We start from the raw sequence: 71,546 nt of genomic DNA on the forward strand, positions 1-71,546 counted from the left end.
AGTGTGCAAACAAAACAACTAAGCCACTGGCTCAAGCCACAAAAGCATTTCTCGCAAGGAGTGCTGCAACCGCCTGCAACAATACTAACAACCGAAAACAACAACCTCTAGCCCTATTGCTCAAGACAACACAATAAACAGCAATCAACAGTTTTATGCAAGCAGCAAAAAAAGAAAAGAACCCCAAACAGAATAGGTGCCGAATTGATTCCTTTGATTATACACTGCAATAGTCGAGAAATTACAAAAGAGAAAACAGCTTCAGACAGTACTGGTTATTTCTTTCTGTCTAATATGTTTAGAAAGGCACAGTGTCAATATTTCCAAACAGCAATTACCTTCGATTCCTCGGTTCTTGAACTCATTAGAATGGGCCATGTGGTAAAGGTGGGAGTTGTGCAGCAATGCCTTCGAAGGAATGCAGCCCACATTGAGGCAGGTCCCACCCAGTGTGTCATTCTTTTCTATACAGGTTGTCTGCGTGGAAATAAAGTACACTGCTGCATTAAACTCAAAGTAGCCAAGATCGCAGTGTTTTTCAGTTTAATAAAGAAAAGCTGGGACCACGAAATTAGCTGTGATCACCAAATTGTGAAAAAAAAAACACACACACACACACATTTGCAGCACTAACCTTTAATCCTAACTGTGCAGCTTTAATAGCGGCCACGTAACCTCCAGGACCACCACCGATGACAACCAGGTCTTGTTCCTCTGAAGCGTGTCCAAAAACGAGCCTGTCGTCAGATTCCCTCAAGCAAATGCATCATCTCCGACACATCCAGATTATCACCAGCAGTTCAGAAAGTGGCGGCATATATAAGGAAAGCCACGAGAAGTGGAAGTCACAGGAGCAATTGATGCCCAGTGGCGAGCGCGAATGAAACCAACACAACACAAAGAACGGACGCACAATGCCTAATGTGCGTCGCCAGTTCTAGGGCATCATAACGCTGTGAATTCAATCACGCACTTACCTGCACTACTAGAGTAGTTTCGATGATGGGACGTTTGGACACCAGGTACCACAATGCCCGTGCAGGCTGACCTTTGCAAGGTAGGAGCCTGCATCCGGACAAAAACAGGAATCAAGGAACATGCAGCCACTGACACATCAAGAGACGAATGAACACAGAAACGTCGCGGCAGACTAGAAGATAGTGCTGATAACCTTTTTTTAAGAAGTTGACAGAGCGCGCAGGGAAGCAGCACGCATGACCAAACTAGCGTACAGCCTTGTAAGGAGACTACTACAACAGTCTATTGCGCGCTAAAACGATACAGGGGCTATGCGTGGCCCGAACAAAGCGGCACTTACGCACAATTCATTTGATAATACACTTTCACAGCCTACACGGGAACGAAAAACGCCGGCCAAAGTTTCCAGCGCTTTCGGTCTGCTATCTTTAGGACGGGTGCATCAGGAGCATGCGTTTCTCAGTGCTCAAGCGACCTGTTCATGTGAACAGTAACACTCAGTACGCCTTTATAGCACGCTTAAAGCGGGTTTTCGAACTCACCCTAAGTGCTGGAATCAGCCTGGCCCACAAGTTTGACTGCATGCTGTCTTTTCGCACGTCTTTCTATGCGGGAAGGGCAAACAGACGGCAAAATCGACCGACTTTGGCTACAGCGCCGCTTAGCTGTGGGATAGTGCACTACAGTTAATTAAAAATATCCCACTAAATTACGTTAACTTACTTTATCTGTTTTGTGCTTTCATTCAAGAAAACAAAGTTATTGGTTTCATATTATTTCATTGCTTTGCGCACCCTTACATTCGTGACACGAAGGTGACGCTGCTGTCAGCTGCTGTCGCGAGCGATGCGAAACGAGGTAAAAAAGGAACCGAAACTTTGAAAACCGGCGTGTGCACCGCACGGTTTTCTACAGCGTACTATGCATCTGCTGAGCCCTTCACTACGGCGTCCCTCATAGCCTGGGTCGCTTCGCGACGTTAAACCCCAATAAACCAACCAACCAATCATTCAAATTTATACGTTGTCATTTTGTTGGCACAACGGAGACTCACTGCGACCACACATACACAACCTGCACACAAAACCAAAAATAAAAATAAGGGCGGGGGGGGGGTAATCCGAACGCCCTGAATGATACGAATGCTCTGCTCTCCCATACATAACCTTGGGTACTTGACAGCGTCCTATCTAAGCAGCTGCAGTTCTAGTAACATCACACACACAAAAATTGTTAATATCACTCCTTCCTCCCATAGAATGTTATCAGTGGTACCTCGCTCTAGGCGGCTATATGAATAAATCTCTTTTGCTCACGTATATTACTTCGAAATTGCGTTCAGAAAGGGCTTTTCAAACACACAATCTCCCTAAAGCATTGGTTTTGTAAGTTAAGTGCCTGGTGATGACAAAAAATTACCGAACCCATACGCGACATTTTTGTGCAAGATAGCAGGCCCCATCATGGCTCTTCGGCCCAATAATGTCTTAACAAGGCCTACAGAAATACCCTACTAGGCACTGGTGTCATGAGCAGTATGAGGCATGGAAGAAGCAGCAGTTCCAGCTGCAAAATAACATCCATGCTCATCTACTAGGAGAAATAAAAAGAAGCTACAGAAATATAAGTGTCCCACTCTATCATTGCTTTTGCTGACATGCTCAAACTAAGCAAGTGCCAACGAGATATTAATAAAAACAGAGGAAAGAAAGAAACAATTTTATTGCTGCTTCATAGAACTTACCAGACGACAAAACATTTGTCTTTATGGAATTCAGTGTGACTAGATCAATCCAAATCGGAACAGGAGTCTTGCCTCATGACGATGACAATAAATACTGTATACCAACGGATGCAATGAACCGAAAAGCAAGTAGCATACTAAATGCTCTGGAAATACATAAATGAGCAATTCGGCATTAGTGGCACAAAGCCTCTTTTCATGACTGTAAACAAAGAAGTACTTGAACACTACAAGAGCACGCAGTCCCAATTCCAGGATAGGTACAGCATTTGAGCCTTTGGTATAAAATGGCGTAAACTCCAACACATTAAGAATAAGCCAATGAGCAAAAAAATGGCCTTAGGTAAAAGCTACATTATTCCTCATTGCTTCGCAGATGTCATGTATGAAATGGCCAAGCCATGGTCATGTCCTCAAACATTAAAATAAGATGTCCCCCATAGATACATATACTGCATTGTCTGACCAAAACTGAGCAAAGCAGAATGACATAACAACAAAAACATCATATAACATAACGTAGTTGGATTAAAATCACAACTCTTCACAATAATGAGAGCATATGTCGTTAAATCATCGCGTGCAAAATCTCAAAATCAAGTCACCACTATGAGAGAGAAAAAAAAAAGAACTTGCGTCATTGTTTAGGGTAAACGAAAAGGGTGTTAGGAACATTCAGTAGAGACCAAATGGCAGACTTTTGGGCAATAATTTTGGCACACCAGTCTGAAAAATTCACAACCAAAAGTGCACCATTACAAAAGTACAGCTAGACTGCCATGGCTCGCAACACCAGCCAAATACTAAAAGTAAAATAAACCTCACACGGTTTCTACACTGATGGCACAACAGAAGAAGATAGGAAACATGCGAATAGTAAATGGAACAACAGAAAAGATGAAATAAACAACATACCACTTCTGACAACTAGCACAACTACTCTTCCTGACTAACAATTATTACTAAAAGAAAATGCACATCACATCACATGATAAGTAATTCCCCTGCACAATAAGACATTAAACCTGAAAGGGTAGATGCCAAAGGGCATTTTGCATCAGTGCTAACATAGCAACCCTTATTTAAGTTTAAAACACCTGGGTTCATGCTTCTGCATTTCTATCACTACTGCGCTGATCAGAAATTCATCAGACATGTGATCACTCCAAGTGAATGTGACCAAGACAGTTGTTCATACCCATTTCAATGTACAAAATAAGAGCCTACGTGATCACGCTTTCATCATCACGAAAATCATGCACCAAGAACATCTCTTGACATGAGAAAATCAGGATTCTGGTTCCCAAAACAAGAAAGCCACATTATAGATTAAGCAATATGGGTTGCTCACCCATAAATGTGCAGCATGATGGAACTTTTTGTACAACACGCATTTACAATTTAAACTTGTGCACAGGAATGTGTGGTACTCCCAGCAAGGTTTGAAAACTAAGGCTCTTGCCCCTTTCTCTACAAACCTACTTCAGCAAACAGAAATACCATCAGCACTTTGTTAAAACACCCAATGGGGGTTAGCAACATGTGTAACACGGGGAATAAAATTCTCAGGTCAAGCAAGTACGGGCCAAACTATGAAGCCTAGCTACTAGCTGGCCATGTCTGAGCTCTGTTGATGCCCGAAATTTACTATTTACATTAACCGCACCAGATGCCCTTGTTTAACAAAATCACAACAATGCTTGCAGCCCTTCCTGAAAAACCGGAACAAACTGACGAGCAAAACTGTGCGTTTGAATGGCAACAGCTATTGGCTAAAGAGCTGTGTAGTTCTCGATGTGCTGCCTTGAACGACTGCCAGGTCGCTCGGACGAGACAGACGCCGTGCTCGGTCGTCCATAGCTCTGCGCGTGGAGTGGATGGTGGTGGTAGTAGTCGGATGGGTCGTGCCTGCCATAGCTGCCACCTTCGGCAACGCTGCTCGGTCGTGCGTAGAGGCGTCCCTCGTACCTTGGTGCATGCACGCCCCTAAGAAATAGAGACAGATGCCACAGCTTGCATCATACCCAGTTGGCTAAGCTCTGCTTAACAGAGGCTCCATTCAAGACCACAAAGAATGGTAGATCACGGGCCTTAATGCAAAACAACTTTCGAAAATATCGCCTTCACTGCTTCCATTGCTCAAAAAATGAAATCAGGTAGGCGAGCAGACTTCAGGTCAATATACAGTGGCATGCACTGAAAAATAAAATGTCTTCATCAAGTCAAACAGTAGCTTTTTTGAGAACTGTGAATCCTTTTCCATTAGTCTTCATCAAAAACAAATGACACTGAATTGTGGGGTTCAACGTACCAAAGTGACACATGGGCTATGAAATACGCCATAGTGAAGGACTCCGGATTAACTTAGACCATCTGGGGTTCCTGAATATGGGCTGACATCACACAGCACATACACTTTTTTTTTTTTTGCCTCCCCTAAAATACGGCTGTGACCTTGGGATCAGGGCCCAACCGCCAAACCTACTTAGCCATGATGGCGTACTGAAATGACATTGTGGATGCAACTGCAGCTTATGTGATACATTCCAAAAAGAGCTCCAATAACACTAGCCTCCGCTGTCTCAATTTACAGTCACAAACCTTTTGAGATCACATTGCACAGCCATTTATTGGAAACTTCAAAAATATGCTTCTGAGGCCACATGACGGTCTGACACATGATTAAGGCTCCCAATTTTCAGCACTGGAAAAATTTTAAATTCTGTGAACTGAGAACAAAGAATCTGCAATATTCCATGGTAAGCCTCCTGCACATTAATGCATACGGCCTTTTGCATAAAAAGCACCCGCGTGCTTCGCCTCGATGGCCATGGTTGTCGAGAAGTTGGCTTTTTCTCATATCTCACTAGCGTGGTAGGTGAGTATGCTGTGGGTTATCTGAAAGAACAGTGAAAAAAAATTTGTGCGATATTTGTCACGAATATAATGCAAGGTGTTTTCCGAAGCAGATGACTTAAGAAAAATAAACACATTATATTTGTAAAAATATGATAACACTGCTCTCGACAGGGTCCAGTATTGCGACTCATTCTATAGAAGCGTCAGGACACATTGCTTCTAGGAATGCAGCACTTGGCATACTAGCTTGCTTGAGCGGATGGTTGAGCAAGCAAGCAGAACTTGGTTCATTACCGGATTCTACTTTCTGGAGAATTCACAAAATTAAATTAATCTCATTCCCAACATTCTATCATTTCTACAGATGTCCACAAACACATCATAAAAAAAAAGAATCTGGCCGCTTACACGCAATTCTGTGAAAAATGTAACAATCTGCGATTTTTCAAGCAATCGCGGAATTGCGGCGAGTAGGGGGGGGCCTTACACATGAAACTGGACATACTGAATGTCTTGCATTTCACTGGATGCACCACAAGATATTTGAAGATGCAAGCAAGTTCATGTTCATGTTGCTGCAGTGAGCATTGCGACAGATTATGCGAAGGTGGAAGCACCACTGCTTGTTACCATGTGCATCACCAATGGACTGCCCCGTGAAATCATGCGCCCAACAACAAAAAGCTTGCCACCACCAACTACTGCTTAGAACTGCATTACTTCACAGGGCACCTTACAGACAAGCTTAGCCGTCCATCTTGGTTGCATTTGAATAAGGCAACAGAAACTATAAGTGGCATTAATGCTAGCATTACTGCCGCCAAGGGCAGCTGGTGGCCAATATATACTGTGTTTGTTTTGCCGCTTCAGACATCGGTTGTGACAAATACAGCCACAAAGAAAAGATGGAAGCGCTGTAGGAATTGATTTTTCACCAGCTACTTTTTCTTGTATACTTACTTTCACTCTTACTACAATTATTAAGGCCTTTAATGTCTCATAGTTGTAAGCAGCAGTTGTCGACAGAAAATGTCACGCTTTTCAATTGGTGGAAACGGTCGTGACGTCACAGTGCGGGAATTTCAAATGGGGCCAATTGTACTTTGGCTAGTAACCATGCAACCAATTGAAGGGATCGTATAGTGATCCAAGTAAGTGGGACTGAGCTTAGTTAATTGCTTAATTACCCAATTAGCCTAATTAGCTTTACTAGTCAGGCCATATAAATAAATAAAACCGATTAAGAAATTGGTCGAGCTCAGGAATCGAACCCCGGTCTTCGGCGTGCGAGACGAGCATGCTATCCACTCCGCCATGCCAGCTCGATGGTTTGGAATGAACAAAGGCGCGTCTAGTGAATACGTCTAGTGAATACAGTGTCTTCACTCACTCTCATCCTCCTCCATTCCCTTCCGGCGAGGTTTAGGTGTCCACCGACAAATGAGAGACAGATACATTTCCTTTCCTCAAAAACCAATTTACCGACGAGCGAGGCATAGAACCGAATGGGCGATGGCGTTCTATGGACTCCTTGGCAGCGTTGCAAGACGATGTCGCCTTCTACTCTTAGGGGCGTTCTACTCTTAGGGGCGAAGCTTAACATCTTAACCACACATCAGTGACCACACTTTAGGTCAAAAAGTTCCCCCCTGAATTTTGTGAGACAGTTACTGCGTAATTTCCTTTCCTCAAATACAATTTTCATTTTCTTCATTACGGCTCCTCTTTATCTATCTTCTTTCACTCCCACTTCCTCCCTTCCTCTGCAGTGCGGTTCAGGTGTCCACCGAGATGACAGAGAATTACTGCGCCATTTCCTTTCCTCAAAAAGCGTTGAGTTCAAAGGGCAGGGCATCCGCCGAAACGGGTGGTGGGGTTCCTCCCTGGCAGCGCTACAACGCGCTGTTGCGTTCCACTCCTAAAGGCGAAGCTTAAGCGCCATTAATTAGCAGTTAATTGGTATTCAGGCATTAATCAGTAATTAACCATTAATTAGTGATTTGTCATCACTTAGTAATTAGTACTCAATTATATGTGACGCCGCCAGTGCCACAGAAACAGCGAAGGTGGTGCGGAAAGCGCTTCCGCCTCTACCCACTTTAGACAGTCAAAGTGCCCCCTGAATTTTTTCCCTTTTCTGTAGTTTTTCTGAACATATTTAAATGCCTACAAGCAATCATCACCAACCACTGAATGGTGCTCGCAGCTTCCATTCTGAAAACTGCACAGACCGGGAATGTTGAATGGACACTGAGGAGGTCAACTTTATTCAACTTTTGTTCTCAGTAAAAATCAATGGCTCTTCCTGCTTAAGTTGATATTTGCCCTGCAGCAAGAGACATTTATTACCAAGAAAAATGCATTTAACAATTTCACTGCCACTCAATTCAAACCAATGACACTACACTAAAAAAAAAAGGACTCCGTGATTATCATTTTAGAGTGAATAGCGATATGCACCAAGGAAACTGTGTCGACGTGCAGTTTACGTGCAAAACAAGCTGGTGATAGTGACACCAGTGTTTTATTTTTTGCCATTTTCAAGCTTATAAAAGCTACATTTTCAGTGAAAGTAGCACCTTCGTTGTTAAGAGTGCCATAATCCATTGTTACAGACCAATTCGAATTTGCCTTCAGTGCCCCTTTAACAGTATCACTTATCAATTATAGACCGGTGGGCACTTGTGCAGGTACGGGCAGGTGAGTGGTAATATATATGGTACTGTAAAATCAAACTGCCACCGCGGTGGCTCAGTGGTATGACGCTCCGCTGTTGACCCGAAAGATGCGGATTTGATCCCGGCCGCAGTGCTCGCATTTCGATGGAGGCAAAATGCTAGAGGCCAGTGTACTGTGCGATGTCAGTGCACGTTAAAGAACCCCAGGTGGTCGAAATTTCCACAAGCTCTTCACTACGGCATCCCTCATAGCCCGAGTCGCTTTGTGATATTAAACCCCCATAAATCATCATAAAATCAAACTGTTGCAATGACACTAACCAAAGTAACTGGACTCTGAGGCATCTGTGTCATCACAAACAATATCACACACAGATGTGATAGGCATGTAACATAACATTGCCCTCTCACGCCTTGCCAAACCCGTGAGCCAAAAGGTATATCACATCACTTGTAAACACCATAAATCAAGGTCCAGCTATGCGCACATCACACTACTAATCAAGCCACTACGAAAGCTATGCATTTAGATGAACATCCCAGATTTACATGCTAGGTAATGCAAATTCAAGCTGTAGTGATCAGTTAGTAGTTCTCTGAGGTGTTCATGGCTTAGCTGGTAAATTATTGAAATGCAAAGAATTTTCGCGTGAACAAGACCTCTAGGAGACAAGAAAGGCACACAAAAGATGTGGACACGATAGCATGCAAGCAGTATAAATGTGAATTCAGCGCCCACTTATGTCTTTGGTTTTCCTTTCTTGTGTCCTCCTGTTGGGGCTGAAATTATTTCCATTCCAGCAATTCTCTTTTCAGCACAATTAAAGCAGTAAACATAGTTATTAGCTTTCTCCTTTCAGTTCGTTTGGTTTGTTCGTGGGGTTTAACACCCCTAAGTGACTCAGGCTATGAGGGACGCCGTAGTGGAGGGCTCCAGAAATTTTGACCACATGGGGTTCTTTAATGTGCGCTCACACCGCTCAGTACATGGGTATTGATGACATTCGCTGTTCACTTCCTGAGAGAAATAAATGCCCCCAGTTCCCGCAGATTTCATTTTAAGACAACATTTACAAGCTCACCCCCTTTCCGAGCTAGCGTAGGGGCTCGAAGAGGGCCAATAGTCAGTGCCCGCAGGAGCCCTGGTAGACAACCGTAGAGGTGGAGCCAGCACTGGATCTTCAGATGGAGTCTGCAGGGGAAGCTGTGTCCGAGGTTGTGGCTGTGGCTGCGGTTGTGGCTGCGGCTGTGGCTCTGGCTGTGAAGGTGGACGCCGTCGTGCAATGTGGACAATCTTGACACTGCTGTCTGACGGCGGACGAAATGGCTGAAGACTCTGCAGGGAGAGAAGAGGAACGCAAAGTAAACACTTGCAGTTCATGACTGATGGTGCAGAATTTAAGGTTATGATCCCAAAAATAAGTGCAGAAGAACTAGCAGTGTGTTGTGAAAAATAAAATTTGGCATGCAGTGAGGCATTAGGACAAATTACAGTTATACTTGCGGACTTTTTTTTTTGGCAATGCAGTAGAGGCTAGGCAAGAAAGGGAAGGAGAAGGGTTTAGTACCTCTGCCATGTTGTTCATTATTCAGCTCTATAGAATCCCCCCTTTCACCCCTCTGCCTTTCTAGCCCGAACAACGAACAACCCACCACCACAGCGCGGGTACAATGGGCCGTCTCTTTCCCTTTCCTGCCTAGCCTCTACTGCATTGCCAAAGAAAGTTGCCCATGAGTACAGTTTAGGGACTATGTGAGCTCTGCTTTACACAGCAACAAAATACAAACTGGCCGCCGCGGTGGCTCAGTGGCTATGGTGCTCGGCTGCTGGCCCGAAAGACGCGGGTTCGATCCCGGCCGCGGCGGCTGAATTTCTTTGGAGGAGAAATTCGACGCCCGTGTACTGTGCGATGTCAGTGCACGTTAAAGAACCCCAGGTGGTCGAAATTTCCGGAGCCCTCCACTACGGCGTCTCTCATAGCCTTAGTCGCTTTGGGACGTTAAACCCCATAAACCAACCAACCAACCAAAATACAAACTCTAGCCAGGCTGCTGCCAACCAAACTAAGGGCAACATTGGAAAATGGCCACGATTAAAAAGAATGCCATAGCAATCCTGGCAACAAGGATTCAGGCACGAAGTGGCGGCAGCATAGAAATTACTGTTAGACATACGAGCTCTTTCAATGAAGCATGTTTTCAAAGTGTGACAAAGCCCACACTAGCCCCTGTAAACCTATACAGAACTGCTATCAGATATGTGGGCCACACAAAAAGAAGGGTGTAATAGGACATAAGAAAAAAGAAATAAAGAAAGCCCCTCTCCTAACTTGTCTCTATCACGCAACTCTACAGAAGAGAGATAATTTTTGACAGCGGCCACACAACTTTTCAATCATGTCTGTGGCAATGAAAATAAAGAAAGTAGCCAGCAGCACTCACATCACGTTTCCGGCCGGTCTTTTTGGCCTTTTCATACTCTGCTCTCCTCTTGTGGTCCTGGAACGGAGAACAAATAGAAGCACACATGCGTACAATGCACGCCAATCACAAGCCAGAATACTCACCACATAGCTGATCAGACAGCTGCCTGGTACCCACACAATCATGGAGACGACAATCACAGTTCCCACAATGTTGTCATTTAGAAATTTCACTGAAAGGAAAGATAATATAAAAAAGTACACAAAACACTTTTTGCTATGTACCACCGAAATAAGACCAGCACTTTTGCATATGCACAACAAGCCTAGAGTTTCTACAATATCCAAAAGCCAAGCTTGAACGTTACTGCAAACTGGTCACCACAAATTTAAAAAATTAGAGACCTCTGGTTGCCAGCATCTGAACAGTGGTTCAACTAGAGAAAAATTTCATGTCCTAATGATGCTACAACGTTCAGTTTTGATCTCATCTGTAAGAACTGGTGTAGCATGCTAGGCTAACAACCAGGCAGACCTCTCCTGTATTCATTAAAGTCTCTCTCTCATCTGTAAGAAGGCCCATTTTTCTGGCTTCCAACCACATGACAAGAAAATTGCCGCACTAAGACAATATTAATGTCAAGTTCAAAGAGAAAATACACACATAACTAAAAGATAAAACAATGGACAAATGAAAGAAGAATGCATGCATTCTTGAGAACACATATTTTTGTGCTGCAAAAAGCACATGTAATATCAAGAAAACTCACAGACTGTATTGATGTCGATATCTTCAATAATATCCCAAAACCTTTCGACAATGTCTTGAACTGTCTTTTCACATCTTCCCTGTAATTCAAACAGACCAAACATCGAATATTTTTAATGTCCTTTACTTAAGGTCAATAGTATATAAAATGCCATCATAAGCAAAATGCACCTGGAAAGAGAAAGAAGATAAAAAAAAGCTACTATAAAAAAAAAGTAGTTAAGAGTAGTTACAAAGTGTGACCAGGCAGAAAAATGTGAATTACTGCAATACAGCCACACATCAAGCAGAACAAGCTTACCAGCTAGGGCTACTTTCAAGCTAGATCTCTATGTACAGATGTGAAAAAGCCATGCAATATTATCACTTATGTGGTAGAAAGCTACGATAACCATTACAGTAGCAAGCTGACACCTTTGGAATCGACATGAAAAAAATAATTTACCGTTCTGTTTCTCACATATCGCAGACATCAACAGCCACACAACACTATGGAAGCATGCTATGCGAATTAAAAAATGTAACATACGGAGAACTGACCTTTTCACAGTAGCCATGTATGCATGGTGTCCCATCCCTTAGAATCTCCATTGGCTCAGTTGGCTTGCAAGTAGCATTGTGTGAGGGTCGACAGCATCGTTTGCATGCATCCACCTCTGGAAATATGGCAAAAAAAAAGAAAAAAATGAGACAAGTTTCACAGCCTGCAAGCACACCTTCCTTTGCCTACTGTGGCACCTTGCTGAGTAATTCTCACCACTGTCACTTGCACAGTCACAATACTGAAATGATTAAAATAATATTGACAGATTTACCAAGCTGAAGTACTGTTTCTGTGAGATTCCTTTACAGTGTGTACCACTTGTACTCTACTAACATTCAACTAGTGCAATCATTTCTCAACAAGCAACCCAATGCTCGGTCAGTGCAGTAGTGTCAGTACTATACCTGCCACCTTTATGAGGAGTGTTTATGCAGCACTTTTGCTCAGTGCTACTCATAAGTGTTTCGCTTAGGATTTGTACTAATGAACCTTTTTGCAAGCCTAAAGCAGATGCAACATAAACAATGATGTCACAAGACCCTGCTCACCCAAGTAACCACATTACTTCTAAAAAAAATTACCATTCCGCTTGCAACAGAGGCTAAAAAATGAGCAAAACCATTTCATGAAATTTTTTTACGCCTCCAGTAATCTTTTTAGAACCTTGAGGCACCTACACTGGTCCTGCCGCACAAGCAGGAATATACTTTTGATGCGCGCAGCCTTACTCACACATGGTGCTGGACAACCACGACAAGACATGCACATGAGCATGCCCAGGAGAAAGGACAACGACCCTCTGAGGTTTTTGCCTTAGTTTATGTTTCACACCCTCCCAGCTGACAGCCTTCAAGCCTTCGCTTACCTGTGTCACACATGCAGGAGACTTCTCCCCTAGTCTCGCAGTATGGCATACATTCTCCTGCCCGGCACTTGCCCCTAGGGAGAGAGCAAGAGGTTTGAGAAAGAAGTTCAAGACACCACATACGCGCAGTTTGGATGAAAGACTGCTACCTCACCACAACTTTTTTTTTTTAATAGAAGTCACTCGCACATTCCTTCTTTCAAAGACACCGCCTCTCGGCAAAACATTAGCACATAACCAGCATCTCCGTAAGCACTGAAAATTAGCTGAGGCAAAATTATGCAAGTGTTCCCATGCGCAGTCTAAAGGCCTCATTACTACTACCTCTTCCAGTGAATCACTTCCCAAAACAGCAGCACAACTCTCCTATAAACACAGTGCCCTGTCCCATAGCATTCATTACTAGTGCCCAAGCGAAATAACCGCAAGCTGCCTAGCTGAAACATCAGCTAGACTGGCACCTTTAGAGCACACAATATCATTTTATGTGCCCACGATGAGTGCTTTCCGTAGAAGTGCACATACAAGATAACAGAGTAACTCACTTGTCCAAGCACGGACTGTCATCACGCTGGGGTGGTGATGGAGGACACTCCGCTGACCTTCCAGTGAATGTACCATTAAGGGAAAAAAAACTGCGCTTGAGGTTTTGGGATCACGTATATATCAACTAGCGATGAAAAGCGCATGACAGCATGTGAAGCTGGCTACTACCTAATGCATGTTCAGATATAGCCTGTGTTCTATGTTTACATATCATCTACTCAGCAAGTATAAGTACAGATGACTTACATTAATTTAGCATGCCAGTTTGAATTGTTAGAGGTTTGAACGAAAGGAAACACTTGATGTTGGCTGTGAATTAAACCTTCATATACTTACATATCTCGTAACAGCAATATGTACTTACTGTCAGAAGTGAGCACTGTACGAGCGACTTCACGATATTTATAGGAATTGCAAAGCCTGGTCAGCACTGTCTTCAGGAAAGAACAACTGTTCTAGGAGGCAAAATGCAGCTTCCAATCCAACTCAAGTTGACAGCAATTCTTTTTCATAGTCTTCTTCATGGTGAATTCCACTGCTGTCTCATTAATAATGTTCAGCATTTTTGCAACCTAATCAGCGCTGACTTCACAAAGCTACCTACATGTAAGAACTGGGCACATGGGGAGTCATGGCGTGCGTGCTCTCCAATCTCAGTAGACAACACCATGACAGGCAAAGCACCAGTCACAAATCGCTTTTACATGTGGAAATCATTAAAAACTATGACCACTGATTAGCTCAAGAGAAGCAATGCTTCCATAACCCACACAGCTTCAGCGGGACAAATTGCACGCATCACTTCTCCATACTCAATGATGCCACGCCCCTTTCTTCCGCTGTCCACCCACACCCAACTTGTGCTGCTTTTTCTACATGACTGCCTGTGGATGCAGCAGCTGGCATGACTGGAATGCACCCAGTTCAAACAAAATATCACACTGATGAATTAGCAACAAAATGCATGAGGAAAGAGAAGGGGAATGCAGCAATAGGTCTGGAGGGCAAATGAAATAAGGAAATTTACAGGAATAGGGTGATTGCAGCTTATGCAGGACTAGGCTAAATGGAGGCATATGGAAGAGGCCTACGCACCACTGAAGACATAGCTGGACTGATGATGCCGTTATTGCTGATGATGATTATGATGATGCATGAAGAAAAGTGCAAGAGGCAGGTGCGGTGACTGCAGCAGAAAACATTTCTCAGAAACATGTGAGGCTGGCCAGGCAGAATTCAAAAACATTCAAGCACTCTGGTAAAGGATATGTGCAGTAGGCTTCATTTTTGCAGGCGTTGGGCTGCGCCTCCCGACAGAGAGCCCCATTTTGGGAGTAGTCACAGTGCCGGCAGCACGGTGAATTCCTGTCACTAAAGAAAAAGGAAAAGTGAAATTTGAAAAGCAACGAAACCTTTAGAAGGGCAACAACTGCTATCTTTGCACAGCAGTGGCTCCTAGTGATTTGCTTCTTGAGCAATTAATGTATCACTGAAAGACCTCTGCAATATACAACGAGAACATGATGCCCTAGACACAGCGGTAACACTATCACTGCATATACTCTGGCCAGAAGTAAATGGCTGCCACCATAATACCTGCACTTGGCATTCGGTTTCAGTCGGCATTCCTCGTCGCAACACGGGTCACTGTCCTCACTCCCAATGAGTCCAGCATCACACTGCTCCCCTTCTTCCACCAAAGAATTCCCACAGAAGGACTCTTCAGGCTCTAGAAATAGGAAGACTAAATCAATAAAACACACTCATAGGGACAAGACTAGCTAAGTATGCAGAAATCTACGTGGCTCTTTTTGTTCTCAATCATATGGAAGCACTTACTTGAAAAGCACTTGCTTGCCTTGGCCAGTAAAACTGCTCTGATAGACCGCACACTGCATGGGGAGAATTTCTACGACAAGCAGAAAGAGAGACAACCTGTTAAGATGCAATTGGGCTATGCTCACTGGTAGTGCACGTCTACTGCAAACATACAAAGAAATCAGGGAGAGGAAATGGACATGAGCACATGTAATGCAGAGATCAGATAATGGATGGCTGGTGTAATGGAGTGCATTTAAAGCAGTGATGTTCCATGCCACAACCAAAAATTTCCTTAACTGGACCCAAAAATCCCTATTTCTGGCCTTCTTTTCATGCAGCAGTCTGGAAGATCCAAAAATTTGGGGGAGGGAGGAAAAGAAAATGTCCCTTCCTAATGTTCCCTGGAAACCTAAGAAACCTGGAGACCTAAGGAAACCCTTCCTCCTAAATTTTACCCCTAAAATTCACTAAAAAAGAGAAACTTCCCCAAAAGGAACACCACTCATTCCAAACGAAGGTAAAAGTAGAACAGTGCGGCAGAGAGTTAGGTGGGAAGATGAGTTTTGTGGGGACAGGGCGGGCACAGCTGGTGGTACAGGACAGGGTTAATTAATTGGAGACCAGTGGAAGAGGCCTTTGTCCTGTGGTGGACATTCTGGGTTAATTCTGATATCAAACATGACAAACCTTATTGTTCGGGTCATAGCCACTGACGGAGTAAGTGTACATCAAATATGATCCACCCCGCTGGGAGTCTGGAGAGCATTCAGGCAGGTCAGGGTCATGCTCACTGCCCCAGTTGTGACCTGTACACAGAACAATGCGGAGTAGAATGAACCTTTGCGCATTAGCTGGATGAACTGGAAAATTATGACACCTCACAACATGCCATCCACAATACACAACATCTATTTTACAGGATATAAGTGCATTGGTTCTATTTGTAGTACGGAGTTTTCAATTCTTAAACAGGTTAATGTCCTAAGCAATGGCTTGCTATGATTTCATTAAACAAAAAAAAATGTCACACAAGCAGTGCCACCTTAACAAGCAATACTGACGTAATAAAACTGCAACTGAGCAAGACATGCGCATGCATATTTAGCAGATTTTACACAGCCCCAATATTAGAACCGTTGAAAACAAGCACATCACAGAGCTAGCTTAGACATGTACAAAAACAACACTGCAAGGTAGCACATAGAAAGGATGCACTTACCAAATTCTGAATTCCGGAAGCAGCAGCAGCCGCAAGTGCAATGAAGCAGTGGCAGAGAAACAAAAGAAGAAAGGCTTAGAGAATCTCTCGGCAAATTACATCCATACGCTTTCATATCCGAGAATTTGTTGTCACAGTTAAATATCAGTAGTATCACCTGTCCAGTATATCAAAGCAGTGGATTTCTATCACAAGAAGTTAGTTGAATAAGTACCAGCAATGGGAAGCGCACATGGATAATCTGTCTCAACACTGAAGTACCTCAGTTCAATCCCATTCTGATATGAACGGCATTAGTGGAAAAGCTAGATGCATAACATTAGCAAAAAAGCTAAACAAAAACTTTTAATATGAGCAGCTGATGGAATAACAAATGTTGGGAGCAAATATAAGACACACTCAGTGGCAGCTGTGAATGCATTTCACCAGCTATCATGGCACTCAATGTGTGCAGCTGGTTCTAATAATTGATAACATTCCGAACATACTAAGAGAATATATATAAAACGCCAGCAATGCGGCAAAAATAAAGAATAAATAAAAAAAGCCGATGTCTTAACGTCAATTCTGCTGCACTTTCCAGAAAACAACAACCTGAAATATGAGTTGCTAGCAGAACACACAGGTGCTTCATTTCCATGATTGCTAACAAGAAATAAGTCATTTTTGATATCCATTAACAAGGTTTGGTTTGGTTTATGGGGTTTAACGTCCCAAAGCGACTAAGGCTATGAGAGACGCCGTAGTGGAGGGCTACGGAAATTTCGACCACCTGGGGATCTTTTACGTGCACTGACATCGCACAGTACACGGGCCTCTAGAATTTCTCCTCCAAAGAAATTCAACCACCGCGGTCGGGTTCGAACCCGCGTCTTTCGGGACAGCAGCCGAGCACCATAGCCACTGAGCCACCACGGCGGCCCATTAACAAGGCTCACACATCACACACGTTTCAACACTTCACAAATTTCGTGTCAGCGGGAGGCATGAAAGTACTCAAACTTTATCAAAGTGTTCCTACCGTGTGCTGTGACAAGGTCAGCCTCTCTGGTGATCACTCGTTGCCCATAATGGTTCCGTGATGTGCTAAGCCCAGAGTTGAGGTACAATGTGTAGCCATTTTTCACATAACCTGCCAGAAAATGCTCGTAAGAATTTTTTCACAAAAATGTGTGACAACAAACATTACTTCTAGTCTCATGTGATAAAATACAACTTTGCATCAACTCTGCACCAAATCACCCCTCAAGCTGGCTGTCAGTAGATTCAAGTATATTTAAAGCATAAGATCTATGCACCCCTGTGATAGTGCTTAAACTGTAAAACACTAGGCAAACAATTAAACAAGTTTTTCACTGGGGTTGTCTCAATATTAACGGTCAAGTTCTCCACAAGTAAATGCATGATTATGACACTGTACTTTGCACTGAAAAATTCTGATCTGGCACATGCCACAAAAATTACACCAAGTTCCACTTAATAATACAGTGAATTCTAGGCACAAGACCCCAAAATGAAGCATTATATTAAGTGCCCAAACACTGTGAATTCTTACCCGCAGCAGGGATAATCTAGGAACATGACTGTGCACATTAAATTTTTAATTAATTTTAAAGAGCAGTAAAATCCTCTTTTGATGAAGCAGTCCACAAGATAACAGAAATAGTGAAAGAAACCTAACTGCCCCTAAAGGCTCACCAAAAATGCGTGTATTCATAACCTTGCGTGTATTCATAACCTTTCTTTAATGATGTAATAAACATCTGCTGTCAAAAAATTTACCTAACCTCATTACTCAAAAGAAACAAATAACCGGCCACTTTGAACAGCATATTTGCATTGAAATAATAATCAGTGCTTTTCAGCATTCATTTGATGCAAGGATTAAAGGCGCCTGTATCTAGCACAACATCTTGCTAAATCTAATTCCTCTGAACCAAAAAAATTTTTCATAAATTTTTTCTTTTGCTGCAAGGTTGCATTATGGATATAATAAAAACATTTCAGTACAAGTATAACAAGTAACAATGTTTATCTTTACTGTAAACTATATCAATTTGATGAACTTTTCCATTGTTTCAGTTTCACAAGCCCAAGCGTTCTCAAGTAAAACTTTTTGTGGGGCTAGTTAGTGCTTCATTCTCTTGGGTAAAAATTAGCGCAACATAAAGACATTCACAAGTAAGAAAGAAAGGACAATGCGCTAGAATTCATGTATAAATAATGGTTAGAGTGGTATACAGCAGGGCAAACAAGAATAAGCCAGAAAATGGCAAAGTTGGGCAAGGCAAACTGCACCGTAGCTCCAGCTTATCGTTCCAGTAGGCACAGCTGAAAATTTGTAAGAGCAAAAAAGACTAACAAACAAAAATTAATGCTATTCTAAGCCATCATTTGCGCTGAGAAAGCATCCCAGCTGATCACTGCCCTCTCTTCTACCTTGGCAGAACCTGATGTATGACCACTACACAGTCACAAAGCAGTCAATGCATAAATTAGCCATTACGCTGTTTATATGTGCACTGAGCACTCTGGACCTGAAATAATTTCAACACTATACACAAATCCATCTTCTTTTAAGCAGCCTAGCACCTTGACATCTTAGAGAGGGAAATTCTGTTTTAATTTTCCTGATGTCTCGGTTAACGAGAAGACTTGTATAAATTGCCAGGACAAAGAAGTCGTCTAAGTAACAAACAAAAACAAAGTGATATCTATCAGCGTGTGCCATCTCTGGCGAAAGTTTTCAGGCTAAAGCATCACAGAACGCAGTGGGCACAGGGCTTCATGGCAAGTGAATGGTTACGATTAATTTTTATGCAATTAAAGGTGTCAAGGAGGAATTTTGGCACTGCCTTCATGGTGACAAAACCAAGTTAATACGGACGTTTAGCCAAAAACACATACAGGCCTGCCCCGAACATGGGTGTGCTGGGCCAAAAACTTTGGCGACAAATGGCACGGCCAGCAAAGAGAAGCGAGGAAACGGGTCGCCACTTAAGTTCACGAATTCAGCAGTTAGGTGGGGGGGAAGCAGAGAGGTGCGCGTCGCGAAAGAGAAAAAGAGAAAAGCGTGCTCATACCGGGGCTGCAAATGCCACCCACGGAATTGCGGCGAGGAGAGCCCACGTAAGCAAGGCCCAGGATGCCCCCTTCAAACTTCTGATCGGTAAACAAGTGCGCCAGGCAGAACCAGCGGTGGTTCAGGCTGCGAGAGAAGACCTGCCCGGCGGCAATAGACATGCCCGCATTCCTCAGGTTAGTCATACCAGCATGGCTGCTCACAGGCACCAAAATGTACTAAAGTATAGAACACCAACAGAGACTTTCTGGACTGGTGCATACTGGCAATACAATAAGACTAACAGCCGTAGTATTTCACTGACACACTAAACTGTGTTAGTAATATAGTTAAGTGTAATATAGTTAATATATTAATATAGTGTAATATAGTAACGTAGCGTAATATAGTAATATAGTTAAGTGTGTTAGTTAAGTAATACAGTTAAGCTCACAGCAGCTCAGATATCTCAGGCGTGGCCTGTCGCAGGCTTTTCCTAACACTATTAGTGACAGGCAAGCCGCAGTGGCATGCAACTTTGTAAGAAGAGTTAAATCATAGTGTGCTGATGGTTTGCTGCAGTTGTATACAGCTGCATGTTGTGTACAGCTGTCGCTTGTATGCCGAGAGTTGGAGGATTAAGAATGTCACGCTTGGTTGTTCACACAGCACTTGAGTTTGAACAAAACGTTAAACCTTTCACTACTGCACCGTAGGCCATCGGCAATCTATGACCAACATTTTGAACCTGTCACCAAAAATTAAAATGAAACTTCCGCCGGTCAGTGATTATGGCATCTGTTTCGCTGCGCGCTACACCGAGCACTTTAGTCGACTGTGCAGTAGTGAGTTGGACAACTAGGTGGAATGATCGGATTTTGGTTCTGATAGTGCGACTTTTCTCAGAGGCCCGGGAAATCAGTGCGTGCTTGCATGTGTTTCGTTTTATTGTTCACATTGTATTTTATGTGATGGGCTTCATTTGAAAATTATGAAAGTGCCCTTATTTGGTGATTAAGGGTCCTTGCAACATACTGCCAAGATATTTTACCAAATGCATTAGCAGAATTTCAGTTATGATGATGTCAAGGAAGGCCACGCCCCCTATGAAACCATTCATATGGAGAAAAGGAGGAAGTGGAAGTTTTGCTATAAAAAGCGATAACAAAACTCTGAACAAGTACAATGTGCCGCACATTCCAGATTTGGTATCTCCACTTCACATCCTCATGCGTCTGCTTTCTCTTGTGGCACAGCAGTCGCATTCTCTCAGTTGAAAGGCCACAGAAAGTGTGGTGTACTATGTGGGCAGCTAAAAATCTCAAGAATGGCAGTTATGAATATGTGTAATGTTTCATATATTTAAATTTTTTTGTGATCAACTTCTGGCTCAGTGCAGCGGCCTATTTTTGTTTTGCTTATATTTTTTGTGTGAGTGTGTTACCAGCATATCTAACCAATAACTTTTCTAAAAGTGTTGCACACAGAACTCTGCCGTTTTTTTTTTCATTCGGAAGTATAGCCAATACGCTACAGTTGGTTGCATTACAATCCATAGCATATATGGCATTTCTTGAAGAAATAGCTTTCAATTTAAAACACTCAAAACTGGTACTTTTTTCACGGCAGCGAAAGACTTAATGAGCGAAGAGGAATTTTCGTATGAAAAAGATTTTTCTTTCCCTCGCTAAAATCCTATTCCTTTCACCCTCCCACTCTTTGTTCTAGGCAAGCAGAGGATGCAGTGCAATAGACACAAAGAACACATTAACTTGTGCAGAAACACAGGACACTTGTGAGGTACATGCAAGCAGAAAATTGAAATACAGGGCAAGTGAGCACCCAGATCACGGAAATATGGACGTTCTCACAATCAGCACAAGCCCAGCGGAACATCATATCTCAGCAGTTTTTGCTAAATATCAACTATCTGCTGTCACTGAAGAATAATAAAGGTGATACTATGGGATAAGCGCAGTATGCGCTTTGCTTAGCACATTACTAGGCTTTTTCATTATTTTCTTCTCATCCGTGTTAAATCTAATGTTTTTGCATCTTTTATGCACAAAGAGCTTATTTTGTGCAGAGATACTGGGACTAATTTTATTCCTTCCAGAGTCGTGGTCACGTACCTTATTTTGGAGCTGTACCTTGAAATAGCTGGCTCAAAACGAGAATGCCTGCATGCCCTTAACTCTCTCCCTACCATGCCAACTCAGCATCGTTAGCCCACTAATGATGACTTTGCACACTGATTTCGGAACCTTCCGTGTTGCTCACTGGAACGGTGCGCATCTCGCTTGTAGTTAGAGAACCTAGTTAGAGAACCGAAGTTTTGTTTCCCATGTAGTTTCTTTTTTCCCACCACGCGACAATCAGCACCAATGTTTTCAGTAGAACTTTTTGACGGGTTAGTTGGTACATTGTCTTGAAAGAATGTCGTACGCCAAAAAAGGACGAAACAGGTCTGTGTTTTTTCCTTCCTGTTTCGTCCTTTTTTGGCGTACGACATCCTTTCAAGACAATGTTTTCACCTCTTCGCACTCTGAAGAAGTGAAGATGTGGTACTGCGCCCACTGCCCGCTAATGACGACTTCGCCGGTCGACTTTGGAGCCTTCCGCGTTGAGTAAGGGCATACTGCACTGTAGACCCTTTTGAAAACTCCGTAATTCAGCTTTTTTGCACGGCAGAGACTAGCTGAGAACACAGGCGGCCACGCGTTGGTGCCCAACTATAGGGTCTCCAGTTATTGCGATGTACCAAGAAAACTATTCATGATAGAACTTTGATGTCTAAAAAAAAGTGGCCAATAGAATGCAAAATGTTCTCATATTTAGGAAAGTTTTTTTACATTTTTTCCCTTTTAGATACTAGAGTACCTCTAAATTTGTTCAATTTTTTTTTTTAAATCTTGTTTCTGGCAAATAAAATTTTGTATTGCAATGCACAATTCACTATTCAAACTTACATACCTAAAAGCGTATTTATTTAACTTTGTTTTCATATATTTCAAAAAACTTTAAATGCAATAGTTTTTAGAGCTAAAAAAATATTGAAACCTATGAAAATCTATGCTTTTCACCACGGTAAGGAAAGGTTAAAACAGATTTTAAAAAAAAGAAACTAAATTTGCTCATCAGTCTGAACTAAAAATCTGTTCGAATTACGCAGAGTTTCAATTAACAGGAGCATTTTTTATATATTTAATGTTGGCACGGCCAAAGCCTCAGTTTGAATAAACCGGATATTGGAATGAAGTGAGTTTGAAGTAACAAGGGTGCGCTCTACCAAGTATCATTGCATTCCAAGTGCCATCCTGCCATCCTAAAGGGACAGTGAAATATCGTTGACTTCATGCATATGACGTTCAGTCAAAAAAGCACATGAAGTTCCACTGTACTATATACTGCATGTGAAACAAAGCAAGCGTCATGCAGTGCAGTGCAGTGCAAGGGCTGAGCAAAAGAAGGGTAACACAAGAGAAGGAGGAAAGGGTAGTGCCCAACCACCTTGGCTACAGATGCCACCCGGGGAGAAATCATTAGCAGAGGCCACATATCCCAGCCCGAGCACATTGCCATCGTCAGTGAATGACTGGTCTGTGAACAGGTGGCACAAGCACGTGCTGGTTCTACACTTAGTGGAAAATGCCTGCAAAAACAGAGAAACCAACATGCAACAAACATGCGAAGTGGCATGCACATGCATTCACAATAGCACAAACATAAAAAAGATGAGTAACAACGTCACCATGTAAATGTGCAAAACAATAGCTACTCAGTCCATGAGTGCTGTGAAAACATCAAACACAAGTAGTGTTGGACAGTAGGAACATGAAAGTTCAAGATGGCTTACATTAACCTAGTGAAAACTAAAGGACGTGATTGCCGACAACTGAAAGCATGCACAATTTTCTGTGTTATGCTTTTTAGCTCCTCTCAACACATAACATTTGACCAAAGTGAACACGGCCAGATACCATTTCCACTGCGAACATTGATTCATTGATTCAAACTCCTTTCTATAGACTTTTTAGGAAGGTGTAAGTTATTGCCTTCGACTGAAAACTTTTTTTCAACTGTGTGAGCAAAGTATGAATAGCGTACACAGCCTACCAAGCCTTCACAGTTTGTAACACAGCACAGCTTCTTTTCAAAGATTCCTTCACTACTCAATGCTGTATTAAAAGCTAGCCATTCAACACTTTATAATCAATAATGAGGTGCACTGATAACTAAGTACTAACATATTCTCAAGGGATATGTGACGAAAACTTCATATTTTCAAAGACTGCATGTGTGAATTTTAAGACGTCTTTCAACTTTGCATGGCATACAAAACGTCACACCTGACAAAGTCAATAACTCTAGGTGATTGTACTATTACACACTTCAATGTAAGTAACTAAGTATTGCTATCTTAAAAGCAGGACTAGTGATACGGAAAACCAATTCTTATGTTGCACAAGGTCATTAACCCTTTGACTGCCAGGTTTGTTTACTCACAGCTGCACACACCCTGCCGGGTTTTTTTCGCATGTTAGTTTCCTGTAAATATTTTGCTAATAACGCACTAAAATTCTCTGCAGGGCATGTAGACATGTTTATCCAGGATAATCTTATAGATATTAGTCGTACTGAATCAAATCTTCCAGCTCCAATCTGCCTGTCCGATTTCCTCTTCTTACGCGGATTTTTCGGTGGAAGGGGGACTTCATCGCTGTCATCACTCGACAAGGCACTTGGGTGGGCTCCTTCCTCGTTCTTATTATCATTTGGACTCCGAATTCACAAGCAGATTTGAATTTCTTCGTCCGTCAAAGCGCGGACGAGTATGGTACATTGCCTCACATGGCTGCTGTGCGGAAACCAAAACGAAGTGACTCGGATGTGGAAACATGCGCGCTATCTGTTGTGTAAAATTTACCCGACAATATGAGTTTATAGCGTCTCTCCATAGATGGCGCTACATGTTTGCACCGTTTGTTTTACACGAGTATTATCGGAAGCAGCAGGGGGTGAGTTAAAAAGCGAAAACGAGTTAACTCGGGATAGGCAGGGGGTGTGCATATGTGGTAGCCCGAGTTATCTCGGGAGTGGCAGAATAAGGGTTAATAAACTTTCACACACAACTTTATAGCACTTCTGTGAGCACTGCCATTTTGAATGCAACAATGCTAATATGAAAAAATCTTGCACTGGTGCACTTCACAGTGCAGGCCCAAGATTTTCATGTGAGACCGAAATCTGCTAGGACTTTTTTCAGTGTTCGTAATAAAAAAAAAAACAATAAAAAGCTGGTAAGAAAACATATGCATTCAAGACACATAAACAGTTCAAGAGTGCAGCATCTAACAAGCTTCTTACAGTCACAACACAACAGGGTCCAAAGAGTGGGTAAGGGTGCTTCTTAGAAATAAGCATGAAAATGGTACAAAAACAAAACATAAAGGACAACAGCTCTGCCTATGTGGTTAAGATCATATCCGAATTTATCGTAGCTTTGGCCTCCTCATTTTGGGTCACTGCGTATCTAAAGATGTGCCGCAAAAAATACACTCACCCTAAAGACCAAGCCTGTCAGACAACTACTACAAATGGTCATTTCAAGGCGGCTCTGAGGAGTGAAGCAGATTTTTTATTTTTTTTTCCCCTAGACAACAGGGCACTGCACTTACCTCAAGCAGGTCCCTGACGTTCCATGTGACACCTGCCATGTTGTAATGGACTTCATTGCGAACCACTGGTGTTGGCTCTGTGTGCACCATCACCTCTTGGATGACGAAGCCCATTCCACGAAAGCCGGGGTGGCGGTCACTGTCCCGCCATTCCGTGTCCAGGAAGATTTTGTTGACGCGGTCAATCAGGGTTATCTGTCCACAGCATAATGCAAGCAAGTTTCAGAGAGATGTAAAGTCATTATGCAAATATAAAAAGAAGTGGTAGAACAGAAGAAAGAACAAATTAATGATATCACACTTTAGAGCAGCATGTACAATTTTGGGAACTATAATGCCAGTGCACAAAACTGACAATGATTTCAATTCCTTTTTTATATTCAATTTTTTGTGGCACTACCATTTTCATGATGTAACCACAATTAAACACTGAATGCTCTCTGGGCTGTTATGGAAATTTTTGAAAAATTCATCAAGCATAAATTCTCCTAGCAAAAGTAACTAAGCTAAAACCACAGCTTACCTACTTACTTCTTTCATGAGAAAACCTTAAGCAGATATTGAAAACATTGTATGTTGCTAAGAATATGTAAAATTCATTATATAATTCTCATTTTCATACACTATTCAAGTAATCATAGCTAAAGGTGAGAACATAGCTTGCCGAAAGAAGTATGTACCAGCTAGGCTTTGCAACTGATGGTTTCAAAAAGCAAGCTCACAGCATCAGTCTGCACACTACACAGACATTACCACAACCTTCAAAGCTCAGAGCGCATATCAGTGCTTCTCACCAAAAAATTGATGGTGCTCTTGAGGTTGCGGCCCCCCATGTTTTCATAAAAGCGGTGGTCGGCCACAAGCAGCAGGGAGCAGCGGGTCTGCACAGGCTCCCAGTGGTAAGGCTCCATAGCCTGCCGCTTTTGGACGTGAGATGTGATGCTGCTGCCGTCATTCCAGTGGCTCAGATTCTCGGATAGATCTCCGGCAGCCTCTGTTGCATTCCCATTTTCTTTGACGTAGCCGCAGTACTTGGTTCTGCAGTTAATTTGTGACACACACATTTCAGATAGTCCTGACTGCACAAAGTAATTAAATAAAACATGGCTACGGGTAGCTAATTATTAACTTCAACCCAATCGACACCATCACATCATTCAAGCTATACAGAAAGCAACAAGTAGATTTTGACAATCGACACCCAAAAACTGACCATGCATTCAACAGAACATCTTACTTTTTTCCATCTCAAAAAAAAAAATTCTTTTGATTTGGTAGTCAAGAATGTCAGTTTAGGAGTCTTAAAATATCCTCTAGCATTTACAGTTGAACTGCTGTAGAACAAGATTTTCTTTTTAAAAAAACTGAAAACAAAGTCACTGAGGGCTTGTGACAAAAGCTGTTCGTTCTACAGCTGCATTCATATCTCGCACTGAACACTAAAATAAGGAGAAATGAAAACTCACAGTGACTGAGCTCCATGCGTCGGGTCCCAGGAGTACTTTACATCTGACGCTCGGTAGACTATCATCGTGGCATTATTGTCATTGGGTATATGTCTCCACGACGGTTCCACTACGAATGTGTCGTCCTTGATTCGTATAGATGCTGTCATTACACCTTCATCTATATGCGCGCTCACGTTGGACACCAGTTCCCCTGTGGACAGGCGGTCACGACATAATAAACACAACCTCCAAAACTACTGCTTGATGAAATGAGTAACACATTGTATCTCTGACTAATTAGAGTTTCAAGAAGAAGCAATTATTTACCAAACACTCTGCCTTCGAAGAATTGATTCTGGTCTACCCATACGGGCCGCTTCTTGCCAGAACCATCCACGGTGTAGGCTTTGAAATGAGCAGACAACAACCCCTTGGTTGGGTTTAGGATAAGACGAAAATCCCTGGTTGGTGACAAAAACGGCGGGTCATTACAGGAAGAAAACTTAGCTAGAGTAAAGCACCCAATAAACACCGCCTACCTGCCATGTGCCCTAAAGCTGACTTCTTTGATCGTGTTGAATTTGTGCTTGCTTGGTTGCGTTCCGCGTTTAGTGATGGAATGACTGAGATCGCTGACCTTCAGTGTTTCAAAATATTTGAGCTGGTCATAGATGTTCGCGGCTGCAAAGGAATTTCAAATGTCAGAACACAATCTAAAACAAAAATTCCCCTCTCAGGCACATTAATTGTTGATCTGAATTGCACGATCTGAATCTCACAAGTGGCGCGAGAAAAAAACGCGGCAATCATAGGAGCAACGTTCCAATGGGGCCAACTTTCAGGACGATTTTCTGCGGACTGCCGGCTACGAACTGACATGAGTGCTGCTCACCTTGACTTGTGGTTATTACAATTAAGTAGCATATCACAGGTAGAGCCTTCCATGTGGAGACAGTCATGCTTCGTGCACTTTTGATCGAGGAGCACGAAAGTAACCACACCCAGGAAGTTTACATCTCAAGTGGCGCTACCGGAAGTAACGTCATCGTCACGCGCTAGCGCAACCGCGCTACCTCTGGGTGCGCCACACCGTGGCGGCCGTGATGTGCGCTTTATGTGGTGGCTGGGGTTGCGAAAACGAATTTGTCCAACTCTGAGAATTTATGACAGGCGAAGTGATCAGACATCGCAATGCGAACAGTTTACATGTTAGCCTAAAGATGACGCGACAATTGATGAAGCGATGAAGCACCAGGGTTTTTTTTTTTTATATTTAGAATTTAGCCTATAAGCACGTCTATTTTGGTGCGCTTGCAATGAAATTGAAATTGTTTTTTTTTTTTTTGTGGAAAGGAAGCGGCGTAGTATCTGTCTCATATCTTGGTGAACCGCGCCGTATTGGAGAAAGTGAAAGAAGAAAGGAAGAAAGAGGGACCGTAGTGGAGGTCTCCGGATTAATTTCGACCACCTGCAAGCCTAATGCACCGACACCGCGCAGCACACGGGCGCCTTTTGCGTTCCGCCTCCATCGAAACGCGGCCGCCGCGGTCGGGTTCAAAGCCGGGTACTCCGGCTCAGTAGACGAGCGCCTTAGCCACAGAGCTACCGCGGCGGGATTGCACAAACTCAAATTTCGCCGCTGTTTGTCCGAAGCCTCTTACTAGGTAGTCCCCATCATCATCATCAGCCTGACTACGTCCACTGCAGGGCAAAGGCATCTCCCACGTCTCTCCAATTATTGACCCGATCCCTTGCCAGCTGCAGCCACTGTATCCCCGCAAACTTCTAATCTCATCTGCCCACCTGAATTTCTGCCGCCTCCTGCTACGCTTGCCTTCTCTTGGAATTCAGTCCATTACACTGAATGATCATCGGTTATCCTGTCTTCGCATTACATGCCCTGCCCAATTAAGCCCATTTCTTCCTCTGGATTTCACCTAGGATTCCATTAACCCGCGTTTGTTCCCTCACCCACTCCTCCGCCCTCTTGCGATCTCTTAACGTTACACCTATCATTTTTCTTTCCATAGCTCACTGCATTGTCCTTAATTAAGCTGAACCCTTTTCGTTAGCCACCACGTTTCTGCTCCATAGACGAGTAGCGGTAAGATACAGCTGTTGTATACTTTTCGCATGAGGGATATTGGTAAACTGCCACTCATGATCTGAGAGAACCCACCACATGCACTCCACCCCTTTCTTATTCTTATTATTTCCATCTCATGATCTGGATCAGCGGCCACTACCTGCTGTTAAGTAGACGTACTCCCTTACCACTTCCAGCATCATTACCAATTGCTAACTGCTGCTCCCTTGTGAGACTGTTGAACATTACTTTGGTTTTCTTAATGTTAAGTTTAAGACCTACCGTTTTGCTCTGCCTATCTAACTCATTGATCATGCTTTGCAGCTCATCTCCTGAGTGACTTTAGCAAGGCAATGTCATCAGCAAATTGCAAAGTACTTAGGTATTCTCCATTAACTCTTATCCCCAACTGTTCCCAATCTAGGCCTCGGAACAACTCCTGTAAACAGGCGGTGAATAGCATTGGTGATATCGTGTCTCCCAGCCTGACACCCTTCCTTACTGGCATTTTATTGCTGACTTTATGAGCTATGGTAGCAAATGGGGCATGATGTGACCTTGTGACCTGATCACAACCTGCGCTTTCCACCGGACTGTAAGCAAACTGCCCACCGTGGCTGGTGGCAGTTGTTATGGTGGTTAGGCACTCTAGTGCAGTTAACAATTGATTGCACCTGGGGGGATTGGGGGCACCTGAACTGCACTGTAAGGCCCTGTAAGGGAAGAGACAAAGGAGGGAGTGCAAGGTGTGTACTGCAGTAGTGGAGGTCTCCGGAATAATTTCAACCACCTGGGGATCAAACGTTCCTGGGAATCTTTAGTATGCACTGACATCACACAGTACAGCGGCGTCTTTTGTTTTGCCTCCACCGAAATGCGGCCGCCACGGTCGGGTTTAAACCTGGGTACTCTGGTTTAGTAGACGAGCGCCTTAACCACTCATCCACCGCAGCTATCTTTGAAGCCTGCTTGACCTTGAAAACAGAGCCTTGAACCAAAACCGAAGTGAAAACCCGGGCAATTTGCACTACTATTCAGCACGTTTTCCTTCCTATCTCAAGCAAGTGCTCACTGGACTGAGAAGCTATGCAGCCTTCAAGATCCGAAAATAACTTTACACCTTGGTTACCCTCAAAATGAGAAATCTTTCAAATGAGGAGAGAGAAAGCAAATCAACAAGGTAAAAAAGCATCTAAGTGAGATTTATTGCAGCAGCTTAATTTATTGCCGACATCCACCAGATGTCCATCCACCATGATGGCAGGGAAGGCTACACCTGGGTAGAAAAATGAAAAGGTGCAGAATGCATATGTAAAAATAATGCAATAGCATAAATAAACAAAGCAACCATAAGCAATGCCATAAAGAGGCAACTGTTATCAAATTACACTTAAAATGAACTAAACCCATACTTACCTTGTGTGCACTCAATGGCAACACTACGAGCTCTTCTGCAAAAAATAAGGAAGCCAATGTAAACACCACACACAAGATTGATACTTCCTGCAACACTTACGGGTGGTCTGTATTTTATCACAGACCAAAAAAGAGAAGCTGGAAAATTCAGAGCACAGTATTTACCGATTCAGGATCGGCCAGCCTGAAACCATAATACTGAACGTCACTCACTTGCTGCCCCACTTGGTCGATGGTCTTCGGAGAGAAATCGGGCAGCTTAGGAAGCTGCACCTTAGAAAACAGGTCCTTCAGGTCATGGCCTGTGGGCAAGCGCACAAAAAGGAAAAGAACCGTAAGCAACCGCTGCACAACGAGAGCAACACGTATGACAGTATCACAAGTGCCCGGCATGAAACTCTTTTCAGAGAAGCTTAGATACATCCAGTTTAAATGTACTAGCGAGCCCTTCAATGAAGAAAGAATGGACAATGAATGGGCTGACATGCCTATGGCACACAGCGAGAATCATCAGGAAAATGAGGATCAATAAGTGACCGAAGAGAAAAGGCCAACTACCACTGACAACATGAAGTTAGCGCAGCTCTGCACAAGGCATACAAAGCCAATACATTCAGCACTCAACAGTACCATGAATTTTCTTTCATTTACACGTCAGGTCACAGCCTCTCGACACTTCACTTAGAATACCAACATTGCTGAACTCCTCTTCCAGCCAGCACCTGCCGGCTACATTCACACAAACCAAATGTAGCAATAATCATTGCACAGTCAAGCATATGGACCAAACATGCGTGAAGCCCACGAAAGAGACAGTTAGGTGCCCAGAATGAGTTTTCCACAGATGACACTTATCACATGTAAGTCCATAATTCAGCTTGCCTGTGGCCTGTTTCACAGCAGCAGCAACCTCATCCCGGGCAACAACAAGGTAATCCTGTGAGAACTGCTTGGCTTCTTTGGGGTAGCATGCTGCAGCAGCTGCAGTAGCTCCCACGGTTCCATAAATGAGCTTCTTGAACATGCCTCCTAAGAAAGGGGGACAAACCTCTATTAGCACATATCTGCATTCAAAGTCAGCCCCGTGGGTTAATTTCTTTACCATGCATTTTTATAAGAATGAACATTGCCAAGAACTGCCCGGTAAACCACGCAATGTATTACACTTCACACTGCACTGCACATTCCTCTGGCAACTTATCCTTCACCTCATATTTCTGGCACCTGCATGTGAATGCAACCACGTTGCTCACTCTTCATCTTCCACTCGGCTGCAGCTAATGCGACACTCCTCTAAGCTTACCCGAGTTACTTCAAGCTTCATCTAGACATAGCAGCTTTATCGCTAGTGACCAATCTAGCACTAGCACACTTCCTTGCCATCCCTCCGGTCATGGAGCACAGACATGCGAGAGTGGAAACTTGGTGAAAGTGCCGCCAGCCAAATAGGCACAGTAGGATAGGATGACAGTGACACTGAACCAGTTGCTACATGTTCAACTGAAGACTGTGCAAGACAATGCCACAAACTACAGCAACATTGCGCATGACCATATTTTGCATCTAGTCACGTCGTTTTAAGACCAGCTGTCAATAATGTCACAAAAGAAAAAGACGCCAATGGAGGCACATGCTCCCTCCGGTGGCACAGAAGAGAGGCTACTCTTGGAGTATGAGCAGCACATCAGTAAGCATGCTTCAAAGTATCTAACTGCGCACCCTTCAACACAGTGAATCCACTGCATTAAGAATTAGACCCCCCCTAAAGAAGTAAAGGTCTCTGTTGTTCCTGACTACAAGATTCCTATAGCATGCAAATCGCTATGAACCGCTCAATGCATCTGTGGTGTTTCATACCATTCCATTGAGCGAGGTTTCTGCTCCTGAATATTTTTGCTTCATGACTCCAATGCAGAATGCACGGGCACGAGTAACAATTTACTATGCACCCATTAAGGTGTACAAAAGAATAAACCACTACATACAAGCAGAAAAATATGTGGTGGCATTCCCAGAAGCACTTTGCAAAGCATACCTCTGGCTCCAAGGATAATTCCTGTGAGGCCTCCCAAGGATATGGCCATTGCCCTTGCGACCGTGTTTTCTTCCCTCGTAACATACTCGTAGCTCGCTGAAAGTAAGAATAGCGTAAGCACTCCAGGCGGTAAACTGTCTTGGAAACGAAGAGGGACTCACATTTTGAGTGCTCGACAGCTGTAGTGTAGATATCTCCAACTCTTTCGGTAGCCGACTGTAACGAAAGATGAAAAAGATATTGAATGTCTGGCTGAAATCCATACAGAAAAATTTAACTGAGGGCTGAGTGCTTACAGAAATGTGAGGCTGAAAAGGAAGAAATGAAAACAACTCAAAATAAATGCTCCCTGCTCTACCATAAATACAGGAAATACAATATCCTATGCATCAGACATGGCAGCAGTGAATAAAACAGCCACTACCAAAAAAAATGGCACTGCTCTATACACTCAACTTACACACTGTTTTCAGATTCCATACTTGTTCAATCATATAGCAGGACCTAAAAAACTTGTTTCAGCTAGCAGCACGAGCATTATCCCTTTACTGCACAGTGTAGCGAATTCGTGACATACTGTTTGCAGTCATTATATTCATTACTACATGGAGCTTCCATTTAATGTTTGATGTCAACAAAGTTACAGTAGACGGCGCCTTTCGGTCAAAGTGAGCAAGCTGCACGAAGGAAAAATGGGTGCAAATCTGCAACTTCAAGCCAGAGACCAACCATTCCATGTCTCTCATTTGCTGGCAACTGTTGCTGGCAAAATAACAAGACATTTGGTGGGCAAGAAGTTGTTTACTTTTTCTGGGCCTTCAGTTGGTTCAAGGACATCAATTTGGTCTTTCACACAACTGGGATTTGCTATGGAAAATGGACCAACAGCTATTTTTGCCTGTTTGCCGACGCTCCGATTTCTGAAATTTTAATGGTAGTAACAAAATTTTTATACGAGCTTGTGAATCTGGGTACCATAATGTGAGGGTAATGATTTTTTTTTTCTTCGATTCCTTCATAATTTGAGCATTAAGGGTAGTAACCCTTTCAGTCACAATGTACACAAATTTGTACGAGACTTGTTATGTCTCTGTTTCGGTTACTGCTAGGATATAAAGTGCCACGAATGTCTGCAGCTTATAATATAGACTCTTTGCAATAAGCCACACAGAACCATCTTAAGCCAGGCATGCAAAATAAATGCAGAAAACTAATTTTAAGATGCATATCCCTGCATGTTAAGTAAGTGCTGGTGCAGCTGCAGAATGTATGTACATATGTATGCAGAATGTATGTGCATATGTATGTATATGTACAGCCTTTGTCAAAAGTAACCAGGCTGCGCGTTTATCTTCTCAGTCGTATATTAAAGCTATTATGCCAGCCCTCAAGCTCTAAATTTCGGTATGGTAAGAAGAACCCCTGTTCTCACATTCAAAGAAATTTTTTACCTTTAGGGAAGCCGTGAGGGCTCTTTAAACGAATGAGAAGCAAACCATGGAGCCTGGTTACTTTTGTCAAAGGCTGTACATACATGTGCATGTATGGACATTTGTTTTCAAAACCCATAAAAAAAGCTTATTTGTTTACACAATGACTTCTTAGAGAAATTAATCAAAAGAAGTACAACAGACATCCTGTAAACATTGCAGAGTCATGATGAAAGATCTCAGGACCCAACAGAAATTGCGCCACTGATTTGAGAGGGTTGAATTTTTTGTATGCCATCTAGGAATGTTCATAGCAAAAATCTGAAATTTTAAGGTTTTTCTCCTAGAATACACATTTCTTGACTGAAGTAGATATATGCAAGCATCTCTGTGAAAATTGCATAAAGTTCTTAAAAACGATTTCACTCAAAATTACACAAAGAATGATGCCCTAACTGAATGCTAAAAGAGAGATACCTATTATTGCCAGGCATATGGAGATGTATTACAAGTAGTTCAGGCACCAAAAGATTTAGTGACAGTAGCAAAGCAGATGCTCAAAGGAAATCACAGATGCCGAATTCAGCTTTTGTACTCATAGGCATCATCAGCAGTGAGAGCATTCTGACACTAGTATAAAGTCACCACAGTAGCACAACTCTGCTCTGCCGATAGCGCAGTTAATAACATGGTCAATCAATCGGTATTTTCCCCTTTCCTTCATCATGTGTCCTCTCTTCAAACCACTGCAAGAGCTTATGTCTTCCACAAAGCTCCATCAGAATGTGTTTCTTTCATGCTTACTCAACCATCTATTTCAGGTTATCTGGCATGTCATGTTTTTCGTAGCTCTTCTCAATAAAATTCAGTGACCATTAAAAATGGAATGGAAATGGAAAATGGAACAAGCATTACTCAAATAAGAACTGCAGAAACTGGACACAACGCATATCTTCATGAATGTTCTAGGGGTACTTAAACTCCCATGAACATCTTCCCATGTCTGTAATTGTGAACTCTGAATGACTGTCAACTCCCTGTTCCACTGAGTAGATGGTGAAGCATACAAGCTCAACATGGCGCTTTATGCGCAGGTCATGTTACTACTGAATGAGGTATCACAGGTGCTTGCTTTGGACAGTCCACCAACATACAACTTGGAGGAGATTTCATTCATGAATGCCTCAAATGCCGCCAGTGTCCGAAAACTCGCTGACAATTCCTTGTTTTTCAGGTGGCAAACACTTTAGTTCGGTGACTAACTCATGCTTCACAGCATTCTCACCTCAACAGCACTGTAGTACGGGCTCAGGCTTGTCCTGACATAATGAACAGCATTTTCAACTTGACCAGGAGGTTCCTCAACCAATTCATACTCAACATTGTCGGAAGCACAGTCGTATATTGACAGCTGCAAAAGAGGCAACAGAAAGGCCACAGTGACTCAGTAAGAAAGCCCACACTACTACATAATGGTAGTGTGCCAGACACAACCAATGCCATAATGTGAAGTCATAAAGAGCAGCAAAAAATATAGTCACAGCAAAGCTGGAACGAGAGAGGCTGCTGCTTTGAACAAACAAGTTGAAACTTCAAAAGAAACTCGAAGGCTTTAAGCAGCATCAATAGCTCCTCAGACAAACTCGATCACAACAAGGCTACAGGAAAAAGCGTCTGTCAACTTGAAGCAAAATATATACCTCGCTTGGCTTCTTCAACTTCTTTCCTCGGCAGCACGGCTTACACGCAGGTTTCTTTTCCTCGGCAGGCGCTGCCGCTTGGGCATGAGCTTTGGGCGTGGCGTCCATGATTTTGGGATGCACAGCCTTACATTAATCTGCGCAGTACATAGAGTCCGGTTAGAGGGATATAAACAGAGACCTTCAAGGACAAACGGACACCGTACCGGTTCAGTTTCACCCCTTCCCTAGCCGGCCTTTCGCTAGATAGTGCTGAGTTACCAACGTCAAGCAAGATCACTGAAGGCAAAGAGGAATGGCAGGAAGTTAAAAGAAAGTGGGGCTTTCGAGAAAGGCGATCAGCGATTGTCCTCTAGCTAAAATATAAGTCAAAAAGAGGTCATTTCGCTGACCAAGACGAAAGACAAGCACAACGTTCCCACCAGCTTACACTAACAATCTAAGGCAGACATCTATGATAAACAATAATAAGCGGAGTCAATATATAACGTCCGTGAAACGAAACTGCGACTGCACTTACATGCAGCGAAGGCAAGCAGCAAGCGCACGCCACGAGCGACTGTATGGCACAAGTCGCAAACGGCGCAAGTGCCGGTGATGCCGATAGCGCTAGCGGAGCGTGTTGTTGCGAATTCGCAAAGGCGGGATCTTCGATAGCAACTAAAAACCGTGACAATACAAGTGCGGCTATTTCAAAAGAAAGCAAGAAAATTTGGATGGTTTGCACAAATAAGCCTGCACACAGGGAAGTGAAACGTGCCGAGTTTTCACGAGAAGATCCGGTGCATGTGCGTAGTGTGCCAAATGCGCTACAACCGCTGGACGAAAAAATGACAGCTTGGTTACGCCGTTAGACGAAATGCGACATACGCGCGCAAGCCTATTTGGTGCGCTTAATTAAACCTGATTATTAAAGGCTCCGCCTTAAGGGTATGACGAGTAATGGGTAACTTCCCATATGTGCGGAATTTGTAATTCGCTCTTACATTCTACACTTACATGCCAGCTGTGAGGCTTGTGAGACCCAGGTAGCTCTTTCCGAGCAACCTCTCGCAACCAATCATTAATAGAACTGCCACCTGCGACGATGACGTCACAACGTCACGCGACCTAGGTGGGCCACCAACCACCTACCCCGCATCCTCGGTTTGCAAAAGAAAGGCCGCAGCCTACCGCAGCAAACATTTTATACAAACTACCGGCTGATGATCATCGACCAGCTAACCAGAAGGATATATTTATTTGCTTTGACCACTTATAGAGGCATAAATAGAATATCTGCAGAATAAAAGTACACAAAAAATCAGTGCAAGCTCCACATCCGCGGCAGCGGCAGGAATGAAAAGACAGCACAAAGTCAAGTTCAACGTTCATCAACCTGCGAGGCGTGAAGCGCAAAAAACGTGAGGCCAAGGCCAGTCCGATGCCGCTGCCAAAAATTCTTGACCCGCACACCCTTCTTAAAGAGGCTCTGAAAGGGGCGTTAATAAAGTTTCGGTATGCCTGAGATGTTAAAGCGTGCCGCTTCACGAATATTTTCCAGCAAGAATTTTTCTCAATGCGCTTTGTAGAAGCTGAGTTGGCTGTAGTCAGAACTTGAATTTTAGTGTCTTCGCGCCTTTCCCTCTTCTCTCGTCAGTCTCTGCACGCTGGAAGGTCGGCGCTCCTCCTACGGCCCCACTTCCGGTCTACTTCCGGGGCCGGAGCTTCCAGACCCGCCGGCGCTTTATTGGTTGCGGTCATGGTAGCTGCCTGACGCCGGGAAGGGCTCGCCAACTTTCGTGTACGATTGTGGGTTCTCTGCTGCGTGCAGAAGTTAATTATTTGGCTGAAGTGTTCATGACAGCAAAATGCAGTCTGCTTGTAGCGCAAACTCACATTTCAGGTGCGATGCTCTCAAGGGTGAAGCGGATATCCTGCTAGGCGTGAAGTGCAAAAAATGTGAGGCCAAGGCCAGTCCGATGGCGCTGCTGCCAAGGTATACCGCTAAGATTGCTAAAAGGGAACAGCGCAAACACAGGGCAGAGGAACGTACAACGCAGGCGCTGACAACTGAAGTTATTCGAAAGGTGCACAGTAGTCTCGAGGCAAGCTGTCAGCTGAGTCAACGTCAGAGGTGGTGTAAAGTGCCAGATAAAAGCGATAAAATCTAAAAAGCTATAAATTTTTTAAGGAAGGATGCCTATGTGAAGAGTGACATGAGAAAATGAAAACAACAAGATGCGAGTGAAGGATAGATATTGGGCATGCGGCTGGGTAAAAAAAAAAAAGGAACGCGGCTTGCACTTCATGTAAAATGGTTAAAAAGTTCTACGAGAGATAAGATCACTTCTTCAGATAGACAGTCTCTTTCGATAGTAGGTTGATGGACGGACTGCCGACACACGTGTCACCACGATCTTGAGTTAGGTAAGCTTCATGTATCTCACGTGTGCGCTTCCCGTAATATCTTTTCAAAATCTGTCTTGTCGAGGGCTGGCACGCAAAAGCATTTTTTACAGTTAATGGGCCTGTTGCTGCCTGTGCCGGTCTTGAGCGACTTCGAGTGCTCTATCACTGTAAAAAAATTTGCACCCTTAAGGGTGCATTCCCGTGTCTATAACTCACACCCTTGCACCCTCCTAAAAGGGTGCCAAGTATGCTCGTCGCACCCATAGCAAGGGTGGGATCGTTACAGTTGCACCCTTATTTTTTTTAGCTACCTAAAAGGGTGCAAAGTATGCTTGTCGCACCCTTTTTCCGACTGCTTTAAAATTTCATAGGTTTTTATTGCTTTAAGAGGCGCTGATCAATTTCTTTTTTTTTGGGGGTGCACTCTTGAATGGAAGCTAAACATTTCCTACGAAAAGCTGCCGGCGACCTGTCCAACTTTGCACTAACGTTACGGCATCTCCAACTATAATTATAATACCCAGATGTGTGTCTCACGGTGTTTATGAACCTCCTTGCTGTGGAGTCACATTTGCTGCTGTTGCGACTGAGAGAAGGATGAAAAGGAAAGTGCACGGGCCTGCCGACTGGCTCGAGCCGAGCCACCACCGCTGCCACGTGCAGATAGAGGAGAGATGAAAAAAAGGTGAAAAGAAAGAGTGAAAGAACAGAGGCGCGTCGCAACAACCGCGTCCGCCGAAGCGAAGACGCCGGCTGAAACAACAGATACCCTCGGAATTTCTATGGAGGCGAAATTCTAGACGCCCGTGTACTGTGCGATGTCAGTGCATGTGAAAGAACCCCAGGTGGTCGAAATTTCCGGTGCCCTTCACTATACGGTGTCCCTCATAGCCTGAGTCGCTTTGGGACGTTAAACCCCCATAAACCTTGTTAAAAAATTTATAGCTTTTTAGATTTTATCGCTTTTATCCGGCCCTTTACACCGCCCCTGACGTTGACTCAGCTGACAGCTTGCCTCAAGACTACTTAATGTGTGTGCACCTTTCGAATAAACTTCAGTTGTAAGACAGCGCCTGTGTTGTACGTTCCTCTGTCCTGTGTTTGCGCTGTTCATTTTTAGCAGTGTTTAACCAACTAGCCCGCTACAGCACCCTTGTAAACCTAACATGTTCTGCAATTTTCAAAAATAGGCTTATTGAGTGAGAAGAGCCCCCCCCCCCCCCCCCTTTTTTTTTGGCACAGCATTGTTAGCGGAATAGCGTATCAGAATACAACAATGCGGGATAAGTTGTAGGCTGGTTAATTAATATTTTCTACAGAAGACTTTGTACCTATTACGGTTAGCCTCCTTACTTACTGAGAGGAGTGTAGCCCATCGTAAGCAATATCCTTATCAGTTTTTAGAATTTTGAAAACGCACTTACCCTCGGCGCTGCGACCAAACAAATTTCGGCAATTTTGACGAGTTACGTGCTCTGGAGGGGCAGCTCTGCCTGCAAGCTTTCGAAAGAGCATGTATGTTGGCGCATTGGAGGCAAAATTTGTTGGGCCGCAGAGTAGAGGATAACTGAGTTTTCGAAGTTCTAAAAACTGATATAAAAATTACTTGGGCAACACGCCTCTCAATAAATAAGGAGACTAAGAGCAATAGTAAAAAACTTAATTATTCAATATTAGTTAACCAGCCGATTTGATGGCAAGTCTTAGCTTTATCCCGACGCGCTACAATGCTATGCCACAAAAAGTGCTCTTCTAATTCAAAAAGCCTATTTTTAAAAATTGCAAAAAATCGTAGGTGAAACACCCGGTACACTAACCGATAATGTCAGCCTTGCTGACGCTACCCGTGTCTTCCGCAACCCGCATGGGCTTCAGAGCCTAGAAAACGGGCCTCGGAGGAATAGTGTCAGCTGACATGGAATTCTGCCTCCGTTTTCTTCATGCAGAGACGGATACGGGCCACTGTGAAAGAGGGTGAGCAGCGGCGATTTCGTCGCGAGGGCCCGTTTTGGCTGCCTTCGCCACACAGCTCCCGAGCACACGGGCAATGACACTTCTCCGCATGACAGGAAAGATTTGTGGAGGATGCGTACGCCATACAGAAGGCTTTGATGACGGTCGCCTTCTGGTCAACGGAAATTGTTTTGCTCTTTTCGTTTTCCGCCGCTTTTTCTGTGAAACTAGCTGGTCTTCGATACCGTAGCGCACACCAAAAGCACTGCCAAGCGCTTTTAACCACGTGACCATGCTGCGAAAACGGAAATTAAACTGCACATGAAACAATAAAAGGAGAGCAAGGAGGTTGGAGTACGGAAGGACTGCAGTTTGTCACATCGAATCAGTACGGATGTCTTGGGCACCGTTACAAGTCGGCATACTCAGCGCTAAATGGTCAGTGAGATTCAGTGGAGGTTCGTGGTACATATGTTTTAGGAAAATCTTCGCAAAAAAAACGACATGCTAAATACGTACGTGGGCGTATGTGAGACCTTAAAAGGGGAATCGCTATTTCTTCCTTATAACCATTATTTCGTTAAAAGCCGTTTCGTCATAACGAGGTTTGGTTTTACCTGGTAGAGAGAGGGTGTGGTAGATGGTCCTTTGCGATCACAAAATGAACAAGGGAGGGGAAAACCTCAGGTTGCTTGAGCCTGAGGTTACCTGTTACCGAAACGTACCAAAAAAAAAAAAGACCAGCAGCAGCCTTTGCATGCGCGTACAAGGGGCAGTCTCACAGATGTGAAAGAACTAGAGCTTGCAGAGTCTGCATGTCCAGTTAGGTGGAGGAATTGCGGACTGCAACCGCACAGGCGACGACCAACCTTCTGGGATTTTGATCTGACTCCGAAACAAGTCATTCTGACTGACTGACTGACTGACTGACTGACTGACTGACTGACTGACTGACTGACTGACTGACTGACTGACTGACTGACTGACTGACTGACTGACTGACTGACTGACTGACTGACTGACTGACTGACTGACTGACTGACTGACTGACTGACTGACTGACTGACTGACTGACTGACTGACTGACTGACTGACTGACTGACTGACTGACTGACTGACTGACTGACTGACTGACTGACTGACTGACTGACTGACTGACTGACTGACTGACTGACTGACTGACTGACTGACTGACTGACTGACTGACTGACTGACTGACTGACTGACTGACTGACTGACTGACTGACTGACTGACTGACTGACTGACTGACTGACTGACTGACTGACTGACTGACTGACTGACTGACTGACTGACTGACTGACTGACTGACTGACTGACTGACTGACTGACTGACTGACTGACTGACTGACTGACTGACTGACTGACTGACTGACTGACTGACTGACTGACTGACTGACTGACTGACTGACTGACTGACTGACTGACTGACTGACTGACTGACTGACTGACTGACTGACTGACTGACTGACTGACTGACTGACTGACTGACTGACTGACTGACTGACTGACTGACTGACTGACTGACTGACTGACTGACTGACTGACTGACTGACTGACTGACTGACTGACTGACTGACTGACTGACTGACTGACTGACTGACTGACTGACTGACTGACTGACTGACTGACTGACTGACTGACTGACTGACTGACTGACTGACTGACTGACTGACTGACTGACTGACTGACTGACTGACTGACTGACTGACTGACTGACTGACTGACTGACTGACTGACTGACTGACTGACTGACTGACTGACTGACTGACTGACTGACTGACTGACTGACTGACTGACTGACTGACTGACTGACTGACTGACTGACTGACTGACTGACTGACTGACTGACTGACTGACTGACTGACTGACTGACTGACTGACTGACTGACTGACTGACTGACTGACTGACTGACTGACTGACTGACTGACTGACTGACTGACTGACTGACTGACTGACTGACTGACTGACTGACTGACTGACTGACTGACTGACTGACTGACTGACTGACTGACTGACTGACTGACTGACTGACTGACTGACTGACTGACTGACTGACTGACTGACTGACTGACTGACTGACTGATCGACGGATCGACGGATCGACGGATCGACGGATCGACCGACCGACCGACCGAACGACCGAACGACCGACCGACCGACCGACCGACCGACTGACTGGCACATGAAAATCGCGCCCAGTCTATGTTTAGAAGGCTTGCGTGACTGCGCTCAGTGTAATGTGACACTTTAAATGTTGTCTCGGGATCCAGCATTTGAAAGCGGCTGCCCAAACATACATTTACTGTATTAGGGATTTCTATTCCCACATAAATAGTGCTTTTGTGAACTTGCGCTATGTATTTTAACCTTGTTCGCCGAAAAAAATGACGGCCAACGAGATTTTTCCCATGGAAAACTTCTTGTCACCACCTCCCTCCGCCCATCCTCCCACACAAGCACACTTTTCTTAAACCCATCCGTGATCGTTACTTGAGTGCCCTGGATTCTTTTCTGAATTGCGCCAGTGCCTCGTAGTACATGTTGTTCACTCTATGCGAGCGTCAAGTTGAGAAGATAAGGAAGAACGCCCCTTTTCTCCCGCTGCACTGCAGTGCACATCTGCACCCTCAGCACGGACTCACGCGCCGCTCCTCCGCGCGCCCGGTCCAGTGCGAGCCAGTGCAACAAAGTAGCCGGAAGAAGACGGACGAGGGCGTTGAACCAGCCCGCTCGTCTATCGGCATCCGATCCGGTGCCCGAAAAGTGGGCGCTAATGAAACGCCGGTTCACTCGACGGCAACCCCTTCCCGCCAAGCAGCCGAACGCAGCTCAGCAAGCCCGGGCCGCGGCGAGTGGGACGGGTTTCGCGTCTCGGCGCCGCCCCAGTGCCGCCTTGCGGATAGAGCGCGCACTCGGTGAGACCTGCACGGAGCATGCAGGCTCCTCGTGCGTGGGAACCTCTCCTCGGCACTCTCACCTCATTTGAGGGAGAGGCGGCGCAACGAGCCCCGCTGCTCGCATATGACGTGCGCACGCAATTGCGAAGCCGATCGATCGATCAATCAAGCAATTAATACAGCTGCCACCCTTATCATCTTTGCCTCGAGTGTCCTGCCGAGCAAACCCACCGTCAAAAGTTTATAGAACGATATATCAGCGAAAAATTTAAATGCCGAACCGGTTTATGTTTTGGGGGGTTTAACTCCCAAGGCGACTCAGGCTATGAGGGACGCCGTAGTGGAGGGCTCCGGAAATTTCGACCACTTGGAGTTCTTTAACGTGCAATGACATCGCGCAGTACACGGGCCTTTAGAATTTCGCCTCCATCGAAATTCGACCTCCGCGGCAGGGATCGAACCCACGCGTTTCGGGTCAGCAGCCGAGCGCCATAAACACTGAGCGACCGCGGCGGAATCATGCTCCTATCAATGCGGATGATGAGCGCTAGATGGCATACACTGTGATTTTGCGACCGTAGCATTTTCTTCGAATCTTGAATCCTGCAGCCATGCATGGGCGGCCGGGTCGCCCCCGCCGCGGTAGCTCAGTGGTTACGGCGCTCGGCTGCTGGCCCGAAAGACGCGGGATCGAATTTCGATGGAGGCGAAATTCCAGAGGCCCGTGTACTGTGTAAGGTCAGGGCACTTTAAAGAGACCCAGGCGGTCGAAATTTCCGGAGCCCTTCACTACGGTGTCCCGCATAGCCTGAGTCACTTCGGGACGTTAAACCCCAATAAACTACACTAAACCAGCCTTTATTAACGCGGGAGTATTATTATGGCTCTGTCGCGTCAGCAAAAAGTGTCCACAATTTTGTCCGCACGATTACGTCATTCTCTTAAGATAAATGTGCAAGTGTGATTGTGACAGATAGTAAGTGACAAAATGATGCCGTGGGAAAAATTTGGTTGCTGAGATTTAATAGGTAATTAATTAAATTCGAAAAAACGCGAAAAATTTAACTTACACCTCAAAATAGCCATGGGCGTCGATATAGTACATGGACGTCAGAACAGCAACGGACATCGATATAGTATGTGGACGTTTTGCTTTCGCATTGCTCCAATGCGGGTCGCCACTGTGATCTCAAAGTTGTTGTTTTTTTTTTCAGTATTTTTTTTTGTTAGTCCAGCCTTAGTATTAGCCACGCATAAGTCCAGGATTCATGGGTACAAATTTTAATTGTGAAGCAAATGTGGAATACTGTAATGCACTGTCTTTTGAAAATATTGAAGGTAATGGTGCATTTTTTCGATGCATAGCAAAAACTTTCTTTTAAAGTTTGTCCGTTGTTCGCATCGAGTATTTGGGACTGCCATAAAAAAACCAACGGGGTTCGTTTTTGACAACAGCAAAAACAAAAATAGCGAAAAAAATGCAAACCTGCTGAGAGCTAGAGGAGATCTGCGGATGCTTTGATTGTTATAGCGGACTTATGTGATATACGAAAACATTGCGTTGATAAACAATCGCCCGCTGAAAAATGTGCTTCTTCAGAAGTTCTGGATATGTGAGCGTGTGATGATTGCGTTCCTGTTTTAGGAGGGTTCCAGCGAGAAGTGTCTTGTCAGGGGCTCGATCATCTTGTCGTACAGCGTGTTTGCGGGCAGCGTTCCGAAAGAGTTCGTCCTCTATTCGAACCGCCACACGTTTGTGGCTCGACTCCCGCATACGTGCAGCGCTCCGAGCGCGTACGACGCTCCGCCTTGCCTACATTCATGGCCCTCCCGCAACGCAGCTGATGTGCCGCATCGCTGTTGGCGCTGTTTAACACAAGTGCGGCGGCAGACCGTTCAGTGGCTGTGGCTTACCATCCAGCAGCCCCCCCACCCCACTTACCCATTTCATAGACCCCCCTTGTACCCCGGAAGAAGCAAAGGAAGCAGCTATAGCAATAGCCATTGCCGAAGCCAATGCGTCTTATATAGTTAGCGATTCAAAAACAGCCATTCTTAACTTCGCCCGCGGACGCGTCCATCCCCCCGCGTGGCAGATATTGAGAATGTGCACCCTAAATTCTGATAGGCGTATTGAGCTCGTGTGGGTGCCGGCTCACTCTGGCAATTCTAGAAATGAGGCCGCCGAAAACATAGCCCGAGGACTTATTTGCCGGGCAAATGGCGACCCCAGCCGGGATTTCTCGAGGGAGCGGGCACACACGTTCTCAGAACTGACTCAACAAGCCCGCCTTGCTCGTCGACTTTATCCCCATCACCACCCCCGCCTATCCCACTCCCAACAAATCCTCTGGAGGCGACTCCAGACCCGAACTCTTCCTACCCCTCAGCTTCTATCCTACTTCCGCCATGTTTCCCCAGAGTGCACTCTCTGCGGAGAATCGCACGCTACCCTGGACCACATCCCTGCCGATCCTCCCCCGCAGGGACAGCCCGCCATCAGTACATGGGAGGAATGGGAGGCCCTCCTTGCGTCGCAGGACCCGGACACGCAACTTCGCTGTGTGAACCGGGGTGCCAGTGCCGTGGCCCTACGTGGCCTGGACACATGCGCGTAATGTGAGGGCTGTGCGGTGGCCCTGAGACCTTGCACGGTCCAAACAAGCTTGCGTAATGAAGTTTTCCATCCATCCAAGTGCGGCGGCTGCTATAGTTCGCAGACGCACAGGGCCCCACGCCGTCCAGTCATCTCAGGACGTTTTCTTGAGACCAGTTTCAAGACGCTCATCAGTGTCTTGTTCCTATCACGGGCTCCATCTGGTGAATGAATGAATGAATGAATGAATGAATGAATGAATGAATGAATGAATGAATGAATGAATGAATGAATGAATGAATGAATGAATGAATGAATGAGCTACCGTATTTACTCGCATAATGCTCGCACTCGCATAATGCTCGCACCCCCCACATTGCCTATCGAAAATTGGAATTTTTTTTTTCCTCGCATAATCATCGCATCCCCAACATCACTCGACAGAACTAAGGAAAAGTGCATGCACTATCAAAATATAGCATTACCAAACTAATGATAAAAGGACTAACAGATACAAAGGAGCGGATGACCCAGCTACAGCCTAAGACAACTACAGCTCAGATAGGAAAGAAAATGATTACTTCAAAGCAAAGCGGAATCTTTGGGCTACATAAAAACATTCAAGAGAGCGAGAAGGCGAGAAGGTGTTTCGTCAGTTTTGTTCCGCTGGTACCGCCGCACGTTCTCCCGAGTTCCGCGCATAGTTCTGCCATTTTGCGAAGACTTTCGTAGGCCTCGCTCAGTGCGTGCTACTTTTGTCACCGTGCTCTCGGTGCCGCTTCGCCATGGGGCGATACGCAAGCTTTCGCAAATAAAGTGTTTCTGCAGCTAGTGTTTGTCGTCTCTGTGGTTTTATTACAAACGTAAGTCCTGCTTGCAATTGAAGTTTTGGTTAAATTTACAATAGCTGGCTTGAGAACCCCGTTTCACAGCCTATTTACATTTGCTTTCAGCACTCCAAAGCATTGTTCAAAAATTTTCCCCGCGTAATTATCGCACCCCCTAACTTCGCACCGATTTTCTGCGAAAAAAAGTGCGAGGATTATGCGAGTAAATACGGTACTTATTTTGAAAGGGAGGCTCAAGGCCGTTTGTTGTGGAATTGGGTTTTTAAGGAAGGGAACAGCAGGGACATATTGATACATGAGGGAAAGGCTTGGGTGGCCGAGAGACGCTCTACACTGCTTTGTAGAGGCCCCTTATCTTAGCATGGAGGCGAAATTCTATAGGCCTGTGTGCTGTGCAATGTCAAAGCACGTTAAAGAACCCCAGGTGGTCGAAATTTCCTAAGGCCTTTCATTGCGGCGTCCTTCTTAGCCGGAGTCGCTTTGGAACGTTAATCCCCCTTAAGCTATAAACTATAAACTATAAACATACTTGACAGTATCTTCCCAGATGCTGTTCGCTCCGGCTCTGGTCAATGTACGAAATTCCTCGCCGTCTGTGGGAAAGCCGTACTTGGCGACGAGGTTGTCGCGTTCCTTGCATAACTCTGAACAATGCCAAACTAGGTGGCACAGGTCAGCACGGCAGATATGTATGGGCTCTTCATGACGTCTACATTGGTCCCATGATGCCAGCGAGAGCCGGTAAGCCATTTACGGATGATGTTTGGCATGCAGGCAGCATCGGCGATGATCTTATTAATGAAGACCTGCTCATGCCGTGTGAGAGCAGCTGAGATAGCGAGGTAATCCGGTGGTGTAACAGCCTGAAGTCGAGCACGGCTGCTCTGTTTGGCGCGCTCTAGCCTGCACGTTAGGAGAGCCAAGTTGTCGGACGCGTCAGTAGGGTCGTGTCGGTAACGGCGGGGTATGCCAGCGGAGGAAGGAACGAGATACCAGTGTTGTCGGTAACGCGTTACTTTTTTCTGTAACTTAGTAACGTACTCGTTACCATTTCGGAACTGTAACGGGTAACGTACTTTCGTTAACATTTTCCGGTAACGTGAGGTGTCACGTTACTAGTTACTTTTTATTTCAATTGTCCCCCTCCGCCTCTTTTTCAGAAAAAAAGAACATCGAAAATGATGTTGCAAATAAACAAAACCTACGGGTGCTCTCGACGACCCTTGTTGCGGCTCGCATGCATACCAGAAAACACCTGCCCATGACGACGCACTCAACTAAAAAAAAAAAAAAACGAACACGCATTCACACACTTGACCCCACCCCCAAACCACACACAACTCTCTAAAGAGTGGACGCTTGCCGAGCCACCAATGGACCATTTGGAGAAATTCGTAAGTCAGTTTCTCCGTAAGCTTGTTTTCCAGCCAAAAGGCCTCGTTCCCAGGCGACACTCTCGCATTCTTTGTGGAAGCAGTTCCCTCTTCTGAGTAAACTCAGAAATGTCGCCACTTTACTTCAAGATTGCTCCAAGAGAGCCGTCGAAAGAGTACAATGGTACAGCACAGAAAAGGGGATTGCAGTCAACCGGCTGTAGCACCGAAGTAGAGGGAAAAAGGAAATGGGCCTTTGTTAATTCCTGCGCCGGCAGTAGTGAGCTACCTCACACTAAACTTTCTAAAAATGTTCTGCTGAACAACACTGTCGCTCCAACTTTCTCCCGTCATATATTCATATACCCCCCCCCCCCTTTTCTCCCCTAGCCAGAACAAGGAACAACGCACTCCCCACAGCACTGTGACTAAGGACGGCCTCCCTCCTTTTCCTGCCTAGACTCTGTTGCAAGCAGTGTGCGACCATCCGGAGTTATCATTCGCTTGAAGAATATGAGCGTGTCGTCAGGGTTTGAGATCTTTTGGTTGGAAAACAGGCATTGCAGAGAAGACGAGTTATAGGCTACAGTTACAGCGAAGACGCACTGATTAAAATTTATGGCCATGGAGTAACGGCAAAGTAACGTGCGATACTTTTTTCGGTAACGGTAACGCGTTACCTTTTTTTGTATGTAACGTAGGGCGGTAACGCGTTCTTTTTTTCTTGGCGTAACGAGTAACGTATTTAGTTACTTTTTTTCGGTAACGCCTACAACACTACGAGATACTCTCCTCAGCCGCGGCGGACTGGTTCCCGTCCTCATCGCCCCTGGATCCAGGGATACACGCGAGGAGAATGCGAACGTTGAGCGTAAGGAGGGCTATGATTATAGAAGTAATCTGATGTGCAACTGGGTGCGTCGAGAATGGTTTGTGGAGCTGATAACGACGAAGACAGCGTGAGGCACGAGGCGCTGACGCGTGAGGTTGACGGCGGTCGCTCGACGCATAGTAGGGGGAACTTCGCTATAACAGCCAGCGCTGTAAAACCTTAATTTCATCGCCATCTTTGAATTTAGTCTGCAGTTGTCATATGCAGCCTAAGTCTGAATTATGAATTATGAATTACTGCAGCATTAAATTTCAAGGAATGCGTCCCGGATGCGAAGCAATTGAAAAGACATGTTTCACAAACACATGACAACGGGTGTGCGTTAGCAGTAAAATATCTCCACTTATCTCTGAATCGTGCCTCGTGCTCAATCAATATAAACGATATCAGTTATGGTGGAGAGAAGAAGACGAGAGGGGACAACACTGTGCGCCCGATATAGATTTGATTTGAAAATTGGTTTTGAGTAAAGTAAATGACGCAGTAACTGTCTCACATGTCTCGGCGGACACCCGAACCGCGCCGTAAGGGAAGGGAGGAAGGAGGGAGTGAGAGAAGAAAGGAAGGAAGAGGTCAACGAGATTTATCCACACACTGTTCACACATTCAATTCTGGTATGCGGAAAACAGGCACCACTTTCAAGAGGAAATCACAGAAGAATAATGCAGAGAACCGCGCACGAACCTTGCGCCAATTGTATATTGAAGAAATCCCCAGAATATCTCAAGGTACACAATATTAAGACAAGTTGGCTCGTTTTGTTGCATAAGCCTCGCGCTTGGCGGAGCTTTCGCTCAAAAATTATTTTCCAGGTATTCATCATATCATCATCGTTGTCGTCGTTATCATTCGAGTTGAGCCCATTGCAGGGCAAAACGTTCTTTAGATGACCCCTACCCGTGTTGATCCAGCCGCGACCACACTATTGTGCACCATTTCATTGTGCACGAATTTCGCAGATGACTGCCTTATCTACCGCCGTATAAATACTAAAGACGATCAAGCTGCCCTCCAAAACGATCTGAAGCTCATCGAAAATTGGTGCTCTTTGTGGATGATGGAACTGAATATTAGGAAGTGCAGTTTTATGCAAATTTCTCGGAAACGCTCCAATTTAACTTATCCTTACTCTTTATTTTCTGAGGACCTGTTGCAAGTTGAATCTTATCGTTACCTTGGCATCACTATCAATAGCAAATTAACTTGGGCTGATCATATTACAAAAATCACGGCCGACGCTTCACGTACACTTGGTTTTATTAGAAGATCACTTCCCTCTTCCCCCGCTAACATACGTAAACTGGCATATGTAACTTTTGTCCGCAGTAGGCTGGAGTATGCATCCGCGATCTGGAGTCCTCATCAGTCCTACCTAATTAACATGCTTGAAGCCGTCCAGAACCGTGCAGCACGCTTCATATCGTCAACATACGACTTTCATTCCAGTTCCATTAAATCATCACTTGACCTCACTTTTTTAGCTCTGAGACGAAAAGTTGCCCGCCTTTGCTTGTTCCATAAGTTATACTTCAATTTCACCTATCTCCGTGGTTCCCTCATATCTCCTCCCTTTCGTACATCGCGCCGCCTTTTTAATTCAAATAGCGTCCAACGACTTCATGGCTCCACCAATGCTTTTAACAAGTCCTTCTTTCCGACCGCAATTGAAGAATGGAACCTTCTGACCGACTCACTAGCAAATGTGCGCGATGCGACAAGGTTTAAGGCGATGTTGTTAGATCACCTGGGTTGACATGTCTTTTTTTTTTCTTCGATTTGTGTTTATATGAGATTCTTTTTCCTGTATTGAGTTTTGATGCCCTAACCTCTCGCCGACGTGTGTGGTGCTTGTGGCCTAAAGGCATTTTTTACCTGCACCGTTCTAACTATCGCGTTCTTTGCTTCTCTTTTTGTTCCTATATTACATTGTTATATTTTTGTGACCTTTGTTTTTCCACATCAACCTTGTATACGCTCCCCCCTTATGTAATACCCCGACAGGGGCCTTTAAGGGACAATAAATGATGATGATGATGAATAAGGAGTTAGTCGCCTTGCTCAAGTTTCGGCAGAGGCGGAACCCCCCAAAACACACACCCTCTCACACATACACGCACACACTCACACACACACTCTCACACACACACACACACACACACACACACACACACACACACACACACACACACACACACACACACACACTCACTCACACACACTCACACATGCGCATGCGCATACACACGCACGCACACACACACACACCAGCAAAATTTAGTGGCGCGGAGCATACATCGATCTTCGATCCACGTACTTTCGGAATTCAGGCAATGAAGGTAGCAGTCTTTGAGCTACTGGATTCCTAGTCGATCTGAGCTGCAACTATTATCTGTGTGAAAGAAAAAAAATAACAGCCGAAATTGGTTATCGCCCAAAAGTAGATCTGATTCTCTGTCACTGAGGCACCGACCAAGAGGCTTGCCGTGCGTGTTCCCTCCTCCATTGCTACTGAATTCTTTGTCTGCTAGCTTTGCAATTAATCTCCTCGCGAAAAAAAAAAAAAAAACCTCGATTACAACTATAGCTCGCAGGCTCTATTTCTTCGTATTTAACTATTTTCTTTACGTATGCCCCTGTCTCGTTCACCCGAGGCACTGCAGGAGTGGTAAAAACATTGCACAGAGTAGAAAGAATGCTGTCCGATTTCCTCAGCGCACGTCTGCCTCGTCCGCTTTTTGCACTGATCGCCCTTTCCTTCTGACCGTTACAAACTGGCAGCGCGTATGTATAACACGCACTTGTTTAAGGGTTTATTTATTGCATACGTACCAGCGTATACGCTGCTGCGCCGTTTCCGGAAAAACATATCGAGCCCGGTTCATTAAGGAGAAACAGGGTCAGCCTTAACGTGTATTTCCTGCGACGGCAGACGGCAGGAGCAAACCGATTCCCAAGAAGGACCGACGTTTGCCCGTTATCTGAACCCGAAGTATATATACATACTTACTGCGCTGTGCGAACGGAAGCCAAAAATGCACAAAAAGGAGTCCGAAAGGACTGGTTGAATGAAAAGAAAGGAGGTATAATCCGAGATAAGAAGTGGCGTCGAAAATCGGCAAGAAAAAGCGTTAAAAGCGACGATTGGCGGTGGACGTCTAGTGAATGGAAGAAAAAAAAAACAAGATAGGAAAAGTAACTTTGCGCCGTTCGCCGCGGGAAACAAGATGGACCGGCTCGCGAAGAGCATTCGCGAGAGATGAGCGCGCCTTCTCGAAGACCTTCGCTTCGTGCCCGGTCAGAAAAGGCGCCGATTAGAAGCGGAGTGCGAACTGGTTCCCGCCAAGCAGCCACTTTAGATATCAATATTGCCGGAACGGCGGCGGTCGCCGGCGTGTCAGCGCGGATTTGAAGCAATAACTTCGTCGACTACGAAGATAGCCTCGTGCGGCCCTCGGGACTTCCTCGAAAACTTGACTCCTTTCCTTAGTGATGATGAATTCACTTTGATCCTTCAGGAATTTTTTTTCGCCTTTGAATTATTTATCAGGGGAATTCGTTGCAAATTCGAGTTTGCGACGGGCAGATTCTCGCGTGTGGTCTTTGAGATTAATGACGGACAGCAGAGAGAATGCGAGCACGGTTTCGGAAAAACTGCGCGAGTGACGTGTTTACGAGCGCGTAAAAAAAATTATTTTCTCGCTTCACCCGCTCTCACCTCGAGGTGAGGGTGTACGCGAGGTGGCAGCTATAGGTCATTAGAATAATTAGCCAGGAAACTTCTATACCATCACGCACTGCCAGTCGGTTCCCCGTTTAAAAATGAACTTGCAGTCATCCGTTACAAAGCTGTCAGGAATAATTTACCGGCCAATCTGTTTGACTTGCAGATACTCATTAATAACTATTCAGCTGCTAACGATAGCTTTTCTTTCCGGTAACTAATACGTACTACCAATCGCAAACCGGTTTTTTCGCCACTGTAACAGTTTGCAGTCAGCTTCCGAAGAACATCCATCTTTGGGTCTTAACGCAAACTATTACAAATGTTACACGGCTGCTGACCATGAAGCGGCGACTATAATTGACGCATGATTATTTAGGGGCTTTCCTTTCCCCTATATTCGACCCTACTCGGTTGTTCTTTCGCCGCTATTCTGTTCTTGTTCTGCTGTCTTTCACAAGTTAATAGGTTGTTTCCTATTACCAGCAGGAGGTCCACTTACAGCTTTCGTGGGACTAATGCATGTTCTGCAGCCACTTAGTCGTTGACTCTCTGACGTCACGGATGACGTCAACGCGTTTATTGAGTGGCGTGCACAGGACCTGTCGGCAGAAGGCGCCCGCACGAACTGTCAGTTATTCATTATAGGGGTAATTAATAGAATAGTTGATTGAACAATTATGTAATCAGCATGAATGAATAATTAAGTCATCGCACAGTACGCGAGCCTCAAGAATTTTGCCTCCATCGAAATTCGACTGCCGCGGCCGGGATAGAACCCGCGTCTTTCGGGTCAGTAGCCGAGTACCATAACCACTGAGCCACCGTGGCTAAATTAATATAATTGATCAATCACTGTATTAGTTAATTAACCGATTAAATTTGAACTGCGTTCATTTGCTTCAATTCCTCCTGAAGAGTTCATATCTCTGTTTCAGACCACGACTTAGAAACGGAAATGGCATAAAATAACGAACACGCAGCCACATAATCAACAGCAGTAAGAGAAATGCTTCCGCATTACTGCATCTAAGCAGACTTAATGCATCCCTAGAATTTGTGCGTGTGCGTGCGTGTGTGTGTGTGTGTGTGTGTGTGTGTGTGTGTGTGTGTGTGTGTGTGTGTGTGTGTGTGTGTGTGTGTGTGTGTGTGTGTGTGTGTGTGTGTGTGTGTGTGTGTGTGTGTGTGTGTGTGTGTGTGTGTGTGTGTGTGTGTGTGTGTGTGTGTTCAAAGCAATGCACCGCGTGATGGCAGCTAAGGGAACTAGAAGCGCTGGTCCCGAGTTCCTGGTAATGTCCGCATTTCATGCCCTGTCCGTGTCCGCTTTTCTTCTTGATTCCAGCTAGGGTATCACTATGTTGAGTTTGTTCCCTAAGCCCACCAAGCCCTCTATAGTTTCCTCTAGGGTTTCCCTCAATGCTGCGTTTTGCTGACGACAAACGAAGTCTATTGAGTGCGGCTGAAGCATGTGGTAAAGACTTAAAGAACTTACTCTATAACATACAGCCCCAATGAAGATTCACTTTGGTGTCCCTTATGGGCTAGGGACAGGTATTCAAAAGCAAGTTTGATCACCTCTTGCCTCTTACTGAAACAATGGCAGGACCGATAGGCAGCTGTTCACGGGGGCTACTTAAAATGGGATCCATGAGGTGAATGACCCCTTATAAGAAGCCCATTGGGAAGTACCGCAAAGGCTTGACGTAGAAGCCACCCTACCGGTCGTGAGCACCTCATCGTCATCCGTGCGAGCGAGTTACGGTATTTATTATGACATCAATGAACATACGCTTCGAAAACTCAGCCCGAAGTCAGAACAAAGCGGTTTCTTATGAGAAGGACGCGAACAGCCTGAAATTCTGTGCAGGCGTTTTAAAGATTTGAAGGAAAGGAGGGTGGAAGCCATAAATGCTGCGCTCACATTCGTATTCAAATATGCGCAGAAAAAAAAAACGTGCAACGGCGGTCTTCCGCGAAGTACTAAATACACCATCACAGACTTACGATCGGCAGAAAAGAAATCAATACTCGCACAAAAAGTGCGACCGAGCAGGATGACTGCCACTCGTTCAGCTTCCGGGCAAACTGCGGCGCATTTTAACAACGCAGCGACCACCGGCGCCGCGAAGGGGCCTTTCAAAAAGCCCGGAAAAGACCGTTAAGATGAACTGGATATTCTAATGTGGCGCCTCTATACAAAGAACTGTAAAAAAGGGACCGAATTTTTTCATGGCATCACCACCAAATGGAAGCCCCCTCACCTTCTCAACCACTTTATTTTAGAGCGGAAGGATATTTTTTCTTAGACCTGTAGCTCTTGATATCATTTCCTTTCTTTTTTTCCTGCCGATGACATAACCGCGTGAAGTGGGATTACCCATTAGATGCGAGCAAACCAACAATTAAGGAGTGCCCAGACCACTTCGTACCGTGAATCTTTCAGAATCTGGACGGCTCGCGCAAGCATCGCAAACACATTATAACAGAGCTACGAAAGAATACTCAAATTCTATCCCCTCTCCCTCTAAAGCTCATGCTCAAAGAGGCTGCTATATATTGTATACATCGAGCTCTAACTCACCCACCTAGGCCTTAATCGAGGGCTTCGGAATAATTTCGACCGCCTGGGGATCTTTAACGCGCACTGGCATCGCATAGCACAAGGGGGCCTTTTGCGTTTCACCACCATCGCTTCTCGCTTAAAATTCATCTTGAAATTGTTTTTTAAGAAAGGATATGGCGCACTAATTGCGTCACATCTCGGTGGACACTTCAACCGCGCCTTAAGGTAAAAGGTAAAGGAGGCAGTGAAAAAAGAATGGGAGAAAGAGAGGCCTTAATCGAGGGCTTCGGAATAATTTCGACCGCCTGGGGACCTTTAACGCGCATTGACATCACATAGCAAACGGGCGCCTTTTGCGTTTCGCCTGGCAAATGCTGCTAGTATAGTATAGTATAGTATAGTATAGTATAGTATAGTATAGTATAGTATAGTATAGTATAGTATAGTATAGTATAGTATAGTATAGTATAGTATAGTATAGTATAGTATAGTATAGTATAGTATAATCCTGTCTCAGCTAGTGCTTGTATAGCAAATCATGAGCATATAAGCATCAGCCTGTCTCAGCTCAGTTGACCGGCCGCGGTGGCTTAGTGGTTATGGCGCTCGGCTGCTGACCCGAAAGATGCGGGTTCGATCCCGGCCGCGGCGGTCGAATTTAGACGGTGGCGATGTTCTAGAGGCCCGTGTACTGTGCGATGCCAGTGCACGTTAAAGAACCTCAGGTGGTCGAAATTTCCGGAGCCCTCCACTACGGCGTCCCTCGTAGCCTGAGTCGCTTTGGGACGTTAAAAACCCCATAAACCATAAATCAGCTAAGTTGCAATGATTGGGCAAGGTAATAGATGCTTTCTGAATCTCCAATCCTCATCGTCATTTTCTCAGAAACATTAAAGTAGGAGACAGCCTTGATTGATTGATTGACTGATCAATCAATCTTTATTTGTTCAGTATTCTCAGAACATGTGGGTGGGCCGCCTAGTCCGGTAGTTCATTGGCTGCTGCTGCTGCGCTGGCCGTCCCCACCAGCCAGTGCTGACGGTCAGGATCATCGCTGAGCAGAATAGCCTCCCACTTGCTGAGGGCGTCCTGTGTCGATAGGTGCGGGCGAAAGCCGAATTGAGTGTTAGGTAGGAGGTTGGTATCTTCTAAGTATCTACTCAGTCTCGTGTTGATGACCCTCTCTATGAGCTTTCCCAAACACGAGGTCAGCGATATCGGTCTTAGATTATCCAGTTTAAGGGGTTTGTTCGTCTTCGGAATGAACCGAACCTCGGTTGTCTTCCAGGATATTGGCAACGTTCCTGTAGCCCAATGCTGCTCGTTGAAGCATTCCACCAGCGAGGTGATGATGTCATCGCTGAGGTTAAATAAGAGCTTTGAGTAAAGCAGAAATTTGGGCAAGTTGGTACGTATTCATTTTTGAAACAGCGCAACAAAGACGGGACGTGGAAACTGAGGGGTAAAGACAAACAGGCGCTAACAACTGGGTTTATTGAAAAAAACACACAAATATATAGACAGAGTTAGGAAAGATTAATCGCCACCATAGTCAACTCATGCCACATGTGAAGCCAGATACCCAATCTCCCCTTCGGAAAGGGCGACCGATGGGCAACTAATGCACGTTGCGCCTTTCTCACGTATAAGAAAAGCTTCAATCACTTCTCGCGTCATCTTACAATAAACCCAGTTGTTAGTCAGCGCCTGTTTGTCTTTACCCCTCAGTTTCCACGTCCCGTCTTTGTTGCGCTGTTTCAAAAATGAAAAAGAAATAAGAGCTTCGCTGTTATTTGATCTGGACCTGGAGCTGCATTTTTTCTCATGGCCGCGATTTCTGCTTTGATTTCTTCTTTCGTGAGTGGTTTGCCCAGCTTGGGATTCGGCAGCCCAGAATACTCCGGCTGTTCCACGACTTTGTACGTGCACAGATACCTGGTCCTGAGGTTTTACATCAACTCTGTGTCCATACCCTGGGTGGTGTGTACGATCTTCGTGAGCCTGTCTTTAGTGGCCGACTTGCTGCTGCTGGGGTCGATTAGAACACGTAGGAGCTTCCAAGTCTGGTGGACACCTTCACGTATCTCCATAATGTGCGCAGCCCAGGCACGTAAAACTTGTTACTATTGACGATTTAATGCGCTTTTGCTGAGTTTTTAACTCTTAGGTTATTAGCTTTGTCCATCTACACAACGCTCGGATCTAGGGGCATGGTGAGCAGCGCAGAGCGTATCCGTTTGGAAGCTGCGCACAATCCGTAGATATCAATCTCTGCTGATAGTTTGAAACATGCTAACGACACTAACAGTGCTGCTACAGTTAACGAAACAGCAACGTCAATAATAACTAATCTTCCCAACGATAACAAGGCCACTGTGGAGCAACAAAGGATTAAACTACTATGATATCAGTCTCCGAGTTTCGTGAACCTGCCCGCAATGCACCTGAAAGCTTCTAAGTCCGAGCTCAAGCTACACGCCGTTATTTTGCATTTCATTTCATCGTCTGCCTCGGCTGTGAGTCGAACTGGCGACCTCGGCACCAAAGGCATACACTACGGCGGGTCTCCTCGGAGCAATGCAATCAACGTCGGCGGCGCCGAAGTGGGTCACGGGCAAGGAGACGAGAGCGTGCTCCCTGGGCGGAGGTGCCCTCGAGCTATTTACTATTCGCGGTTCACACAGTTAGCCACACGGAAGTGGAAGAGCGTGTGTTGAATATGCGACGTGATCCTTACAGCTGGGGCTGCTTTCCCCGCTAATTCTGCGTCAAAACGTTTCTGTTTATGCCAGTCAGCTCCCTGCGTGAAAGAACTATATAGGGAGGGAGCTTTGCCTGGCAACATCGAAACCCATGGCAGTTGCAAAAAGAACCATAGAACGTCAGCTTAGCAGGTTACCACGTGACCTCAGGACAAGGCACGCACCCGCATAGCGCTTAGTGAATGAAATTCTACGCGGTTCTCGTGTCTCAGAAGACTAGGTCCTGCCTCCGTCTTTGATGCACAAAGAAGGCAACGGAGACAAGGAACAAGCGCAAACTATTCAGTGCCTTTGTTTTAACCTCCTCTGGTTGACATATTGACGAGCCAATAACTGGCCGATTAGAGAAAAAATGGTGCTTATTTCTTTTGCTACCTTTGACGACGATATCGCAAAACTGGAGAGTTTCAGCATAGCGGAGACGTATTAACGTAGACAACAGACGCGCATGCGCAGTTGCAAGATGTGGAGCAAGGTGGGGCGCGCACCTGTCAATGCGTGTGCGCAGTCGGCATACGTTAACCCTGTATACGCCTACGCTAATTGTATACGCTAAGCTGGAACTCTTCTGCCATCAGCGATTAAACGTGAAAACAGAATGTACTCAAAAAATAACATTTAGTTTGTCGTTAAATTATATTGTAAACAACATAGCTTTGTTATGTTACCTGTCATGTTAGTTATGTTGACGTCCATTATTATGTTACTGAGGAACATAGGGAAATTATGTTGTTGACGACGAATACATCAGGAATTTTTTTCTTTGCCAGCAGTTTTAATGTTCTGCACTCTCCATGTTTTCTCTGCTCCGTTATGACAGAGGCCCAAATATACGAGTACTGTGCTTCTTCGCAAACATGGACGTCATCAAGTGGAGACAAGCATGCTTAACCGCCTGTAGATCTGTTTTGTTCGGAGGATTCTGTTGCGAGCATTTACTCCCTCCCTACTCTGCAGCAAGGCTAAACAAAAAGGGGCTTTGATCTGAAGAGCCCAGCTTTATCGCTGACGCAGGTAAGCAGCTACTTAATTGGCACGGCACGGAAGCCCTCCACTTGTTCGCTTTATTGCGCGACTCAGCAGCGGTCAACGGTTACAGAGGAGCTGTGGAGCAAGAAAATTTCTTGACACAGTGTTCCGGTTCCGCAACGTTCGGGGCTTTCAATGCGACTTCCAGTCGTTCTTGCCGGAGTTCTAACTGGCATGCGTAAAGAACGCAGGAGGATGATGATTCCCTGCAGGGCTCTGGAAACTGCCGTTTTCCGGGCACCCCGTTCTCTTTTCTTCTTTTTACTTTGGCGGCGACGGAAGGCGGCGGCCACCGGGCACGCAGGCAAGGGGTCGCCGCAGCCTTTCTCGGAACGGGACCGCCGCGCGCTCAAGTTCAATGAGACGATTCTCGCGCGCGTTCAGCTCGATGAGAGAGAGAGCGCGTCGGCGGGCCAAGTTCAACGCTCTCTCGCGCGCGCTCGGCCCGTCTTAATTGGGCGCGCCGTCTGCACAGCGGATGGCGGCTCGACCCCGCCGGCGCATCAGCGCCCAGGTGCATGCGCGTTTAGTGCGCGTGCACCTGCTGCGCCCTCTGCGGAGCGCTTCGGGACCGTTTAATGCGCCGTGCCCCCCCACCAGCCTGATCGTTTTCGGCGGTCCGCCGCGCACAAAGTGGACGGGCGCGCTCTATGGTTGGCGAGCGACGACAGGCGCGCCCGCGGTCCCGGAAGCGCTCAGCGGCTCCAGAATGGCCCACGAGGAGGCAGCGCGCTTTCCGGGTCAGCCTTCGCTCGACCCGGCGCGAGTGGGGAACGCGATCACGGGGTCGGAACCCCTTTTGTTCTTGTTCCTTCAGCGGGGCACCTAACCCCCTACCGGTCATTCTCGGCACCGGCCGTAACTTAGGAGATGCCTATGGGCACAAACACGCTCTTTAATTCCGAACTTGCCGGGCCGGGTGGTTCGCGCACGTTGCACATATAAAGGACGGCGCGAAGATAAGGCGCGGCCACTGCTTTAGATGAGAGCGGAAGACGCGGTTTAGCGGGCACGAGTGGCGCTTAGATTCGATTTCCCCGGTTCAGCACAGGGAGAAGGCGACGAGGCGCCGTTGATAAATTCGATTGCATTGCAGTCCACCAATAAATCAGTTAAATAGTCAGCGTGCCAGCCAGACCAGTCAGTCAGTGAGCTTTTTAGTCAGTTAGTCGACGGTCAGTCAATCAGCAAAACAACCAGCCACTCAGTCAGCCGGACAGTCAGTCGACTGGTCGGTCAGTCCGTCCGTCAGGTCGGTCGGCCGGATGGTCGGTCGAACGGTAGGTGTGTCCAATAAAAAAAATAATAATCCCTCAGTCAGACGGCCCGTCGGTCGGATGATCGGGGTCAGTCAGTCAGCCACTCGAATGGATTAACAAATCCTACAGTCGGACTCAGTCGGACTTGTAGTCTGTCGGAAAGTCGGTGCGTCAGCCATTCAGTCAGTCCGTCAGCCAGCTACACGAATGGTCGTTGGCCGGTCTGTCAGTAAGTCAGTGTATCAGTCAGTCCGTGGAATGAATAGATCAATCCATCGGTTGGATGGTCGGTCGGTTTAGGGTCAGACATGAATGAATAAACCAATCCATCAGTCGGGCAGTCGGTCGGTGAATCAATCAGGCAGTCACTTGAATGAATAAAGCGATCCTTCAGTCGTACGGTCGGTCGGTCAGTGAGTCATCCGGTCAGCCAGCCAGTAGGTCACTCAGTCACTCACTGGAATAAATAAATCAATCCCTGGTCGGTCATTCGATCAGTCAGTCCGGTCATACAGGCATTGAGCCAGCCAACCAATATATCAATACCTGGTCGGTCAGTCAATCTGTCAGCCCATTCATTCAGTTCCGCCATTAAGCCAGTACAATAACAAATCAGTCCCTCGGTCGGTCCATTAGTTTGTCAGTCGAAACCTTTCAGGTTATGCTTCCTTTTCATGAATAAAAACCGACTGCACTGTGACCCGTCCCCTGATTACATTAATCTTGAACTTACACGCATTCATAGTGATAGTACATCGAAAATGGCAGGACATCTATTTTTGCTTCTTTCAGCACTAGCGAATGTTCGGTAGATAAACCGGACTACGAACCTCAAGACATATATATGCCGGGCAATATCTAATAAATACCATGCTTTTTATGCAGGCCGGTGAGCAGTCCGCTAACCACTCCTTCAGGGTCTTGGATTGTTGTGCTCCCATTTCAACCACGCGAAGACAACGGTTCCGTACTAAGGATCTTGCATTAATAAATTTTAATCTCTCTCTATCTATACCGACAGCCTGGCATCGTTACTTAGCTGTTCCCCAAAGGTGAATAAGGTCTTGTCACGTGTCCTCTTTTGACTGCCTCCAGACTTCAACCACACAGCGAATGTCGCTCTCCTTGAACCAAACGTTTTTGAAATCTAGTTCAGCAGAAATATAAACGGAAGGCACATAGCTTTGTTCGCGCACTTTTTCCGCGTCATATTTTCCTGTTTATTTTGTGAAGCATTGTTCTTTTCTAGGGCGCATAGCAGGACTGCAGTGCAAACAATACTGACAGAGGTAGCGCCAGAGAGACAAATCAGATGCAACGCTATATCAGACCGCGGTAAAAGAACTACGACCGTGCAAATATCGTTTCTCTCTCTCTCTCTCTTAGAGGCCGAGGGGCGTTGTACGGCCGTGATGTCATCCAAAGAAAAAAATCACAAGGAGTGTAGCAGCTGGAGAACGGTTTGACCATTGTCCGTCGACATACCGGCACAGTGGCCGTGAACCCATTTCCTTCGCCGTTAGTCATCGTCAAGGCACTGTATGCGGAAGTATGTCAGCGTGATGGCGAGAGGCTGCATCCAGAAGCATTGCATCGCAACAATGCTCACGAAAGTCACCATTGTGCTTCGAGCGACAAGCGTCGTTAGTAACGGTTGCGACTGTGAGTTGTGTTCCATGCACTGTGTATTAGCGTTTACAGAGCAGCTGCTGCTGCTGTGCCTGCTGAAAAAAGAGCGCAAGATAAACTGCAAACAAGCGACTACATGACGCTTAAGTAGGCCTTCATTCTTGGATGCACATTGTCTGAACGTCGTTTCTCCATCACAAGGCAGACTTTTTCATTAGTTGTCCATCGAAGGCATCACCGACGGAGCAGAGAATTGCGCATTTCGTGCTTCCTGGAACAACCAAACGCTCCTATTTGGGGAGACCTCTTCTCAGGAGCTTTCCGGAATCTATTCTATGCGCCTCGATTCTACGCTCCTTACTCCCCCCAGTAGTTCATTGAGATGAGCCTAGAGGGCATTGTCATTTCCGTTACGGGGCCTCAAAATGATTCATTCCGCTCTATTATTTTTTCGCTACCCAGACAATGCATGCATGATCCCGCTTTTTCGTAATCTTAGTGGCACGGTGGAGCTAAGAGGGGTCCGCTTGCTTTAATAACACCCATACGCCTCCATTAATTGCTTGCGATGTTCATTTAGTCTGGAGCGTATCTTACGTCACAGGCAATGCGGGCCATCTACATCTGAGCGTAGCCTACATATCGGGCAATATAGGTCCGCTAGAACGAACTAATCTCTGTAACGGAAGTGCTCGCCTCGTTCACTCGCAAACAAGACGATGCAAAAGGTTTAGCGGGCGAGTAAAAAGAAGCGGGGGCCCTGCGCGAATCAAAAGTAATTAACCCGGAGGAACGTTACGAGAATGCGGCGGCGTGAATTGGTCTCCTCCCACGACAGCGCAAACGCCGACCCACGCCCCCTTCCCGCGTAACCTCCAGACGGCCAGCTTCGAAACAATAAGAAAAAAAAATGGCAGATCCTTTCGCGACCCACGCGCGCGCGCGCGCTCAAGCACGTGCTTCCGCGCGCGCACCGCGGTCGGGCCCGGCTAATCCCTCTCGGGCGGCGGCCCGGGGAGTGAGGCGCGAACGGGCCACACACGGGCCTCCATCGGCGGCGCACCCCCGCGAATCCGGATCAGAGCGATGGGACCCCGGGGCACGGCTTCGTCGGCGGCGGCGGCGTTTGTTTGAGTAGCGCCGTCGGCACAGACCGCGTGGTGCCCCCCTGCAGCATTGCCTTTTCCCCTCTCGCCGTCGGCGCGAGCGCAGACGGGGCGGAAAGAAGAAACGAAACAGAAGGAAACCCGTTGTTCTCGTTCCTTTTATGTGCCTTCTCTCTCTCTCTCTCCCCCTCACCTTCTCACTCGCGTTCAACTCGGCCCTCTTCTCCGGTTCATCGAGTGGTCGCCGTCTCGGAGATGTTGGCTGTGCGGCCCGGCAGTGGGTGAGGGGGAAACGATAATGGCCTTCTTCCAAGCTGTGCAGCCAGGGGGAGGGGGTTAAGAGTAGTACCCAGAGAGGAGGAGAGTGCGGCGCACCGGCGTCTCCCCCTCTCCCCTTAAGAGCGGCCCCAGTGACCTGGGATACGCCCGAGTCGAGGAGGGATCGCCGTCACTGGAGGCGCCAGATCCCATCACCGGCGTGCACCGAGCTGCCTTGGAGCACACTCTCCGATCCGGCTCAAGCGGCGGGGCTTCACTGACGCAGACGGCGAAGACGACAGTGCGGCGTTTTGACAACAGACCGGCCCGACGTCGGAAAAAGAACACGCGGAACGCCGGCTTGGCTTTCATCTCCGGTGCGTCGTGACCGTCTCGGCGGCAACGAGTGAGTTATCGGCGGCTTCTACACGACAGGCGCGAATGCACTCGCGCTTTTCCCACAGGCGGCCCGGCCGTAGGTGGGCGCCGTCTCGTGACGCGGCGACGCGACGGCCACTTTCTCCGCCACGCGCGTAGGTGTTGCGGGAAAGCCAGACGAGGAAGGACAAGAGCAGTCCTTTGCGTGTTTGAACTTGATGAGAGAACGCTTTCTTCTGATCACCATCTAGCGTCTAAGAAGGTCAGCTTAGAAACGCTGCTGACGGCAGGACGGCGCTTGCGATAGGAAACTCCATCGTGTCATGGATACCACGTTTCAGTTAGTGTGGTGCTTAAGAGTTGTGCAGAAGTGACCGCTTCAGATTTCTTCATTCGAATTAGAACTGAATGTCTCCCACGTGCAGGTGGATTTGCCTCTTTCTGCTTGAGCCTGTGACAGCGAGAAAAAAAAATCAATACTACAAAGACCTCGATGACTGCATTGCATGCCTAAGAAGATGGCCGAAGAACGCCCAGTTAAGGGAGCGTGCTCGCGTTCTTGTCTGTTGAGCATCCTAAAGTACTGCGTACTTGATGTGCATCGGGAAAGCTTTTGCACTACTCAGACTTACTGATGGAAAAACGTCAAATTGCTTGCGCTACATTTTTGCGGGGTTCCAATTTTAGGCGATGATACAAGGATCAAGAGGACCGCTAATATCGCCCCCGTGCTCAGCTAGTTTCTTCTTCTGGGCAGGCAGGTTAGCAGAGTAAATAAATTGGTGTATATAATTGAATTTTAGTTCTACTTTACCGTTACACAAAGATTTTTAGCCCAACATTTAAAGGGACAGTAGAGTTGAGGGGGGTCCCATGTCAGGCTACTGTCACAGCGATTCTGCCGAACTTCGTTGCATTCCAATCAGGAGTTAAAACTGTGATGACATAGGGATGCAGCATCTACTTAATGTGAAATCCCACAATAAGTCAAGTTCACAGCGCCTGTCGCGTGCGTTGGGAAAACATATCTAATATGGTGACATTACTTGCACTAAAAGCACTCCAGTTGTATCCTTTTCGAGTGTGCTAACTTGCCTCAAGCGGCATTGTTATAAAGCAGTGTGATTCCCTCAGAGCAAACAAACTGTAATGTCTTCACATGCGTCCTACGAGATGGACTACCTGGCAACAATACACGCTGAGAAAAGCTTCCGTGAAACAACGCGACTTCAAGTAGTACGAGAAATCTCACTTGCGACCACTAACAGCATGCACATACCATAGTTGCCAGTTTCAATTAGGCAACGTGTGAAAAACGTTAGAAGGCAATTTCATGCTCCCCTTACTTTTTTTCCTCACCGGTACGTGTCACCAAGGATATGCATATTGCAGCACCTTGCAGTGCAAACTCTCGGGTAGATGTATTTCTTTATTGTTACATCAGTCGTGTGTACTGGTTAAAATGGTATGATCTAATATATCTAAATCTTCGACAATATACAAGCTCGTAGCTTCCGCTACCATTTCCCTATTTTTTTTTACGAAAGTTGGCAGACCGCTGTTTAGCATTTGATGTCATCTTCGCTACTCTTGTTCACTCCCTCTGACTGTCTTAAAAGCAACAAACACCTTCCCATCTGGAGAAACTGACCCCAGACGAAGCTGCATTGTCTTGTATTGGCGGTGAAACGAACCTGCCGCGGTGTATCACTTTTCATGGCGTTTGTTGCTGAGTACGAGGTCGTGGGATCGAATCCCAGCCGTATTTCGGTAAAGGCGAAAATTTCCGTGTGCTGCGCCAACCGCATGTGGCCGAATTAGTCCGTAGTAATCCGCTAAGATGGCTCTATCTCTCTGCCTCAGTTCAATCCCTCTGGCATGGTTGAAAGTACATTGGGAGTGCGACAATTACTTCGTCTTTCCTTTTGTCATAAAACATCTGCACCTGCGCTTTTAGCGCTGCACCATCACCGAGATACAGAACCTCATGGCAAGAGTTTTAGGCACTTCTATATCAGCAATCGAGAAAATAATTTTGGGGGTACCTAAGCAATTCTTGTGATGTGTAAATGCAAGAACATTAATTGTCACTTTGCGTGTCACTGAGTTATGTCGCTGAGTTCACAGCGCACATCTGTACGTCTGCACCGAGGCAGTCTCCGAGCTCGACGGGTCGTAGTTGAAATCCTGGCATGCATAACGATGCCGGTGGTAACGTTGTCAACGCAAATGAATGCCGGCGGCCTATTACTCCAGGACGGGTGATGGCGTCACTTGCGTGCCGCGTTTCTGCCACGCGTGCCTGCCACGGGTTCCTGATGACGGCAGGGTTTTCGTACAAGGAGCCACGCAATGCGAGAGATGTACTCGCATTAAAACGCATTGAGACTCCTTTCGGGTTCAACTTTCTATTATTTGCTTTGTTGCCAGGGAAAAGTTTGCCAGAGCCCACAGCGCGCATTTCTCCCAGGCCGACGCTGCGCTAAGCCCACTCCACGGCAAGGATCGTGCTCCATCTCGGCGAGACATGGACGCAGGCCGGCGTGCTCTACCCGTGCTTCTGCAGTTAGCGTTGGCCTGCCTAGCCTCTGCGTACTACAGCGGTGAGCCACTGTAGTCGTATCAGAAGCAAGAAATAGCGTGTCGCATCGACGAAGGAGGATGCCGTGCTCTGTAGTTGCGCTTTAACCGCTCCAGCTATGTGGGGCAGCGCATGCTTTATAAAGAAGCAAGTCCCATTGGTGGAGTATACGGGAAATAGGAGGAGGTTATGAGACGCTTTAATGCATGCAGAAGTAAGCGCTACCTTTTAATGAGGCGCTTTAGTACTGGCCTCCAATCAAGTTCTATTGTTCTTAGACGTTTAGAAATTATTATAACTTGAAGATTCAATTAGGCACGAATTCTTCTTTTTCCTTAACAAACCGACCATGGAGCTTTTTGCATTTATGCAATGTGGGGACGGTAACAGCGAAATGCTGGAATTTCGTTACTTTTGTTCGAGTTTTCGTTTCTTGGCTATCACAGCATTAAGAAGAAAAAATAATAATAGTAATACATTTATTTTTCATCTCAGGGATGGAGCAGGTAAGGCAAAAAGCCGAGCGATTAGTTCGACGTGTTTCCACGTTACCGCTAAAGAAAATACAAAGTTAAAACATTAGTGCGGCATCAGTGCAGCTCCAGCACAGAAATAATAATGCTCTTTACAATGTTAAATAATAATTACAAAATTGATGTGCAAAGCCACAAATCTTAGAAATAAAGCAGGCAATATTTGGTGAGAATACATGCAAGAAATCAGAAGGTTTAAAGAGAAAGCAAATTCACAGTCAGTGCGGTTAAGTTGAAAAGAAAAAGACAAGCAGTTTTTTTGTTAATAATGTCAATCATTCGGCTAAACACTGCACCCAAAATAAATGTCTAAAATACGCACAAGCCCCAACCTTCGCAAGCAACTGACGAAGACGAATAAATACAGCTGCCAAATATAGCAAAACCCGAAATCCAAACAAAAAAGAAGTCAAAATCACTGCAAAAGAAAAAGAACAAAAAGATTTGCTTGGTAAAACTTGAGCTCTCCCAGGACAGAGAACCATTCCGTAGAAGAGTTACGAAAGCTACTCCTGGATTTAAACCATGTAAAAAAAAACTGAATGGAAAATGGATAAAACAGATCATATATTTTGATGTTAACTGAATTTTAAGATCATGTTTACTCAGCAAATTAAACAAGTTAAGAGGTCTCAGTGAAAAGTCAAAAGCGAAGCACACACGAAATTGTACAAGGTGACTTCTTCAGCAGACTTGGAATGATAGGGAAACTTGAACAGGGGAGAACCCGATGCAATGGCTCGTTGACTACGGCGTTCTGCTAACCAGCACGAGAACGCAGGTTCGAACTCGGTTGCGCCGCCTGCGTTCGAATAGAGGAGAAATTTAAAAAAAAATATTCGTGTGCTAACCACTTGGGCCACTTTAAAGGAAATCAGAAGTGGTAGAAGTCAATTCAGAGCCCTCCACTGTACAGTGTGCCTCATATCCCGGGAGCGTCTTAGGCACGTAAAAATAATCTAGTAAACAGTATCAAAACATTGCGAGAGCTGCGTGCCAAATTTTATCTCTTTTTTTTGCATTTTCCAAAGGCTAAAAATAAGGCAAGTGGTTGCACAGCAAACGGGCTGCAAAAGAAAACTCATTAGAAGCTCAAAGAACGAGCAAAAGCAAGGAATATGACGCTTTTATTGCACTTAGAGTATTCTAAGGAGTATGATTATGTACGGAAGGTGTATGGATTAAGTATGGAGGGAGTATTCAGAGCATTGTACGGTGGAGTATATTTCATTTAATTAAATATAGCTGTGCTCAGGCAGATGCTAATCAGTGTAGTTGCTCCCATAAAATAATTCTTTATTGAGCATTGCTACATGTGTAATTGAATTCACAACCAGCGACAGGACAGACCTGTCCTGAAGCAATAAACATAGTCTCAAATATAGAAGAAACGAAGCTCAAGCGCGCCTTCATCGTCCGCATCTTTGTCTGGTATATACGGCAGTGCTGCGTCCTAATCGTGAACAACTGCAGTGACGGTGCGGTGCTTCCTTTCTGACCTGCATGCATGCGAACCTGCGTAGGCGCCGACAACTCCCTCTACACGCTGGACGGCCTGGGGCTGCCCTTTGTACTGCCGGGCCGCTACCCGTCCAGCCGCAGCCACGCCAGGAACGTAGCCAAGTTCTACGGGCACCCCGTGCTACCCAGGACGACGTGGATGACTGACGACCGCTACAGAACAGGTACCACCTTTACCAAAAGTAACCGAGGAACAGGTACCAAATTTACCAGAAGTAACCGAGCAACAGTACCACCTTTACCAAAAGTAACCGAACAACAGTACCACCTTTACCAAAAGTAACCGAGCAACAGTACCACCTTTACCAAAAGTAACCGAGCAACAGTACCATCTTTACCAAAAGTAACCGAGCAACAGTACCACCTTTACCAAAAGTAACCGAGGAACAGGTACCACCTTTACCAAAAGTAACCGAGGAACAGGTACCACCTTTACCAAAAGTAACCGAGGAACAGGTACCACCTTTACCAAAAGTAACCGAGCAACAGTACCACCTTTACCAAAAGTAACCGAGCAACAGTACCACCTTTACCAAAAGTAACCGAGGAACAGGTACCACCTTTACCAAAAGTAACCGAGGAACAGGTACCATCTTTACCAAAAGTAACCGCGCAACAGTACCACCTTTACCAAAAGTAACCGAGGAACAGGTACCACCTTTACCAAAAGTAACCGAGGAACAGGTACCACCTTTACCAAAAGTAACCGAGCAACAGTACCACCTTTACCAAAAGTAACCGAGGAACAGGTACCACCTTTACCAAAAGTAACCGAGGAACAGGTACCACCTTTACCAAAAGTAACCGAGGAACAGGTACCACCTTTACCAAAAGTAACCGAGGAACAGGTACCACCTTTACCAAAAGTAACCGAGCAACAGTACCACCTTTACCAAAAGTAACCGAGGAACAGGTACCACCTTTACCAAAAGTAACCGAGGAACAGGTACCACCTTTACCAAAAGTAACCGAGGAACAGGTACCACCTTTACCAAAAGTAACCGAGGAACAGGTACCACCTTTACCAAAAGTAACCGAGCAACAGTACCACCTTTACCAAAAGTAACCGAGGAACAGGTACCACCTTTACCAAAAGTAACCGAGGAACAGGTACCACCTTTACCAAAAGTAACCGAGGAACAGGTACCACCTTTACCAAAAGTAACCGAGCAACAGTACCACCTTTACCAAAAGTAACCGCGCAACAGGTACCACCTTTACTAAAAGTAACCGAGGAACAGGTACCACCTTTATCAAAAGTAACCGAGCAACAGGTTTTTGCTTCTCAACCGTATAACGGAGGCTTTATGGCACCTCTGAATACCAAAACGCGTCAAAACGTGAGGAAAAGGGTTCAGAAACAAGATGATTCTCCCTTCAGCACATTCATGGCATCGCGGTTCCCGCCTAAGTCGACAAGCCAGATTTTTTTTTCTGAGAATGCCGAGGATGATGACCTTTTGTTATTAATTCTAACCACATGCCTATAGCCCTGAATTGAAATCACTGCATTTCATATGAAGAGCAGGTTGGCACAGAATACAATCACTGCGGAGACAGGCATACTGAGCACTCGTCTTGTACAGCTTACCCTGGCCGCATTTAGACACTGCCTATCAATTTTTTCTTGCCGTGTCACGGGGACAAGCGACTTAGCGAAGCTATACGCAGCGTCTTCAATAAATTCCCCTTCGCTTCCACGCAGAAGACCCCATTAACGCAATCTGGGCTCTCCGCTCCATACTCCGTCATGTGTACATACAGACAGCACCAACAAAGGCCATGCCATCGTTTCGCGTACGTACGTTCAGCCCACTCGTGGGAAAGGTTAGCCACCGTGCGCAACCACCATCGAGATTTTCCTTCTCTCGGAGGCGCTCTTGCCATCTTCGAGAAAGACGAGTCAGTTTGTTTCGCGAGCGCGCACTTATTCTAATCGCAAGACCGGTCAGCCCACCCCCTGTCGAACCATCAATTAGTCCTTCGTTTTCCTCTCCTCTTGAGCCCTTCCAGTAAGTGTACAGCGATAGCCCCCTGGCTCGGATGCATGTCATCTGGCGCATCGAGGCCCTTGAACCCGGTTCAGCCAAGTCAAGGCACCCGCTTCATCCACCATCAACGAAAGACAACGAAGGGCCGGGCTAGCGAAGGACGCGTGCCCCATTAGCCAAGGACGTTCGGCTCCAGCCCAGATCTCGGAGGCTTGGCCCGTCTTTCTACACTGCCTGCTGCCGCAAAAGGGAAACAGGACGGCCGAAGAAGGCGAAAACGGGACCGATGATGCGCGTGAAGAAGACCCAGGCGGCAGGCGGGCCGGGAACGGGGTCGCAGCCGTCAGCGTTGCGGGCGTCTCGTTATACTTACTTGATTTTATTTTGGGACAGGGCCGTCATTACTATGCGGCTGTCGGAGAATTAAGCTGAGCAGCGCACCCTCTTTGCGCTTTCACCGCACGCACGAAAAAGAAGATGCACCCGGCTGCTATCCCACCCCCTGCTGTTCCTCCCGCTCCCGCTTGGTTGCATGCATCGCGGGACCTCTTTTCATCTCCCCACCCAGAAAACTTCTCCGATGACAGCCTGGGCCAGCACGCGCGCGCGACGCTGTCTACTGTGCACACACCGTTGACCGCGCTCACGTGCGAGCGTAATGAGGATCTCGAACTGCGGGAGCGTGCTATAAGCTTCTGCGCTCCTGGATACGGGCTCCTGCCACTCGAGCTTCCAGGTTAATCGCCCTTGGCCGGCCTTCGGACGCACCCCCCCCCCCCTCCCCCCTCTCGTATTCTGAACGTGACAGGGGGACAAGCGACCTGACACCGAAATGAAACGCCGCTGGCCCCCTCCCCCCTCCTCGTCCTCGGCAAGAGAGAATTGTAGTATAGTAGCGCGTCCGCGAACGTGACCCTGAATCTGGCGCCGCCGCCGCGCGTCGTAGCATCCCTAGCCTGAGAGAAAACACGGGCGTCCGGCAGAAGCAGCAGCAACTCGTTTGTGTGCGCACCTCGCATGGCCGCTATACGCCGTCGACGATCGCGCCGACGCCGAAAGCGTGTCGGCTCCGGTTTAGTTTCGCTAGGTTTAAAAATGCGGGGAGAATCGGGACGCGACGCCGATATGCGCATCTCGTTCGGGCGCACCTTCGCAAGGCGTCTCTTGGCCCTTCGCATTTCTTCTGCTTCGGTGGGCGGATCGGTGCTGCCTTAGGTTTGTCGGTTAGTAAGATAACAGCGGCTGGCGCTCGGAACCCTGTATAACGGTGCCCGACGTCTACTAGATATTCAGCGATCACTTTAACTTGACCGTATACTAGTGGCGGAAGATGTGCCCGTTGGGCACGTTAGAGGAGAGACCCCAGTTATGTATATAGGGCGAATGCGGCTCTAGATAGTTGTCGCGCACTGTTTCTGGCCCTTCAACCATTAGATTCCCTTCCCCTCACCTTTTTTATTTTTCTACTCCGAAACAGCCCATATTCTGCGCATTCGGAGGATGGTAAAGATAATGAAGGCCGATGCAGACGACTGTCTGAAAGATATGTGGAAACCGCGGAGGTCAGGAGAACACCTTTGCTAAACCCAAGGTCCGGGTTTTCGTAATCCTTTAGTAGACTTCGATGCTGCCTATTTTGGCTGAGGAGCCCACGGACGTAACTCGATGTCACATTAATCTTAGACACGTCATTGAGTCGATGGTATCGCAACAAGGATTTGACTTCGACTGTTTGTCTGCAGTCATGAACGTTGGTTCTTCATTTTTTTTTTTCATAGCATTACCCAGGAACGCAAGATACTTGATAGCATTTTCGATTAGTGACGTGTCCGCGAAAAAATAAACCGAGAGCCGAACTTTCGAGAAGCGAAAATGGCGGTCTCATGAGTACGTGCATATACGCGGAAATCTGACAACTTAGACGCAAATGTTTCTTTTTTT

At 45.8% G+C, this 71,546-nt stretch overlaps 4 protein-coding genes across 6 annotated transcripts in view; 1 reads left to right on the forward strand and 3 right to left on the reverse strand.

Annotated features, from left to right (window-relative positions):
• LOC149358724 (dihydrolipoyl dehydrogenase, mitochondrial) overlaps positions 1-1,678 on the reverse strand; it is an 11,171-nt gene extending 9,493 nt beyond the window's left edge. The window contains exons 1-4 of the mRNA XM_089570885.1: positions 1,521-1,678; positions 978-1,065; positions 635-714; positions 339-477 (exon numbers count right to left, since the gene is read on the reverse strand). Coding sequence (XP_089427011.1) covers positions 339-477; positions 635-714; positions 978-1,065; positions 1,521-1,562 — 349 coding nt within the window. The 5' untranslated portion in view covers positions 1,563-1,678. The remainder of the gene's footprint in view (positions 1-338; positions 478-634; positions 715-977; positions 1,066-1,520) is intronic.
• A 1,003-nt stretch (positions 1,679-2,681) lies between these two features.
• Positions 2,682-27,679, reverse strand: Tace (ADAM 17-like protease Tace). Its single transcript, XM_089570889.1, has 21 exons — positions 27,526-27,679; positions 27,173-27,314; positions 26,961-27,094; positions 26,652-26,844; positions 25,980-26,223; positions 25,186-25,380; positions 23,018-23,159; positions 17,468-17,578; positions 16,447-16,452; positions 15,915-16,033; positions 15,246-15,315; positions 15,003-15,135; positions 14,676-14,777; positions 13,406-13,468; positions 12,861-12,934; positions 11,992-12,107; positions 11,453-11,531; positions 10,827-10,915; positions 10,702-10,758; positions 9,342-9,595; positions 2,682-4,708 (listed from the first exon to the last, which is right to left on the reverse strand). Exons 1-21 carry the CDS (start codon positions 27,590-27,592, stop codon positions 4,495-4,497), a joined length of 2,604 nt encoding a protein of 867 aa, XP_089427015.1. The 5' UTR covers positions 27,593-27,679; the 3' UTR covers positions 2,682-4,494.
• A 2,225-nt stretch (positions 27,680-29,904) lies between these two features.
• On the reverse strand, positions 29,905-35,953 carry Mic26-27 (MICOS complex subunit 26/27). 3 transcript variants are annotated; one of them, XM_089570888.1, is made up of 9 exons: positions 35,821-35,953; positions 35,301-35,437; positions 34,886-35,011; positions 32,332-32,386; positions 32,171-32,266; positions 31,018-31,164; positions 30,349-30,437; positions 30,136-30,170; positions 29,905-29,995 (listed from the first exon to the last, which is right to left on the reverse strand). In XM_089570888.1, the coding sequence occupies exons 2-8, from the start codon at positions 35,406-35,408 to the stop codon at positions 30,159-30,161; spliced, it is 633 nt and encodes a 210-aa protein (XP_089427014.1). In that variant the 5' UTR covers positions 35,409-35,437; positions 35,821-35,953; the 3' UTR covers positions 29,905-29,995; positions 30,136-30,158. The 3 variants fall into 3 exon arrangements, with proteins under 3 accessions (XP_089427014.1, XP_089427012.1, XP_089427013.1); XM_089570886.1 differs by having other exon boundaries at positions 30,301-30,437; XM_089570887.1 differs by lacking the exon at positions 35,821-35,953 and adding an exon at positions 35,507-35,749 and having other exon boundaries at positions 30,301-30,437.
• A 26,746-nt stretch (positions 35,954-62,699) lies between these two features.
• LOC149358727 (uncharacterized) overlaps positions 62,700-71,546 on the forward strand; it is a 31,326-nt gene continuing 22,479 nt past the window's right edge. Inside the window, exons 1-3 of the mRNA XM_089570895.1 lie at positions 62,700-63,007; positions 65,450-65,582; positions 67,617-67,778. Of these exons, the coding sequence (XP_089427021.1) occupies positions 65,507-65,582; positions 67,617-67,778 (238 nt within the window). The 5' untranslated portion in view covers positions 62,700-63,007; positions 65,450-65,506. The remainder of the gene's footprint in view (positions 63,008-65,449; positions 65,583-67,616; positions 67,779-71,546) is intronic.

Source organism: Amblyomma mixtum, chromosome 2 (genome assembly GCF_055824585.1).
Source record: "Amblyomma mixtum isolate Tamu chromosome 2, ASM5582458v1, whole genome shotgun sequence".
Classification (NCBI taxonomy): Eukaryota; Metazoa; Arthropoda; class Arachnida; order Ixodida; family Ixodidae; genus Amblyomma; species Amblyomma mixtum.

Coding starts and splice junctions, on each gene's coding strand:
- Tace (XM_089570889.1), bottom strand. CDS start 27,592: ATGACTGTCTCCACATGGAAGGCTCTACCTGTGATATGCTACTTAATT. Junction 15,316..15,914: donor GCTATGACCCGAACAATAAG/GTTTGTCATGTT, acceptor TGCTTGTCGTAG/AAATTCTCCCCATGCAGTGT. Junction 4,709..9,341: donor TACGCTAGCTCGGAAAGGGG/GTGAGCTTGTAA, acceptor TCTATTTCTTAG/GGGCGTGCATGCACCAAGGT.
- Mic26-27 (XM_089570886.1), bottom strand. CDS start 35,408: ATGGACGCCACGCCCAAAGCTCATGCCCAAGCGGCAGCGCCTGCCGAG. Junction 32,387..34,885: donor CGTACTACAGTGCTGTTGAG/GTGAGAATGCTG, acceptor CTTTCGTTACAG/TCGGCTACCGAAAGAGTTGG. Junction 30,438..31,017: donor TGCTGTGAAACAGGCCACAG/GCAAGCTGAATT, acceptor GCTTGCCCACAG/GCCATGACCTGAAGGACCTG.